The 72,089-nt window shown below is 38.0% G+C and overlaps 3 protein-coding genes across 6 annotated transcripts in view; all 3 read right to left on the bottom strand.

Annotated features, from left to right (window-relative positions):
* Nucleotides 17,799-24,811, bottom strand: LOC107613263 (BTB/POZ domain-containing protein At1g04390). 4 transcript variants are annotated; one of them, XM_021109511.1, is made up of 10 exons: nt 24,517-24,810; nt 24,094-24,232; nt 23,359-23,866; nt 23,130-23,260; nt 22,602-23,044; nt 21,351-22,478; nt 20,850-21,002; nt 19,326-19,843; nt 19,007-19,069; nt 17,799-18,223 (listed from the first exon to the last, which is right to left on the bottom strand). In XM_021109511.1, the coding sequence occupies exons 1-8, from the start codon at nt 24,600-24,602 to the stop codon at nt 19,399-19,401; spliced, it is 3,033 nt and encodes a 1,010-aa protein (XP_020965170.1). In that variant the 5' UTR covers nt 24,603-24,810; the 3' UTR covers nt 17,799-18,223; nt 19,007-19,069; nt 19,326-19,398. The 4 variants fall into 4 exon arrangements, with proteins under 4 accessions (XP_020965170.1, XP_020965171.1, XP_016170674.1 ...); XM_021109512.1 differs by having other exon boundaries at nt 19,007-19,843; nt 21,351-22,046; XM_016315188.2 differs by having other exon boundaries at nt 19,007-19,843.
* LOC107611121 (uncharacterized mitochondrial protein AtMg00860-like) lies at nt 70,263-70,580 on the bottom strand. Its single transcript, XM_016313082.1, has one exon. The coding sequence runs from the start codon at nt 70,578-70,580 to the stop codon at nt 70,263-70,265; it is 318 nt and encodes a 105-aa protein (XP_016168568.1).
* The window catches only part of LOC107611124, a 1,996-nt gene continuing 1,303 nt past the window's right edge, over nt 71,397-72,089 (bottom strand). The window contains exons 2-3 of the mRNA XM_016313084.1: nt 72,032-72,089; nt 71,397-71,957 (exon numbers count right to left, since the gene is read on the bottom strand). The exon at nt 72,032-72,089 is cut by the window's right edge and continues 266 nt beyond it. Coding sequence (XP_016168570.1) covers nt 71,397-71,957; nt 72,032-72,089 — 619 coding nt within the window. The remainder of the gene's footprint in view (nt 71,958-72,031) is intronic.

Below are 72,089 nucleotides of genomic sequence, written 5' to 3' on the forward strand. Positions count from 1 at the left end.
TTGAAGCGCTCCCAGTACTCATAAAGAGTTTCAGAGTCATCCTGAACAATCATGGAAATGTCTTTCCTCAGTTTATCAGTAACTTCAGCTGGAAAGAAATTTTCCAAGAATTCTCTTCTCAGTGTATCCCAGTTGGATACAATTACTGCTGGTTGAGTGTAGTACCACTCTCTTGCCTTCCCCTCAAGAGAAAATGGGAAAGATTTCATCAAAATTAAAGTTTCATCTGCACCATCACGCCTGACAGTAGAACAGGCTGCCTGAAAATCCCTCAGGTGCTTGATAGGCTCTTGAGCAGGTAAGCCATGAAACTTGGGCATCAAATTGAGCAGTGCAGTCTTTATTTCAAATTCTGTAGCCACCGCTGGGTGATGCGCTTGAAATGGTTGCATTGTAAAATCAGGGGCTCCAGCCTCCTGGATAGTAACTCTCCTAGTTGCTGCCATGTTATCTGCACGTAGAACAACCAAATCAGTAGAATGGGGGCTGGTTTCTTTCTCAAGTGACGTTTCAGATCCGCCCTCAGAGAGGACTAACCGACGCCGAGTTTGCCTTACTTGGAAAACCAGTCGAACCGGTGGTTAACCGGTAGAATCGGCCAATTTTTTGAAGGGTTTCTAGTTCGAAAATAAACCCTCCAAAATTGTACCGTTTTGTCTTTAGGAAAAAAAAAGAAGAAAATCCTAAATCCCTTTCATCACCCGTAACCCAGTCACAGTCAAACACACTCCTCTCCTCTCCTGTCCTCTCTGAAACTAAACCAAAATTTTGAAATTGAGAGAAGCCACCGTAGCCCACAATCGCGTAGCCACCGCATCAACGGTTTTAACCGCTGCAGCCTCACAGCCCCACAGCACCGCGTCGTTGTCATCGTCAAGCTCGCTCTCTCTGTGTTTGCCAGTGTCACCTCCCCTATCGTTGCCGTCGCTCGCCTTTCTTCTCGCCACCAGTAAGCACTGTCACTTGGATTTTGATAATACTTGGATGTCGATAATACTAAGTTTGCACTTCTCAGCCATCTCCTCGTCGTCTATTTGCTAGTTTAGGGTTTAGTAATTGATTTTGATAATACTTGTTATTTGTTAGTAATTGATTTGCTAGATTCTGATTTTGTTAATAATTAGATTTTGCTAAATTTTTTTGTTGAGGTTATTGATTTATGTCTGTTCATGATTTTGTTAATAATTGGATTCTGCTAAATTTGTATGCATATTGCTATACTTAATTGCTATACTAATTTATTTACTATGATTAATCACTTTCACTGCGACGGAGATTGAAGTTAAGAAAATTTAAGTTAGTTATACATCACACGATGACTTTCTTTAGGAATTTTCTAAATGATAATGTCTTCTATAGCGTCATTAAAGATAAAGACGAAGAACAGAATGTTGATAGAGTACTTATTTCTGTAGGTAATGATTGTGTGGATGAAACGTCCGGTGAGGAGGAATTAGATATGAATATAGTGGCACAATACCAGAGTGATGGTGAGCCAGATTGGACAAATTAAAGTTTGTTATAGTAGAACATTATGGTCACTATGTGCATTTTGGTTGTTTTTAGTTATGAACTTTTATGTTTGAAGTTGTTTGTGAACTTCTAATATTAAATTATAGATAATTTATTATGTGAAATTGTGAAATATTGAATTTTATTAAGTTAGAAATTATTAAATTTATATATTTGAAATTATATATAGGTTTTTTAATAATTTTATTTAATATTTAATTAAATCGGTTGAACCCTAGTAGAACTCCAGTCGAACTAGTGAACCAGTAAACCAGTGACCTCATCCATTTATTTTACCGGTCCTATTCTTGCAACCTTGGTTTTTGTTGAGGATTGGGTATTTTGACTGCTTGTTCAATAATGGTGGCGGAAATTGGCGAATTAAGAATGATTATAAAATATGCGTTGCAAGTATAGTTCTCAACCAACCAGAAATCCGCTTATCAATTTAGAAGGGTGTCACAGAAATTAAAATTAAAATACTGGGAGTATGAATCGCAGGTCGTCTCCCAACGAGTTGCAGAAAAGTTTGCTATTTTATTAATCAGATGTTTTCAAAAAGGTTTGAGTTGAATGGCAGAAAATTAAATTAGAGAATTTATATAAATTTAAATAAAAGCCTTGACTAGGAGTTGATTAGATGGAAGCCCTATTCTTGTTGGAGTACTCTCAAGATTAATTGACAATTGAGGGTTATTATGTTTAGTTGCCCCTTACTAAGTAAGGGAAAGTTAAACAAGTTGGAATGCTGTTTCTATCCACAAGTTCCAATCCGCTCTTGGGAGGATTGGTGTTAGTGACTAGAGAGCAATCCAACAATAAACCCAATTGCAATTTTTCTCTTGAGCATTCCAACTCAAGGGTTCCTTTCAATCAACTCCCCATCAAGTTAGGGAACTACTCGCTCATTGTAAATGTAAAATTCATAACATAAGAAAGGGAATTAAAGAAAGACATGATAAATAATGATCAAAAGATTAATCAAAAATAAAAGTAACTCTTGTATTAATAAATGCTAAAATAATCCAATAGTAAAATTAAGTAAATTAAGGAACATGGAAGAGTAAAAGACAAGTAAAGAGAACGAACTAGAATGTTGAAGTCTTGATGAGGCAATAACTCTTCTCAATATCCCAATGCAAAAACAATGAAAATAACAAATCCTAAAAACTATGAATGTGTAGAGAGAAAACCTAGAGGAGAGGAAAACTAGATCTAAAAACTAAAAACTATGCGGAATGAATGTTGTTCTTGATTTCTGCATGTTCTCTGGCTCTAGTTTGCTTTTCTGGGCCGAAAACTGGGTCAAAATAAGGCCCGAAATCGCCCCCAGCGATTCTGCAGATTATGCAGATCGCGCATGTCACGCGGACGCGTCATTCAGGCGGACGCATCATTCGGCGTTTCGCTTTGCCACGCGGGCGCGTCATCCACGCCTCCGCGTCACTTGTGCAGTTTCCAATTCGCGCGGCCGCGTCATCCATGCGGCCGCGTCATTGCGATTTCCTCTCTTCCGCGCGGTCACGTCATCCATGCGGCCGCGTCGCTTCTCGCTGGTCATCTCCTCAATTTCTTGTGTTCCTTCCATTTTTTGCAAGCTTCCTTTCCAATCTCTAACTCATTCATGCCCTATAAAGCCTAAAACACTTAACACACAGATCACGGCATCGAATGGAATAAAGGAGAAATAAAATACATAATTAAAAGTCTCTAGGAAGCAAGTTTTCAATCATGTAATAAATTTAGGAAGAAAATATAAATGCATGCTTATTTAATGAATAAGTGGGTAAAGATCATGATAAAACCACACAATTAAATGCAATATAAACCATAAAATAGTGGTTTATCATTCAAATCTGAACTAATTTCGGTTCATATCTTAGTTCATTTTGCTTCTAAAAATTCATACAAAAAGTTTTGATTTAAAATCAGGATGAACCTTAATTCAAAATGAAACAAACCAAAATTTTTAAATGATTGCAACATACCATCCATATTCAAAAACAAGTTAATTTGGGTTCAGTTCTTTGTTTATTTCGGTTCATATGAATAAATTTCTTTCAATTGTAGGAACATGTTGATGCTTTCAGGTATGAATATGATCCAACCATTCTCTTGGACAAGATAAATAAATTGAGAGACAAAGTCATCGAGGGATTTGAAGGCATAAGAATCTCAAAGCCATCTACTGCCAATGCAGCCTTTAAATATAAACATTAACATTTACAATTCCTTACAAATTAGTGTTAATTACAATTCCTTACACGAGTCAAAGATTGAACCTATAACCTATTTACTTTCTATATCCCCAGATGAGAATCTCCAAAAAGGAGTTAAGAGGATCACATTGAATAGATTGAATGTATTTATCAAACCTCAACAGTGGCAAAAACACAAATAAACCAAAATTTCGTCACAAATGAACCAAAAGGTATTCTAATAAACACAAACTATTTACCACAACACAATTGCAGAAGTTGATTTAAAAAACAAAAAAGTGACTATTCAATAAAACATAACACAAATCAGAAAATTAACCCTCATTTTCATCAAAGGGGAGAGTAAAATATAAATGAACCAAAATTTGTTTTACTAAATACCGAAACTTCTATCATAGTGTGTCATGTGCTCTCCAGGATAATTCATATCTTATGCATCATAAAGGCTAAAGCTTAGCTGAATCATTAATCCACCATCTAAAAAGTTCAACTGCAAAAGAAGTAAATCATATATTAGCAAATGTACTAACATGCACAAACACATTTTTGCCTAATCAAAAGCAAATCAATGTTACCTCACTTAGAGCTGCTTTTTATTTTTCTTTAATGCATTTGCGATCCTTTTTTTCGTATTCGATCCTAGTCTATTCTTGGGACGTCTTCTTGTCATAACACATGGGAGATTCTGAAGATTGTTAACTGGTGCACGAAACTGGCTCCGCAGAATTCGCACAGATAGAGCGGCAAGTATACCGGGTTGTCCAAGTAATACCTCAGGTGAGTGAGGATCGATCCCACAGAGATTTTTGGTTTGAACAAGCAGGGGATACCTTGCAGATCTTTGTTAGGCAGATAGAAAATATAGTTTGTCACGAAAAAAGCATAAAACAGATAAATAACTAAATGTTACTGGATAGAAAAGAAATCAATGGCGATAGAACGGTTGAGGCTTCGGACATGCTTTGTCTTTCCGGATAAACTTTTCTTGCTGTTTTCTTCAATAACTTTCTGATTCCTTTAATGGCAGCCGTAAGTGATTAACTCATGTCCTCTCATCGAGTTAACCTCCTCCACTGCAGCAATCCAACACGTTGAGATGACTCATGTCCTCTCATCAAGCCACCTCTAGGTTTCTCACTGTAGCAGAAGATGAAGCTCTAAGCAATCCACTTCCCTTCGCGATCTTACTCAAGGTGCCACAGATAAGGCATATCTTCTGGATCAGAAAGTGCTGCTTCTCTGACTCTAGCCTTAGCGCCACAGAGACCTCACGCACTCATAGTCAACGGGATTTCATGTCACATATCCAAAGTTGCTCATATGCTACATTGGAATCCGCAATGCAATCTCTGGCTTTAGTTCAATGCTATCCGGGTCAGGAATCGCACGGAACCCATGTAGAACAAGGGTGATTGTCACGGGTCACCCTCAATTCATAAGATGAAGAATGAGGTTCCATAAGAGAATAGAATTAGACATATTGAATTAGAACAGTAATATTATTGATCCATGAAACTCAGCAAAGCTCCTAACCTTAACCTTAGGATGTTAGTGACTCATACTGTACATAATGTTCGAATGGGCAAAGATCTAAAAGTCCCTTAACAATGGTGATCTTTGTTATTTTTATACTAGTCTGCTAACTAAGAATTACTGATAATCCACTTCTGAGTCCCACTTGGTGAGTGTTTGGGCTGAACTTGAGTGTCTCCCATGAGCTAGTACCCCTTAGGGGCATTGAACGCTGGCTAGGGACTCCATTCTGGGCGTTGGACGCCAGCTGCTCCCCTGTGGGTGCTAGACGCCAAGAATGGGGCTGGTGGCTGGCGTTGAACGCCAATTTTAGGCCTTCATTTCCAAACCAAAGTATGGACTATTATATATTTATGGAAAGCCCTGGATGTTAGCTTTCAATAGCCATTTTGAACGCGCCATTTTGACCTTTGTAGCTCCAAAAAAGCTCCTTGAAGTGCACAAAGGTCAGATCCTAACAGCATCTGCAGTCTTTTCTCTGTCTCTGAATAAGACTTTTGCTCAAGCTCCTCAATTTCAGCCAGAAAATACCTAAAATCACCATAAAACACACAAACTCAAAGTAAAATCCAAAAATGTAAATTTTTCACTGAAACCTATGAAAACATAATAAAACTTAGACAAAACATAATGAAAACTATATGAAAATAATGTCAAAAAACGTATAAAATATCCGGTCATCAGAACACCAAACTTAAACTGTTGCTTGTCCCCAAGAAACCATAAACAAAGAAGGATAAAAAGAAGAGAAGGATGCAATAAATTTCAGAGTTCTCAATGAAGCTCAGTTTCAATTAGATGAGCGGGACTAGTAGCTTTTTGCTTCTAAATAGTTTTGGCTTCTCACTTTCCATTAAAGCTCAGAATAGTTGGCATCTTCAAGAACTTAGAATCCAGATGATACTATTGATTCTCTTAGTTAAGTTCTTTTTCTTGAACACAACTTCTTTAGAGTCTTGGCCGTGACCCTAAGCACTTTGTTTTCCAGTATTACCACCGGATACATAAATGTCATAGACACTTAACTGGGTGAACCCTTTCAGATTGTGATTCAGCTTTGCTAGAATCCCCAGCCAGTGGTGTCTAGAGTTCTTAAGCACACTCTTTGCTTTGGACCACGACTTTAACTGCTCAGTCTCAAGCTTTTCGCCTGACACCTTCACACCACAAGCATATAGTTAGGGAAGCAGCTCATTTAAACTGCCTAGGCTAAGATATTTCTTTTAGGCCCTCTTAACCATTGATACTCAAAGCCTTGGATCCTTGCTCTTACCTTTTGGTTTAAAGAGCTATTGGCTTTTTGCTCTTGCCTTTTAGTTTAAAGAGCTATTGGCATTTTCTGCTTTTTATTTCTTTTTCTACTTTTTTTTTTTTTGCAAAATTTTTTTTTTTGCTTTTTGCTGCTTTTTCTTACTTCAAGAATCAATTTTTGAATTTTTTAGATTATCAATAATACTTCATTTTTATTCTCATTCTTTCAAGAGCTAACATTCTTAACTCCAACATCAACTATGCACTGTTTATTCATACATTCAGAAAACAAAAGCAATGCCACCACATCAAAATAATTGAACAATTCTTAATGTATAACTCAAAATTCATGCATCTTACTTTTCTTTAAATAAAATTTTCTTTTGAGCAAGGTGATAGATGCATGGAATATTTCATAGCTTTAAGACATAAAGATGACCATGCACTAGAAACAGACAATAAAACAAAATATATGAAAAACAGAAACAATTAACCTAGGCAACAGGGGAGTAAAGGGAACGAATCCACCTTAGTGATGGCGGCTACTACTCCTTCTGGAGGATCCAATGGAGTGCTTGATTTCCTCTATGTCACGCCCATGCCTCTGTTGTTCTTCCCTCATAACTCTTTGTTCTTCCCTCATGACTCTTTGATCTTCTCTTATGTCATGGAGGATGGTGGAATGCTCTTGATGTCCCATCCTTAGTTGATCCATGTTGGAGCTCAATTCTCCTAGAGAAGTGTGCAATTGGTCCCAATAGTCTTGGGGAGAAAAATGCATCCCTTGAGGCATCTCAGGGATTTCTTGTTGAGGCAGCCCTACATGCTCTTGCTGTGGTCCAATTGCTGGCTCTCTAATTTGCTTCATCCTCTTCTTGGTGATGGGCTTGTGCTCCTCAATAGAAATGTCTCCTTCTATGACAATTCCAGCTGAATTGCATAGATGACAGATAAGGTGGGGGAATGCCAACCTTGCTAAGGGGGAAGGCTTTTCAGCTTTCTTGTATAATTCTTAAGGTATTACCTCATGTACCTCCACCTTACTTCCAATCATGATGCAATGAATCATGATGTCTCTGTCAATGGTCACTTCTGACCGATTGCTAGTAGGAATGATAGATCATTGGATAAATTCCAACCATCCTCTAGCTACGGGCTTGAGGTCAAGCCTTCTCAGTTAGATAGGCTTGCCTTGAGAATCCCTCTTCCACTAAGCTCCTTCCACACAAATTTCTGAAAGGACCTGGTCCAGCCTCTGGTCAAAGTTGACTCTCCTAGTGTAAGGATGTGGGTCTCCTTGCATCAGTGACAAATGGAGTGCCAACCTTACACTCTCCGGGCTGAAATCCAAGAGACGCCCTCGGACCATGGTATGCCAATTTTTGGGACTTGGGTTCATACTTGTATCATGGTTTTTCGTGACCCATGCATTGGCATAGAACTCTTATACCATCAAGATCCCAACCTCTAGGATAGTATTGGTTAGGGCTTCCCAACCTCTCCTCCAAATTTCTCTTCGGATCTCTGGGAACTTATTCTTTTTGAGCCTAAAGGGGACTTCAGGAATCACCCTCTTCTTTGCCACTACTTCATAGAAGTGGTCTTGATGAGCTTTGGTGATGAATCTCTCTATCTCCCAAGATTTGGAGGTGGAAGCAACAGCTTTCCCTTTCCTCTTTCTAAAGGATTCTCCGACTTTGGGTGCCATAAGTGTGAATGGAAAGAAAAATGCAAGGCTTTTCCAACAACAAACTTAAAAGCTTTGCTAGTCCTCGAGCAAAATATGAAAAAAAAAGGGCAGAAAAGAGTAGAAGAAGAAGAGAATTGAGGAGATGGAGAAGGATAGTGGATTCGGTCAAGTGTGGCTCTAGTGTATGAATAGTGTGTGTATGAAGGGTAGGAAGAAGGGGTATTTATAGGAGTGGGATAGGTTGGGTTTAAATGAATGGGTGGGAATTGGATGGAAAATTTTGAATTTGAAGTGGGTGGGGGTTGGTGGAAGTTATGATGGTTTTGTGAAGTGATATGGATGTGATTGGGTTAGGGTTTATAGAGAAGAATATGTGGGGAAGAGAGAGAAGAAGGTGGGGTAGGTGGAGATTCTGTGGGACCCACTGATCCTGAGGGGCTAGGAAATTCAAGTTCCCTGCCCCCTTGTGGGCGTTGAACGTCTAGCTCTTGCTTCTGGTTGGCATTCAACGCTAGCTATATGCCTCTCATTGGGCATTGAACGCCCTTGAGGGACCTCCTTCCTGGCGTTCAACGCCAGGTCTGTGCCTATGTTGGGGCGTTGAATGCCCAGGTTCTAACCCCTGACTGGCGTTCAACGCCAGCAATGTGCTCCCTGGCTGGTGTTCAGCGCTAGCAATGTGTTCCCTAGCTAGCGTTCAGCACCAGCAATGTGCTCCCTGGCTAGCGTTCAACGCCAGCAAGGTTTCTGCTCCAGGGTGTTCTGTTTCCAGCTCTAATTATTTCTGTTTCTGTTCTAACCACTGCACATGATCATAAACTTAAACAAATATGAAAATTAAACTGAAATAAATTAGATAAACTTAATGAAAAATAAGAAAACATTAATTATTAATGGGTTGCCTCCCAACAAGCGCTTCTTTAACGTCACTAGCTTGACGGTTAGCTCCTTATGGAGATGGATAAGGGCTCAGAATTTTGCACCTTACAGTGAACTTCTTGCCCGTACTATCATGGATAAGTTTCACATGTTCCAGAGACAGGATCTTGTTCACAATGTGTGGAATGACTGGATTGTCTGTGAAGACAACTCTCATGCCAGGTGAGAGGCCTTTAATGGGGATTTTCTTATCCCTCTAGCCTTTAGGTACGTTCTTCTTAGTACCTTTGTACTCAGTGCTTGATAATGGTTGCCCAACACCAAACTTAGAATTGGTGTCTAGGGACTCTATATAACTTTGCACTGAGAGAGAGGGTTGGAACACTAACTGTTGCACAACTGTTTCTTTGTTGTTAGCGGAAGAGTTAGGGTTAGGCATCTTGAACAAGATGTGGTCCTCCCATAACTGTAGAATCAGCTCTCCCATTGCTACATCAATAATGACATTGGCAGTGGCTAGGAAGGGTCTTCTAAGGATGATGGATTCATCATCTTCCTCCCCACTATCCAAGATTATGAAATCTGCAGGGATGTAAAGGTTCTCAACCTTTACTAAGACATCTTCTACACGACCATAAGCCTTTTTCATTGACCTGTCTGCCATCTCTAGTGAGATTCTTGCAGCTTGTACCTTAAAGATTCCCAACTTCTCCATTACAGAGAGTGGCATAAGGTTTATGCTTGACCCTAGGTCACACAGAGCCTTATCAAAGGTAACGCTGCCTATGGTACAGAGAATCAGGAAGCGTCCGAAATCCGGCAGCTTCTGAGATAGTTTTTGCTAAACCAAGGCATTGAGTTCCTTGGTGAGCACTGGAGGTTCTTCTTCCAATGGCTCTGTGCCAAACAACTTGGCATTCAGCTTCATTAGAATTCCTAGGTACCGAGCAACTTGCTCTTCCGTAGTTTCCTCTTCCTTATTAGAGGAAGAGTACTCTTCAGATTCTATAATCTTCAACCAAGCATTTAAGGGAACTTTAATGGGCTCCTCATGAACCTTGGGTTCCATCAGTTCTTTAATAGGGAAGTTCTCAGTGGGCTGAGGGTTGCCAACTATCCCTATTGTGGCATTCAATGCTAGGACTTGTGTTTCTTTGGGCGTTGAACGCCCATCATGGATATCTTCACTGGCATTCAACGCTAGCTTTTGTGCTGCCTTGGGAATTGAATGCCCATTAAGGTGCTCCTTACTGGCGTTCAACGCTAGTGATGGTGGCTGTTTCGGTGTTGAACGCAACCTTACTGGCATTCAACGCCAATGATGGTGGCTTTTTGGGCGTTGAATGCCCAGTAACGTCTTCCTTACTGCCGTTCAACGCCAGTGATGGTGCCTCCTTGGGCGTTAAACGTCCAGTAAAGCCTTCCTTACTGGCGTTTAACAGTAGCTCATCCCCTTCAGGTTCGGCCTCTATCTCTACAGTAATGGCCTTGCACTTTTCTCTTGGATTCACTTCAGTGTTACTGGGAACATTGTTAGGAGGGGTCTCAAGGATTCTCTTGCTCAGCTGACCAACTTATACCTCCAGATTTCTGATGGAGGACCTAGTTTCTGTTATGAAACTGTGAGTGGTCTTAGAGAGCTCAGAGACAATGGTTGCTAAGTCAGAAAGGCTCTGCTTAGAAGTCTCCATCTGCTGCTGAAAAGATGGGAATGGTGGTCTATTGTTGAACCTATTCTGGGTTCATCCACCTTGATTATTGTTGAAGCCTTGCTGAGGCTTCTGTTGATCCTTCCATGAAAGGTTAGGATGATTTCTCCATGATGAGTTGTAGGTATTTTCATAGGGTTCTCCCATGTAATTCACCTCTTCCATCATGGGTTGATCTAGATCATAGGCATCTATTTTATAGGAGGTGTCTTGAGTGCTGCTAGCTACAGCTTGCACTCCAGTCAAGTGCTGAGAGATCATATTGAACTGTTGGGTCAATATCTTGTTCTGAGCCAGTATGGCATTCAGAGTGTCAACTTCTAGGACTCCTTTCTTCTGAGCTAACCCATGGTTCATAGGGTTTCTCTCAGAAGTATACATGAATTAGTTGTTTGCAACCATTTCAATGAGTTCCTGTGCCTCTTCAGGCGTTTTCTTCTAGTGGAGTGATCCACCAGCAGAATGATCCAAGGACATATTGGATATCTCAGATAGACCATCATAGAAAATTCTTAGGATAGACCATTCTGAGAGCATGTTAGGAGGACATCTTCTGATCAGTTGCTAGTATCTTTTCCAAGCTTTATAGAGGGATTCACCCTCTTTTTGTCTGAAGGTTTGTACTTCCACCCTAAGCTTGCTCAGTTTTTGAGGTGAAAAAAACTTGGCCAAGAAAGCATTGACAAGCTTTTCCCAAGAGTCTAGGCTTTCTTTGGGTTGAGAATCCAACCACATCCTAGCTTTGTCTCTAACAGGAAAAGGGAAAAGCATAAGTCTGTAGACCTCAGGATCTACTCCATTGGTCTTAATAGTATCACAGATTTGCAAGAATTCAGATAGAAACTGATATGGATCTTCCAGTAGAAGTCCATGGAACTTGCAATTCTGTTGGATTAGAGAGACTAACTGAGGCTTAAACTCAAAGTTATTAGCTCTAATGGCAGGTATGGAGATACTTCTGCCAGAGGTCAGAAGTTGGTGCAATGAAGTCACCAAGAACCTTCTTTGCATCTCCTCCATCGTTCTATTCGGCTGCCATGTCTGTATTCTCTGTTTTTTGTTCGAAAAGTTTTGTGAGATTTCCTCCGGAGTATTGTGCTTTAACTTGTTGTAAACGCCACCATAGGATCCTCTCAGGTTCAGGATTAGGATCAAAGAGAGTTTTTTTATCTCTGTTCCTGCTCATAAATAAGAAAAAGAAAATAAGAAAGAAGAAGAATGGGAGCTCTATGTCAAAGAATAGAGGACTCCCTGTGAGATGTGAAGAAGAAAGAAGAATGAATATGGAGAGAAGAGAAGAAGAATTCGAATAAAGGGGGTAAAGAACTTGAAAATTAGAATAAAAAAAGAGAAACTAGAATTAAAATATTTTTGTTTTTATTTTATTTATTAATGAAATTCAAAAATAAAAGCTAATTAACTAAAAAAATTTGAAAATTGAATGATGAATTTCGAAAAAAAAAAGAGAGAAAAAGAGAAGAGAAGTTTTCGAAAATAGGAGAGAGAAGAATTAGTTAGGAAGTTTTAAAGAAGATAGAAAGAGAAAACAAATAATTAATTAAGAAAGATTTGAAAATAAGATAAGATAGAAGATTAGAAAAAGATTTAATTTTGAAATTTAAAATTAGAAAAGGTAAGATAAGAATTTGAAAAGATTTGAAAAAGATTTGATTTTGAATTTTGAAATTGAAACAAGATAAGATAAAGATTTGAAAATAAATTTGAAAAGATAAGATATGATGAAGATTTGAAAAAGATTTAGTTTTTGAAATTTGAAATTTTAAATTTTAAATTTGAATTTGAGTTTTAAAATTTGAATTTTGAAATAAGATAAGATAAGATTTTTGAATTTTAAAGAAAGATAAAAAGATAAGATAGTGATTTGAAAAAGATATGATTTTTGAAAATATTTGAAGTTAAGATAAGATAAGATAATAATTTTGAAATTAAAATTTTGAAATCTTTTTGGAATTTTTGAAAATTATTTTGAATAAAGATAGAAAAGATATTTTTTTATTTTTTGAATTAATGAAGAAAGAGAAAAACAACCAAAAGATACCAAATTTAAAATTTTTAGATCAAAAGAGTACTAATTTTTGAAAATTAAGAAAACAAACATCAAAAGATAACAAACTTAAAACTTTAAAGATCAAGACAAGAAAAGAAACAAGAACAACTTGAATACCAAGAAAGAACACTAAGAACAATTTGAAAATTCAAAGGAAACAAAGAACATACAAAGGACACCAAACTTAAGAATTGACACTAGACTCAAACAAAAGACACTATTTTTGAAAATATTTTTGAAAAGAAAGCAAGAAAATTCGAAACTTTAACAAGAACAAAAACAAAAGATTCAAACAAAAGATAAAGATTAATAAAGAAAACAAAAGGTTTTGAAAAATTTTTGAAAAGAAAACAAAAGACTCAAAACAAAAGTAAAAAGTACCTAATCTAAGCAACAAGATAATCCGATTGTTTGTCAAATCCGAACAATCCCTGGCAATGGTGCGAAAAACTCGGTGCACGAAACTGGCTCCGCAGAATTCGGACAGATAGACCGGCAAGTATACCGGGTCGTCCAAGTAATACATCAGGTGAGTGAGGGTCGATCCCAAGGAGATTGTTGGTTTGAGCAAGCAGTGGATACCTTGCAGATCTTAGTTAGGCGGATAGAAAATCTAGCTTTTCACAAAAAACGCATAAAACAGATAAATAACTAAACGTTACTAGATAGATAAGAAATCAATGGTGATAGAACAGTTGAGGCTTCGGAGATGCTTTGTCTTTCTGGATTAACTTTTCTTACTATATTCTTCAATAACTTTCTGATTCCTTCAATGGCAGTCGTAAGTGATTAACTCATGTCCTTTCATCGAGTTAACCTCCTCCACTACAGCAATCAACCACGTTGAGATGACTCATGTCCTCTCATCAAGCCACCTCTAGGTTTCTCACTGTAGCAAAAAATGAAGTTCTAAGCAATCCACTTCCCTTCGCGATCCTACTCAAGGTGCCACAGATAAGGCAGATCTTCAGAAAGTGCTGCTTCTCTGACTCTAGCCTTAGCACCACAGAGACCCCACGTACTCAGTCAATGGGATTTCATGTCACATATCGAAAGTTTCTCAGATGCTCTATTGGAATCCGCAATGCAATCTCTAGCTTTAGTTCAACGCTATCCGGGTCAAGAATCACACGGAACCCATGTAGAACAAAGGTGATTGTCACGGGTCACCCTCAATTCATAAGATGAAGAACGAGGTTCCATAAGAAAATAGAATCAGACATATTGAATTAGAACAGTAATATTATTGATCCATGAAACATAGCAGAGCTCCTAACCATAACCTTAGGAGGTTAGTGACTAATACTGTACATAATGTTTGAATGGGAAAAGATCTAAAAGTCCCTTAACAATGGTGATCTTTGTTATATTTATATTAGTCTGCTAACTAAGAATTACAGAAAATAAGATAAACTAGTCTTGTAGTGCAAAAATCCACTTCTAGGGCCCACTTGGTGAGTGTTTGGGCTGAACTTGAGTGTCTCCCACGAGCTAGTACCCCTTAGGGGCATAGAACGTTGGCTAGGGACTCCATCCTGGGCGTTGGACGCCAGCTGCTCCCCTATGGGCGCTGGACGCCAGGAATGGGGGTGGTGGCTAGCGTTGAACGCCAGTTTTGGGCCTTCATTTCCAAAGCAAAGTATGGAGTATTATATATTTCTGGAAAGTCCTAGATGTTAGCTTTCCATAGCCATTGTGAACGTGCCATTTGGACCTCTTTAGCTCCAGAAAAGCTCCTTCAAGTGCACAGAGGTCAAATCTTAACAGAATCTGTAATCCTTTCTCTGTCTCTGAATCAGACTTTTGCTCAAGCTCCTCAATTTCAGCCAGAAAATACCTGAAATCACCATAAAAGACACAAACTCAAAGTAGAATAAAAAAATGTGAATTTTGCACTAAAACCTATGAAAACATAATAAAACTTAGACAAAACATAATGAAAACTATATGAAAATGATGCCAAAAAGCGTATAAAATATCCGCTCATCATTAACATAATTCAACGTAGCATCTTCATGAGATAACGAATATTTACCTTTACTTTTCGCTTAGTATTCTTGCATCTCAGCCATTTATTATCAAAAGCGTGGTGCAAAATTCCAGTGAACTCCTTAGATTTTGATGCAAATTCACAAATATTGTGCAGGCGAAACACCAAATCATCAAATCTCTTGCTTCTTGGCTCCAATAAAGGCTCATCTTGGCTGCTCTTGATATTTGTGTGCCTCCTCTTTACATTCTTACTCCAGCGTTACAATATATATTTCGGTGCCACTTTATCTACTCGCTCAAAGCTTAAGGCACTCAAAGAATGACGGCACAATATATCCCTTGACTCAAACAATAAGCACTAGCATTTTACTTTGTATGATATTGCATCATATGTAACAACAAACTTGTTGAACCTTGAGTTAGAAACCTGTTCTACAATTTCATATGTTGTAAACCTAGAGTAGACTGCGTTGATCTTGTGATGCCATTCACCTTTATTCATGAATATACACATGTTGAAATTGAGCATTTATTGATGATTTTATTGCACACGATATGACAGTATAAAAATCTGCAATATCAAATTCTCTCTCTTTTTGCTCTCTGCTTCCTAGGCAATTATCATATTGCTTCACAAATTGAGTTAAGGAGCTATTGCATGTAATAAACTTGTTAAAAAAAATGCATGCTCTCACTTCTTTGTGTGCTTCTCATCCTAGTCCAAACGTGGTGATAAACTAAAATCCATAAATGACGATCTTCAAATAACTCTGCAAATGAACCGAAATCAGACACAAAATGAACTGAAAGTTATACCCATTTTCACCAAAAAAATAACATCAATTAATTCGAATGAAAACACCATTACCTGAAAGCCACTTATTGCCTCCAACATCATACTTCATGTGAAAATCATTCCAATTTCTGTCAAATGCATTTTTTATAAATGAGTTATAAACAACATGACTGATCTCTTGTTCAATTTCTCTGTGTCTCTTGTAGCCATTTAATTTATGTGGAATCTTCATAATATGCCAAATACACCACCTGTGAATTGTTGTTGGCCTACAGGTCTCAATAGTCCTTTTGCATCGATGCACATTAATCGATAAGAATCTCTTTTGGTCATTTCCTCCAATGCAATGAAGCCAATATTCAAATCACCATTTGAATGACTGAATATTCTTATTTTTCATCAAAGCACATCCAAGAAGTGTCGACTGACTATGGTGATTCACACCCACAAAATAACCAAAAACCAAATTGTACTTGCAATGGACATCAAAAAGGGAAATCCGTTATGAACCGAAACTAATTATGCGCATGAACCGAATACTATATCACAATGAACCGAAATTAGAATGGCAAAAATTACCTGTTTGTGTTGTAAGTTGTATCAAATGAAATATCTCAAAAATACTCATCCACAACTTTGCTTCTTACATCAACCTAAAATGCATTTTCGATAGAGTGATAAACTTCAAAATTAAGCTAAAAAAGTTTTGATTCTTCTCTTTTATTTTTAATAAGTATTTCCTAAATTCATTAGCATCATCTTGTTTAGAAACATTATGTACTTTCCTTGTAATATAATTTCTCACATCATTTTCAATAAAACTTAGTCCATGATGACCACCCATTACTGCTACAAATGACTGATATGTTTTACTCGGTCTAATTCTGGCTTCCTCATTATTTTCAATGGTACGATGCACAAACATACTTAGCTCGCTGTGTTGTTTAAGCATCTCTATTCGATCTGGACAGCAAGGATGTGAATGATTCAGAACAACTTTAGAAATGATCCAAAGACCAACGTCCTTCAATATATGTACGTAAATCCTGGCTGGACAGTTTATTCCTGCTAAGGGATTTGTCTTCAGAGTTGGAGATATCTTGAATTTCCATTTCCCCTCTCTACTACATGTAATATTGATTCTTAATTTCATCTCTTTTCCGAGTAGTGTTCCTTATTTTCATAGAGAAACAAGCAAGTTTGGAATAATCTTTGTAAAGCTTTCAGCTTCTTCAAGTGTCTTGAAAGTCATCCCAATCTTTGGGACAAATTGTTCATCGACAACACACCTGGATTGCAAAATGAACCGAAATATTATTATAAAAATACCATTGTGTAATAACAAATAAAGCAAAAATTGTGCATTCTATAAATTCAGAAATTCTTGCATTCTATCTAAATTCAAATTCATAAACAACACTGATTTTAGCAAAGAAGGATAAAATTATTCATAATCACTTTATTCAATTGCATTCTATTCCATTCAATTCAAAATTGTTGAAGAATGAACCGAAATATTATCATAACAACACCATTGTATAATAACAAATGAATCGAAAATTGTGTTCATAAACAACACTGATTTTAGCAAAGAAGAATGAAATTATTCATTATCAGTTTATTCAATTGCATTAGATATCATTCCATTCCATTTAATTCAAAATTGTTGAAGAATGAAATTAGATAAAATTAAGAACGATCCAAGCCTCGTCCACTTGATTCGATTCTGAAGAATAATCCAAATCACTCTCATTAAGAACTTGAATCATTCATTGTTTTGGAACACCAGTCGATTTAAAAAAAACAAATGCAGATCGAAGCCAGAAGAAAAAGAATAAAATTAGAGGAAAACACAACGAAATGGAAGAAGAAAACAAAAATCTAAAGAGAAAGAGACAATAATCAGACAAAATCACAGAGAAGTCAAAGAAGAAGAAAATGTTTACGTTGATGAGGAACGAAAAAAGAAAGATTTACATTAAATCTGTTATAAGTGGCATGGCAGATGACTCTAAATCACTTGGTTAAATTTGATTAGTAAAATCACATGAATACAGAGCATTATTGATTTTTTATTATATTAGAACCCAGTTAAATACAAAACACATACATATTAAATGATTATTGAATAAATATCGTATCTAAAATATATCCAACGACAATTTAACAAAATCTCTGTCAATCATAGTACATTATTGTTTTCTATCAAGGTCAAAGGTCAAAGTTGTAGGACCAAGCACACTTGTGAAGTGTTAATGAATTACATCATGAAGGAAGTGTCTCAACATTTGACAAGATATTACACTAATTATATGTAGTTTGTGTGAACCACTATTGCTGTTATTTAGATTTATATACATTGAAGGAGTATATCTCCAAGAAGCACTTAATATACCACATTCTTCCTCTACACTACAAGAACCTCATCATTCACGAAACTTTCTGATGGTACACTACTCAGTCTTCAGCATGGTCTAAAATATGTTGGCAATAAAATAGCATGCAACAAAATCAACTTTTGTTCCAATCTTGATACACTGGCAAGCTTCCAAGTTTGAATTAATTACCAGATACCTGAAACAGCCAACAGAGTTAAAAACTACAGGGAAATGAGAATCTCACAAGAATCGATAAATATTCAACCTGAACTAGTGTGATAATGCGAGTTATGTCTTTTGTTTGTTTGTTTTTTTACTTTAGTGTGTTTCTTTTTTCCCTCAACACTTACAGATATCATTGGTGTAGCTCCAAGTATTCAAACACATCAACAGAATTAGTTTCATTTTAGTTAGTTTCATTTTAATAATTTTAATATAGTTCCCTTTCTAAGTAAATAACCTATGCAGCATGTTATCCAATCAAAACCAAATAAACAAAAATAATTACAATAAGCAAGAATGCTATTCAAACAATTAAGTTCAAGGAAATGATTTTACTAATCTATTTAATGCATAAACATATTCCAATTCTCGGCCTCATCAATCACGTTAATTTTGAGAAACCACTTGAAGTTTTTCCAGTCCCTTGTTGCACTTTTTGGCATGGAAAAGCAAAAGCAATCAATACACTTTGTTTTGGAACAAATAGAAAACACAAACCAATTCCTTGCACAACATGGGCAAAGTTTAATTTTTGTATCCTACTTAGAATGAATACATCACAGCCTAATTTTAATGAGGAAAGCGTGTCCACCTTTATCTATCTACAATTATGAATTTGTTAGCATATGACATACCGTGTAGCTAAAACAGGATAAAAAGTTTCTTGAAGAACATAACTTGCATTCGGTAAAGCTATTGACAATTTGACATAACAATCATAACTAGCTAGAATGCATTGATTATACAAAATACATACCAATAAAGTTGAGGAAGGTATAAGTGATCATCTATTTGAATGATTTTGATTCCGAGCCTTGACCTGTAACACCACAATGAATTGATTGAAAGACAAGATTCAACTAAGGTCCATTACTCCTCTAGTTGCCAAAACAGATTGAGATAGATGCATGAATAAAATCCCATCCCACATGATAACACATCTAGCATAGTCCTTCCCCGGATTCTGTGCTAACGCAAGATGCTTGTACACCGGGCTGCTCTTTTTTTATTGCTCTTTATCTTCTCACTCAACTAATACACTTAAAATAACCGTCTAAAAAAGTTAGTCAGCAGACCTAAACAGGAAATACAATTTTCATCTGATATAGTGTCTCCCAACACATCTCTTGAATCTCCCATATCTACAAATCACCTAGAGCAATTTCCACCTTCTTGTGCGAACCGAATAGAAGCAGAATAAATTAAGTGAACTAAAGCTTCATCAAATTCTTCAAGATCACTAGAATCTCGTAATTGACGATATGAAGGAGCCATGAAATTCGCTGCAATGTCAACCAACTTCCACAAAGAGAGATTGTATGCCATTTTGATTATCCTAGCAGACAAGTGCCTGGCAGAATCAAGGCAAGACACAATCACATTCCAACTAGCTTCCTGAATACTTTCCAACATCCAAAACTCAGCAAGCCAATTAAGTTCCACATATGGTTGCAGATTGAATAGCTTTCCTTCATCATCCATATTATCCCACAAACATCCAGCGGGAGGATTTGGCAGATTATTGGAATAAAACCACTGTACTAGTTTGATCAATGCTTCCCAGCTAATAGCAACCTTGATGACTTGTGAATGACTGCAAAAATAATTAGAGATTGAAGACAAACCGCAAGGGAAACACAGAATAAATGAAAATGATAAAGGCAACAAAAATTATAGCAACCTGAGAAGGCTCATACAGATTCTTATTAGAAACCGAAAAAAATCCTTGCATAATCGGCCATGAAGCCCTAAACATGAAAACTTGAGAGTTCAAATGCACTTAGAATATATGTACATAATGCAAAAAGTGACAACACTGGACATGATTCCCAAATAAGTCACTTCCAACCAATTCTGGTATAAAATTATTTATAACTTTACAATCAAGAACATGCATCTTCCTGTATCAAACACTATTATATTAGAAAATATTTGTGTGGAGAATAGTTGCACAGAGGCAGGGCCTTAACCAGTATATAAACACCGAACAGTTTACATCAAGTCATCAACCTTTGCCCACTTAGAATGACATGAAAGCATACAATCACATCTTCCCTTATGATAGAAACCCAAGGGGTACTAAGGGATTTTATTAAAGTCTTCAAAGAGGAGACAATATGCTGCGAAGATAGAGAAGGATCTGCAGCAGCATCAAATGCGGACCACAGCTTCCTCACTCAGTATGTAACCGCTGCACTGTGATATTTGGGAAGCAGGGAATATCGGGGGAAAAATTCACTGTTCTTTTCCAGGAAAAAATTGAGTTAGACCTGAGCATACACTATGCTCTCGTTCTTTCTTTCACCATTAACTTCTGTTTTTGACTTTTTCCCTCGATTGGTCATCTTTTTTAAACACGCATTCATATACATTTTTTGGTTGTTAGCTTAATGATTATTTCCATTTACCAATTCTATTATATGATCATGTATTTCAATGTTCATGAGTTCCAGCCTCAATAAGGCAAAGGAGCAAACCACAGAACTTAATTTAAATACCGGGATGTAATTTTTACAATTTGCATATTAGAAAAGCTTTAAAGTAAAAGAAATATAAACTCTCAAATTCCAGATTATATAGGAGAGCAATTTGATAATCACCTCTCTTGCATTCCTGATCGGAATAAACCTTGTAAATATTCACAGCCAGACTGCAATATAACTTTGTGAACATGCGAATGTGGCACTGAGTTAGAACAAAAATTGCATGTCCACCCAACGAGTTCATTTGTTTCAGCTTCTAATATGACATCCCTGAAAAGAGAAATCGATATAATTAAAATTCCTCTTCAAAACTCATTTGAAACAAATATTAGCAACATCTAAGTTAGGAATGACTGTTTAGCAAGTTCAAATTAATGACTATTTTTATTATCCTATGTCAAACTATTTAAAGGATTATTGCCCTTTCAGTAACAGAATATCCATTAGAAGTTGTAATATATAGAATGAACAACAAAATATCTATATCAACTTAAAAAAAAATGAAAATTTGAGATAAATAAAGATTGAAATAGACATAAGAAAAAGAAAACACAAGATTACACCAATCACATGCTATTCTAAATGTACATAAGAAGCTGATCAAGAAGCAAACCATACGAAAAACAACTTCCAACAGAATTGAGAGCTGAAGTAAGATTCAAGCTGGGGAAAGGTGTGCCCCACTCAGGACATTGTCTATAGAGTAGTTGCAGAAAGGGCTGCAGATTGCAGCGTTTAGCAAGAATTTTCAACTTTTTTACCATATCTTCCTCTGCCTGCAAGCATCCGAAGTAAACATATTCCAACAACAGCACCAATGCTTCATAATCAACGTGAGCAGATAAACGAACCTCTCTCATAGTCTCTCCATATTTATCTGTTCCCTCTTTACAATTCTTGCTACTAGTCAAGATTTCACGAGGCAGAAGCGATGGACATCTGACAGCAAGAATAACACCATTAACATTGACAGAAGCCCCATTTGCCACAATGAGTCGCAAATCCGCATATTCTTCCTGATTAAGGGATTTCCCAATCCATTTTGCTAATTCATTAGGGAAACCATAACATCCAAAATAGCTTAGAATATATGAAGCATACCATCTCACTCCAGGACTTAAACAGGTGCTACTACAAGTCTCATGAAGCTTGTTGAGTAATTGAGCTTTAATGTATGTCACTGCTGTGGTGAATTTCTGAGTATGATCTTGTAAAAGGCTACACTGATGAACAAATGAAGACAAGGCCCACAAACCATAAAAATGGAGCACATTGGAACCTTCCCAATCTTCTTTATCAATGCAGCAACATGACCTTTCATGAAATGATGTAAGCAAATGAGGAGCCATGCTAGGCCTTTCCATATGAATGTCATTACTTAAACATCGTTTGACAATAAGAACAACTGCTTTCATTGCTTTGCTTTCGATGATACATTTTTGATATTCAGGTAAACTTGAAAGAGAATTTAACCCAATCAAGTTAATAACAAGTTGAAGTTTATCGGATGACCCAAAGCTTGCCAGGGACGATGTGTAATCTAGAGTATGTATTAAGCTTTTCAAGCACGGAATACCTATTACTTTCATTCTATCAGATAATACAAGCCTTGCATGTGAAGAAATGTGATTACATGGAGAATAAATCATCATTAATACAGCCCTTGATACTGGTTCACTTTGGAAACTATCATCATCATTTTGACATATTCGGCACCATTTTTGAATTGTGTCAACAAAAGTCAGACTACAGGAAAAGGAGACTCGAATTAGCAAATTTAGAAAGCACAAAAAAAAATCAAGGCATAGTATCAATGCTAACAATCATATTAAAATCTCAAGAAATGATTATAGAAGGAATATAATTTACCATGCACATGTAATTAGTGTGTTGATGTGGAGCTCACTTCCATAGGTATAAGGGTTGAAATTTTCTCCACAATGTATCATAAGGCACCCAAGAATGTCCCACAGATAACTCCTCAGACCAAGATGATAATTAGATTTTAAACCCTTGTTTGCTGTGGATATCTGTTCTTCCAAAGACAAGACATGCTCAGATGGCTTATCTTGAATATTTTCTAGTACAAGATTAAGGAGGACTCTATCAATACCATGTTCCCAAAACCTGATATGATGATCACCATCCCAACGGGTAATTAGACCCAATTGACATGCTTCCAATAATAAGGAACCATGGTTGATCCCTCCCTTTTTGGAACTCAATCCTGTTTCCCTCATCCCACAAATTATGGCATTGACAAGTGCATCACCACACAAATTCCTCATACGTATGAAATTCTCTTGGCATCTCTAAGCATCAAAACTACTTTGTTAGTGACAATACTATATATACTGGAATGTTTATTAGAGAGAATATGAATTATTAGTTTATTACCAATAGACATCGAGCGAGCTTAAACCCCTCTATTCGAACAACCTGAGGGTTTGATTTTTCCATGGCCTGCACAACCATCTCTACAAATACTCCATCTTCTATAAGTTTTTTGGCTACAAAATCGCATAAAGCTGGTAAAACAAATAGTAAATTAGTTTACATAAATAATGGAAGACAATAAAGCAAGCATCATTATACATCAGGGGATGGTTCAGGGATATGTTAATACCTAAAGATGTGTACATCTTTAAAAGTACAAGTTTAATAGAACTATCTGTCACCATGTGCATGTCTGCTAAAGCTTTCATAAGTTTAACATCACTCAAAACAGGGAACCTAGATTGAGGCCACCGCCACAGGATTGTGCTCAATAGTGAACCCATCTGTTCAAAATACTCAATTTTTTTTGCACCACCAGCAAAGTCTTTTATATTTCCAACAATATGAGTGGCAATCCCTGTGTCTTTGAGGGCTTCCATAACTGTCCTCTCACTTGTAGCACTCAAATTAGAGACCACCAAATTCAAGGCATTAGCACAATCTATTGCAACCTCTACTTGGTGCGAAGAGATTAAGGATGATAGGCAACAGACAAGTTCCACTATACGAGATTGCAATAGTGAATTCGGCAAAATACTAACTAACTTCACTGCAACATTTGATGCCATGCTTAATAAGGGACCACTTTTGCCTTCAAGAATACATAATAATGCTCCCAAAACATCAGATACAGATTCCTGAAAAATCATAACACAAGAAATTACTGTTTCATTGTGATTGAATCTCAAACATCAGGCCAAGGTCAACACTGTATAAAGTATAAATCCATCTATGAAAATAAAAACAAAAATAAAAGATATCACGTATATTTAAGAAGTTCAGTAAATTGGCAGAAAATCCAAGTTTATATGTTCATACAATGTATGATTATAGCAAAAGAAAATAAAATTTGCAAGTCCCAAACCTTTACAATAGTATGACGCGTGGCACGTGCATCTCCTGAGATAGAATCAAGAAATGCATTAATTGACCGAAGAACATTCTTCTGCACTTCAATGTTAGCGCATTGCCACTTCCAAGTATTTGTCTTCTCATCAAAATATCTGCCACAATTCACATTTCACACGGCGAAAAATAAATAACTAAATAAAAATTCAGGAACAAATAACAATATTCTAAACAACAACCACTATTTTTAATCCCTTCAGGCAGAATTTAAATGAAGAGCAAACGTCCAAATTGGTCTTCAGAAGAAACGTGGGGCATGAAAATAATTCTTTACGAAGATTTCATAACACTAATTAGGTATTGAAAACACAAAATAGCGAAAAAAGATAGCATGAATAGAACCAGAGATTAACAAAGGAGCTGCGGTTTGAGTTGGAACCTGGTTCCGAGGTTATAGGCACGAAGGAGACGTTGATGGAGGGTTTGGATTTGCACACTGATGGAACGACTGTTGATTGGTTTCATTGTGGAACTGCAATCGTTGATTAAACTATACACACTGTTCTTCGAGTTTGTGTGAAGAACAAAGAAGGGAAGAATACTCAATATTTGGGCCTTTTCGAGAAGCTCAGCGTGCGTTCCGCGTGAGGCCTTACTGGAAGTTGAAACACCGCCATGCCATTCAGGATTTCAGATAAACCGTGGAAATGATTCAAATGAGTCAAATTGCAAACTTCGAAAAATTATATAGAGCCCTGCAGTCTGCATAGGTATGGGATTTTATTTTCAAATAAATAATTTATTTATTTTAATTACTAAAATAAATAATTTGTAGCATATTTACTAATTTACACCATATTTATTTATCTCGTTTATACGGTAAACAAAATAATTTTACACGTATTTAATTTAAATGAGATAGGTGTATTTTTTCAATTTTTATATATCTTGTTTTACAGTATAAACGAGATACATGAAAAATTATCTCGTTTATAATGTAAACAAGATATATGTATTTATAAATAATTAATATAATTTTTAAAAATAATAAAAAATATTAATAATTTAAATTGGACCAAACTCTTAAAATGGAATGTTTCAAATAATAGAAAAGATAGACGGTTTTAAATAATAGAAAAGATAAGCAGTACATTTTAAATAATAGAAAATATGGATGGTTGATTTAAAATAAACACGTTAACACGTGTATGAAATAACTCAAATAAGTGAAAGCACACATAAGTACACCGTTAAACTATCCACTATTAATACAATTATTTTTTTTTAACTACCTATTATTAATACAAATTTGTAGCATATTTATCAATTTATATTATATTTATTTATTTTATTTAAATGAGATAATTTTAAATGTATAAACGATATATATATATCGTTTATACATTTAAAATTATCTCATTTAAATAAAATAAATAAATATAATATAAATTGATAAATATGCTACAAATTTTTTATTTTAGTAATTAAATTAATTAAATTATTTATTTAAAAACAAAATCCCAGAAGTTCGTGTCCAAATAATACGCATCCAGAGTCCAAATTACATATTCAATGCGATATTAATTTTAAGAATTTACGTCGACAAAAAAATGGATAAACTAATAAAGTGAAATATTAATTAATATTAAATTTAGATTAAATTATAATGTTGGTCTTTATATTTTTATTAGAATTACAAATTGATCTTTATAATTTAAGATTTGTAATTGAATCCCAAATAAAATTAAATTTTGTAATTTAATCCCATCATTCAAACAACATTTAATTTAACAGAATATTTGGTGCTACCAAAAACAAGCAATGTTATGAATTGTTTTGCATTAAGAGTTCTCGTGAAAGTAGACTTGACTACTAAGCTTGCAAAGAGAGAAAAATATGCACATGTTTGTGTTCAGATTAATATTGGGTTGCCGGTAATCAAATATATTATCGTGGAAGGCATGACTCATGAAGTGGAATACGAGAATTTACAATTAATTTGTTCTACTTATACACGGTATGGGCATAATAAATCGTTGTGCATAGAAAAGTTCTCGGAAAGGAAGGATGATTCTTTTAGTAATGGAAAGAATCATGAAGCCCCGACACTAATGCCACACAATGATCATGAAATTCAAAAAAAGGTTGAATTGAAAGCTTGTGATTTGGGTGAGAATTCTCGTGATTTGGACGATAATTAGGAGTTGTTAAAGGGAATGATGCAATTACGGAATTATTGGCTCCTCAAGTGCCTGATGGTCATGCTAATGAGGCGTGCATGAATGATGGAAAGGGCTGGCAACAAGTGCGGCATAAGCTAAAATTTACAATGGACATCCGTCAGATTTGAAGGACTAAGATGGAAAGCAGCACAAGTATGGTTCGAGAAGTCCCAAGGTCCAATTTGTATGGTGATAAAGGAAAATCAATTGACATTAGGATAGGGCAGCGAAAAAAACATGAAATTGTGCTATCTCCATCGCATCGAACTCCTGCACATCATGGAATTTCTCTCCAGAAGCAGCCGCAGCCTTTCTCCCTGCAGAACTCGCCTGGCTGCGCAACAGAGGGAACCTTAGTAGATGGAAGCCTGGCGGATGCAGCGTTAGGGGTCTGATGGTCGCAATTATTGAGGATCAGATTACGCCAGTACCACAGGACAAACCATCTATTGAGGTTGGTGATTCTATTTAGAGTATTATGTTCTTATTTATTCTGTCCCTATTATTTATGGATAGTTTAAATATGATTGTTTAGAACATTAGGAATGCTTCAAATAAGTTAGTCCAGGTGCATTGTAAGGAACTTGTTAGGAAATTTAGACATGTTTTCTTTATTATGGTTGAAACTCACTCCCCTTTTCAGCATTTAAAATTATTTTGAAAAAGGTTGGGGTATCACTCTGTTTGTATAATGGAAGCGGAAGTGCATAAGAGGGTATTTGGTTTCTATCCTCCATGCAAGGTGTTTGTTGTCAGTTCATTGATGCTTTTGATTAGAGTGTCTCTGTTGAGATTCAATTTGATAATTTAATTTGGAGGTGCAGTAGTATTTATGGTAGTCCTCAATTTAATAAAAGGGTTCTCCTTTGGGATTATCTTGTTGCACAATCCATGATTTTTCAAGGACCTTGAATTGTTCTTAATGATTTTAATGAAGTCATATTTTCTCATGAATCTAAGAGTTGTCAATTTTCTCATCAAAGAGCAGACAGGTTTGCTACTTCATTAGGGGATAGCGGTTTGCTTGATTGGAAGACTATTGGGAGACGATTTTCTTGGTACAAGAAGGTAAAAAATTATGTTAACGTAACAAAAAAGCTTGACCGAGTCAGTATAAATAGTGGTTGGTTATCTATCTTTCCAAAGGTTTATGCAGATGTTATAAATAGGCTTCAGTCTGATCATTGCCCTATTTCTGGTGCATTGTAAAGGTCGTCCTCAGGCTAAAGAGAATCGACCTTTCCAATTTGTTGCTGCTTGGGCTACTCATCCCGAGTATAAGGATATTATGAATCAGTCATGGTGGTTTGATAATAGAGGGATTGATGGCAAGCTTTTGGAAGTGCACAAGAATTCTTTAGAGTTTAACTCGAAGGTGTTTGGTAACATTTTTGTTAAGAAATATGAATTAGAGCATGATGAAGAGGATTATGCCGATTCGGAATTTCTCAAAATAAGAATCACTTCGTTGGTAGCATAGTCCAAACCGACAATCTATCCTCTCAAATCAACGTTTGATTTTTCAAATAAAAATAATTAACTGAGAGTAATTCAACCTCGGGTCGTTCTCCCTAGGAATGCAAATTGGGGTATCACACTTTTGGTTGTAAAGAAAAAGGCAGGGGGTGTTTGGAATCAAAGAACGAAATATTAAAAGAACTTAAAAGATAAAAGAACTAACAAATAGTCAAAAAGGAAATCAATGCAATTAAAAGAGAAAATAGGGTCAAAACTTAGTGAAAATGCTTAAATGCATGAAAGGGGCCTTGACTTGGGAATGAGAATTAAGGAATCCTATCATGGCCATAACCACAACTATGATAATTATGATGAGTCAATCTCGCTTCGTCAACCCCTAACATCGAAGAGTTAGTCAAGCAAGCATAATTGACCTTAATCCATAAGTCCTAGCTAACTTACCAATTAACTTGGTAAAAAGCTAGCGTCAATGAAAACAAGAGTCAACTAACTATCCAAGAATTACCACTAAATGTCAGACATTATGACTCTAGTATCCTAAGAACTTATTTCCCAAGCCAAGGTGTGAAAATGTACTCAAAATTACTAAGTGGTATTTTCACAAACACTTGGTGGGCATAAAACCAAAACATGAGAAATTGCAAAGAAAAATAAAAACTATAACTAAACTATTCACAAAATCAACAATAAACATGCAATCAAGCAAATATAAATCATAAAAGACCAAATTCATAAGCAAAAGATTCAAGAAATCAAAATTGCATATATTAACAAGTAACTTGAACTAAGAGAAAAATGTAGCAAAAGTATTGTAATTAAAGAGAAAATTTAGAGTACTTACAATCAAGATGAGCAAAATCCAAGATCGAAACTTAACTATAAAATGCTACAATGGAAATTTAGTAAAACCCTAAGAGAGAATTTTCTACTCTACACTACTCCTACTCCTAAATTATCTATGTATGTAACGAGGCCTCATAAACTAATGTAAACTAATGCCTTCATATGTGATGTTATCCCCTTCATATAGTACTTCAAACCAGCCTTCAGCCTTCTAAAACTAGGTCAAGAGGCCCCCAAAATCGCGAGCCACGTGCCTCATTAATGAAGTCACGCGCTATTACGTGTGCGTACGTACAGATGTGTATGTATGCACACTTGCTAATTTCTTTACTTGTGCGTACGCACACTTGCTGGTTGCTGCACGTGTGCGTACGCACAGGTGGTTGTACGCACGCACACGTCAGTGTGTGCTTCTTGTAAGAACCGCAACTAATCAACCGGTTAATTAAGTGATAATAATGCCCAAATTACGTTCCAAAAAGTTAGAGTGAGAATTTGAGGATTTAAATGTGATTTTTAGACTCAGTAGGTCTTTTTGAGTCTGCCCGGTACTGCACGAGAAAAAGTGAAAACCGTCAAAAACCTTAGAAAAATATTAAAAGTTGAAAACCGGGAGTTAATTTTAAAGGTTTGGCCCGAAGTTGGGCCAAACGGGCAAAATACGCTAACGGGTTGGACCGGGCCCAAGTTGGGCCCAAGTCCAACATATAAAAGGTTCATTTAATGAACCCATGCAGCAACAACACACATTAAATACAACACACACGTCAGAATTGAAAGAGGGAGAGGAGAAGAGATTGAGCACTATTCACTTCAATCTTCTCAAGCTCATATCTTGAGCTACAGAGCTCCGATCGTCGTACTGTTTGTGGCTACGCATTCCTTGTGAAGAGCTCTGCAAGACCTGTATAAGAAATTGGTAAGTAAAGCTCGAAATCCCTTCAGTTCTTCTCCTCAAAATTTTGGTTTTAGGGATTTGGGATTAAGTGAGTTTTTGTGATTTTGGATGTTTAGGTTCACTCTAATCCTTGCTTAGCATTGGATTTTGGTTATCAAAACTGTTGAAAAAGGTAAGAGGCATTAAACCCTTATGAGATTATGTTTATGTTGAACCCTAGGTTGATTTGTGGTGATTTGTATGTATATAGCTTGATTATTGTGAATTTGGGAGCTATTGGAACATATTGGTGCTTGTTGAAGTGGAATTAAAAGCTTGGTTTGGAGTTGAGAGATTTCTTGTGCTCATTTTGGGTTTTGGTGCATATAGGAAATCGGCCAAGGTATGGTTTCGGTTTCCTCTATGTAGTATATAATATTAATGGACACCTAGGCTAGTGACCTATAGGATAGGGTTGGAAATTTATATGTTGTTGACGATTGTTTGGGTTGATGATGTATAATGAATTGATGTTGTTGTTGTGGTTGAATGATGAAGTTGAGATATGATGGATTTGGATGAATGAATATTGTTGATTATTAATTTGAAGCATGGTTGAGTTGATGATAAAAATTGATAGAGATATAATGTTGATTGGTGAATATGTGATATATATGATATTAAGGTTGAGAATAATATGTGAAGGAAAATGTGGAAAGAATGGTGCAAAATGTTATAAAGTGTAGGTTTTGATGAGAAATGGAGTTTTGGAATGGTTCTATTTGGTATTGGTTGGTTTGAGTTGTGAGAATAAGTAATTTGGTAAATTGTACACTTTTGGTAAAGGTTGGTTTTTGGTGAACTTTGTTCGATCATAAATTTTGCCTCAGTTTTCAAAATTGATTGGAATTTGTTTGAAATTAAAGCTTATTGAAAATCCTTCAATTTGATATAAAGTTTGTAAAATTTGGGTTTTTGTAGAGGAAGTTATGATCATTCAAAGTTGGTGTTAAAAATCTGAAATTCTGCAAAGTTGCAGAATTTGGTGAATTCTGGTATGTGCGTACACACAGCCTTGTGTGCGGCGCACACCTCTGCGAGAATTGTGACCTGTGCGCACGCACAGACTTGTGCATATGCACACGCAGAGGAAGGCAATTTGCTTGCAGCGCTAGCACAGCTTGTGCGCGCACACACCAATGAGAAATTGCAACATATGCCTACGCACAGACCTGTGCGCACGCACACGTTGGGGAAGCCAGTCTGTTGGGAGCGCTAGCACGGGTTGTGCGGGTGAACAGACATTATGAATTTTGGCACCTGTGTGTACGCACACTGTAGAGCGTGCACGCGCATAGTCCTGTGAGTACGCACATGCCCTGTTTCTCAAATTTTATTTGTTTTCAACTATTCTACCTTTCCAACAAGGTTGTAAGCTTCTCTAACACCATTTTAGGATTCTTGGGCCTAGTTTTGGACATTTAAAACATTGGGAAAGAATTTAATGGTTTTAGATGATATTATTTGGAAAACTTAGATAATGGAGGCCTAGGTTTCTGGCGTGCTGAGGATGGTTTGATGTCATGTGATGAATGGTTGATGTATAAGATGAGAATTAAGGAACTGTTAAGTTCGGAATAAAAATGTGAATTGACAGTGACTAAGATGAGTCGAGGACTCGAATGTATGATGAGGAATCACTGATGTATTGAAACTATTTTCTAAAAAACCACTGCACTATTATTTTATATTGAGATTATGAGACGCTATGCGCTCGGCAGGGACGACGGTTGGATCTCGCCTGTCGAGGTAGCAGCGGTGGTGTAAGGGCAGTGGTTTGTTCCTCTTGCGTTGAGATGTGAGGTCTGTGGCAAGAGTATCCTGCTTGCATCCCTTTGGATCAATAGAGCGTGCAGGCGCAAATACCTGGACAGTGATCCGAGTACTATATCTTGGGGGTTCCCATATGAGGATTCTGAAGGGCGACGTCTCCATGGAGATGTGTCGGGTTGGCAGTTGAACTGACAATGTGATATCACAGCCAATAGGCAGACATTCATCATATGCATTTGCTATCTATTTGTATGCTTTGACTACTTGAAATGGCTTGCCTATTTGTATAACATGCCTAATTTCTATTTGGATTAATTACCTTATATGTTTCTACTTGTGTTTTACTTGTATTGTATACTACCTGTGTTTTCTACTGGGATTGAGGATGTTCGGAAGGCGGTGGCGATGGGATCGCAAGGAGGATCTGTTGGTGAAGGCTGTGGGACAGTGGTGTTTGGTTAGAGTAAAAATCCCCTAAGATAGAGTACCCTGTTTATTTATGTTAAGATTTGTATAATTATGCTTAATTGTTTTAGTATGCCTTAAGATTGAATCTTGTGATGGATATGAAGTCTAGGATTGGCTTTAGCATCCTGGGGTCTTATATCCTACATCACTGGGCACTGTTACTATACTGAGAATCTCCAGTTCTCATACCATATTTTTGTTGTGTTTTTCAGATGCAGGTCGCAACCCACATCATCGAGTTTTCTAGTTGGTGATAGAAGCGGAGGATCCGGATATCTTTTTGAGTCTTTTTGGCTTATTTTGTATATGTCTCTCACTTTTGTATTTTGTTTTGCATAAAGGCTTGTATTTAAGAGAACAAAACTTGTATAAGCTATTTTTACTGTCAGGTTTCTGTTTGTCTGTATATATGACTAGCCGACATAAACTCCGCGAGTCGTGGCTAGATTCTTATGATATTATACTATTATATTTTTATATATCTTATCTGTATCTTGTGCTCTAAGTTAGTAGCTTCGTAGTACGTTTTGCGCTCTTAAAATCCTATTTTGAGCTATATCGTTCATCGGGCTTCTAGATTATACTATTCTTTCTATATATATCATATGTATGAGCTTAGAACTGTCGTAATCTCTGGTTAACCTCTACTTTACGATGCGAGGTAAAGCTTAGGCTAATTAGGGTATTACATTTCTCCTTTGTTTTCTTCGTGTTCTCCCTTCTTGCATGCTTTCTTCCACTTTTGCCTAGCCATTCTTGCCCTTAGGACCTGAAATCACTCACACAATATATCACGACATCGAATGACATAAAAGTGGAATTAAATTGCTCAATTTGAGCACAAAAATGCATGTTTTCACTTTTAGGTTCAATTTAGGAATAAAACACAAAAGTATGCTATTTTGGTGATTAAGTGTGAGTTTATATGATGAAATCCATCCAATTTAAGTTAAAAATTATCGTCAAATATGAACTCATCAATTCTCCCACACTTAAATAATAGCATGTCCTCATGCTAAACACAAACAAGGAGAATGATCAAAGGGTGACAACTTATTGAATGCAACTATTTATATGCATGCAAGTATACTAAATATTATATATATCTATCTATCTATAATATCCTATTGATTTGGTGAAAACAAACAAACAACTTTCCAAGCAAGAATATAACATATATAGGGCTAAGCAAAGAAATAATTCAATGCAATCAAAATCCAAAAAATTGATTCAACTCATTAAAATGAAGCAACTTGCAAGAATACATGATAAGAAAGGTGGAGACATAGAATTGAGTAATCGAACCCTCACTAGGTGTGTATACACTCTCAACGCTCAGTGCTTAAAGTCAATTCACTCGAGTCTCCTCTAATTATGCTTTCAAGGAATTGCTTTTCATCTAACAATCAACAAACATGTGATGCATGAATGCAATTATCATAAGGACTTCGTAGGGTTGTAATGGGGTTAGGGTTAAGGTAGGACAAATATGGCTAAGTGGACTAAGATTGAATCCTTGATTAGTTTAGGTATCCCACTCAACCTATATCAATCCAAATCACAAACAATGCAACCTAACCTTCCATAACCTCTTTTTACACACATTCATGTATGCTCGTTCATTCATATCACATATACATTCCTTATTCATTTCTTTTCTCTTTGGAAAAACTTTTGTCCCTTTTATAATTGGAATTTTTTTTTAAGAAACCAAAATTTGCATATGGTTTTAGAATTTGTACATGAATGCACCCATTTCAAAATTTCTCAATGCACACCCAAAATTACTCTTAATCTTTCTTCCAAAGCTCCTCCAAAATTCCCCCACTCTTAAATGCAACATATTTCTCAACCTAAACTAATCAAGGATACAAATTAAGGCAAATCATAGTTTTTCACTTAAGGTTGTGATGTGGTGATATAAAAAAACATGGGGGGTAAACAAGGCTCAAAGGAGTTAACAATGGTGAATGCAAGGGTATGGCCATATGGTTAGTGAGTTTTAATTCAAAAATGGCCTCAATCATGCCAAATATATTCAAACATCAACTATTGGAAATAAAAAATCAAGCAAAACCAAGATCACAATCATTAGAATGTGTAACCATTCAAGATAAGCTCAAAATTCACAAGGTATTTTGTTCTATCTCTCTTCTATGTTCCATAAAAATCATTCAAGCAAGTTTAAAAATAATTTTCCAAATCAATTCAATAGAATGCCGTAAAGCAAAATTCTTGGAAATCTTTGTTGTTTTTCACCAAAATTATTTCCTATATGTATGTATATTGTGATGGATGCAATTTCATAAAAAAAATTTCCTAGTTCTTTCCTTAATTTTCAATATGCAAAAACCATTGTGAACAATTAGGACCAAAATTGAACTAGGTACTATGCTATTCACATCATCCAGTTACAACTTCTATTTATAAAATATATACAATGCAAAAGTAAAAATGCCAAATGCAATAACTGGAAATAAACTAAGATATATACCAAAAGAAAATGCAATGCAACAGTAAAAACACTCTAAATATCTACAAGAAACATAAGAAAAGACAACAAAAAATGAAGTGCAAAGTGTTCGAAAAAGAAAATTTACGCCCCAAAAAAAAAATTTGCATGGAGATCGCCAAGTCCAATGCATTCTCGGCATCTCCATCCTTAGTGTCCTCCTCCTTTGCCGGCTCCTTGCCTTCACGGCTCATTGATTGGAAGCAGAAGCTGATGAATTAAAAAATTATTAGAATTGATACGTTGCAAATATAGTTCTTAATTCACCGAAAATCTGCCTATCAATTTAGAAATGTGTCACAAAGAGTTTAAATCAAAATTACTGGGAGTTTTAAGTTCCAGGTCGTCTCCCAACGAGTTGCAGAGAAGGGTGCTATCTTATTAATCAGAGGTTCGAAGAAATTGAGGTAAGTAAATTGGAATATAAACTGAGGAAAATTAAATGATATGAATAAAAGCCTTGATTGGAAATTGATTAGTTAGAATCTCTATCATTGATGGAGTGATTTTTAAGATTGATTTATAATTAACGGTTACTCTGTTTAGTTATCCTTTACTAGGTAAGGGAAAGTCAAACAAGTTGGATTACTAGATCTGTTCACGAGTTACTACCCACTTAGTTCAAAGGGATTGACGTTGGTGACAGGGTAGCAATTCAACAATTAACCCAATTACAAATTTTCTTTCAATCCTTCCAACTCACGAGTTCCTTTTCAATCAATTTCCCATCAAGTAATGAAACTACTCACGCATTGTAAATAATAAATCCATAACACATAAAAGGGAATTAAAAGAAGACATGATTATTGGAATTGAAATTGAATTAAAAAGAAATAATCCTTGCATTAATTAATCATAAAAGTATCTGAATGACAAAATTGAACATAACAAAGAACATGGAAGAATAAAACCAAGTTAAGAGAACAAACTAGAATGATGAAGTCTTGATGAGGAAATAACTCTTCTCAATGTTCCAATGCTAAGGCCAATTGAAAATTAAAATTCTAAAAACTAGAGAGAAAAAAACCTAAGAGAGTGAAAAACTAGATCTAAAACTATTGAATGAATGTGTGTGTTGTTTCTGCATATTCTCTGACTCTAGTCTGCTGTTCCGGGCCGAAAACTGGGCCGAAATAAGGTCCAAAAATCGCCCCCAGCGAATTCTGCAGATTATGCAGATCGCACATGTCACGCGATCGCGTCGTCCATGCGGACGCGTCGCTTGCGCTTTTTTTCTCTCCACGCGTTCGCGTCGTCCACGCTACCGCGTCGCTTGCGCTTTCCAATCCGCGCGGCCGCACAAGCCATGCGGCCGCGTCACTGCGATTTGCGCTTCTTCGCGCGGTCGCGTGAGCCATGCGACCGCGTCACTTCTCGCTGGTTATCTCCTCAAATTCTTGTGTTCCTTCCATTTTTTGCTAGCTTCCTCTCCAATCTCCATCTCATTCATGCCCTATAACCTCACTGATAATGTATGTACGCTCTAATATCTAGTGTATAGGGCAATCACTCTATTCTTCTCTAGTCATGTTTTCTAACTTTTGTTTTTCTCCTAACCAATCAACAATAGTTAATATACCAATGCAAACTTCATGAGGTCTTTTCAGGGTTGTAATGGGGCCAAGGTGCAGGTAAGGGTGTACATATGGCTAAGTGAGCTTTATAAATTAAATTTTTAATTAACCTAAGCTCTCACCTAATATACATATATTCTATATACTTTTAAATTCATGCCTAGCTACCCATAATTCCCTTTTTCAACACATACTCATATTTCAACTTTGTATTTTAATTCTATCATATGTGCATTGATCTTTGAATTTTGAATTTAACATTGGGGTAATTTTGTCCCCTTATTTATTTGTTTATCGTTTTTTTTTAATTGAAATAAATAAAGCTTATTAACACACATAAATTTTTCATTCTTATAGTTTCACATGAACAGGTATCCAAATTCCCTTTAAATTTTCATGACATATTCCCTTAACAACTTTTGTTCCCACAATTTTCCATACTTAACTAGCACACACAATTCTATCTTAAGCTAACCAAAGATTCAATTTGGGATATGCAATTGTTTTTCAGCTTGAGGTTAGTAATGTGGTAAAATATAGAACAAATGGGATTTTAAAGGCTCAAAGTGGTTAACAAAGGTAATTGAAAAGGGTAGGCTTGATTTGGATAAGTGAGTTTAAACAAATAATGGCCTCAATCATGTGCAAGCATGTAAATATAATAAATATTGGACATTTAAGATAAAACAAAATATAGATTACAATCATAGAGAAGTAAACACACAAGAATAAAATAATTATGGTTAAATAATGTAACCATACATAAAGGCTCAAATCTTTCACAGGTTGTGTGTTCCTTAGCTCAAACATCATGTTCCAAATACAACTCAAGCAGATTTATCATAAAAATTTTGAAAAATTAGTGAAATTTTATTCCAAAGATAGATTTTTAAAAGAAACTTATTGTCTTTTCAATCAAGTAGAACATGCATGCAACTATTCTAACCTATGCAATTTATTCTATTCTATAAAGGGGAGAAAATCTAACTAAAATATCCTAATTATTGGTGTACAGAGAAGAGAAATTACCTCCGGATGTTAGGTACTAACCGACCTCCCCACACTTAAGGCTTTGCACCGTCCTCGGTGCCATCTGTCAGGAACAGGGGTAGGCTGGTAGCAGTATTTCCATAGTCGGGACTATCATGGCTCCCGGTGCTGGTAAAAGAAGTGGAGTCCAGAGTGTCTGAGTCCTTGAATTTGCCCATGATCAGCTCCTTGAGGTATGTGAATCGGCGCTTGTTACGGCGCTCTCTCATCTTAGCTTTCAGTTCATACCGATCCAATTTTTCAAGTATCTGCTGGAGTAATTTCTCAAATGTAGATGCTTGTGGTGTTGAAGAAGTAATATCTTCAACTGGCTCAGTAGGCTGGCTTGTAGTGGCTGCTGAAAGTCTGAGGTATTTCCCGTTAGGGACATATTGATCATCCCGTGGAAGCATGGCTTTGGTGTCCCCAGCTCTGTAGGAGACTCCGGCTGCTGAGACAAGATCTGAGACCAGGGCGGGAAAAGGTAGGTTGTCCGCGATTTGTACGTGCTCCATGGCATTCCAGATGTGTCTTGAGAGATTCAGAGGTTGGTCTGTAAGGATGCACCATAGTAGAACAGCCATGTCTCCAGTGAAGGAGGACTCATGAGTGCTCGGAAAGACGTAATGGGACATGATCTGTGCCCATACGCGAGCCTCCAAGGTAAGTATGGAAGCCAAGATTCCCTTAGGCGGGTACGGTGGTATCCGTAGATCCAATGGCTGCCAGGTAATGCGATGACTCCGAGAACGGAGTCCCAGTCAAATTGGTATCTCTGGCGCTGAAGGGTGGCTTCTTGAAAAGCTTTCTCTTTTCCTTTCTTGGTGGCCATCCCGAAAGAAGGGAAGAGAAAGGAAATTAAATTCAAAGAGATAGAGCAAGGAAGAGGGTATTGTAAGTGATAGTCAATGCACAATAAAGATAAATGGCATTAACACATGATCCGGATTACATGTGAAAAGCTCATCAATGGAAATATAGCAAGTGCATGTAGGACAATGGAATGCAAGAGGTTTATTGGCATGCAGGCAAAGGCATGAGTAGCATATATCAAACATTCAATATCCAATTTAGATTACCATTTGTAACAAACTAGCCATCACATTTGTATTGACAATAAATTTAATTAATAAAATATGAAAGGGAATTTGTGAAAAGCAAGCATTGCATATTAGAGTAAAATAATGTGAAGAAGTGCATAATGCCATATGGGCTTTTTCACAAACACATAGCATGCATGTAGAATAAGCTCTTGAAAGTATGAATTTGAACATGCAAGCAATCCCTTAAAAAGTAATATATATGATTGTCAAACAAATTTATAACAAACCATAAGCATATAAAGATAAATAATGACTCACATAAGTAGATAACACCAAGTAAAAAGGAAAAGAAAAGAAAAGAAAAGAAAATAAGAACAATGAAGAAAAGATAAGAAGATAACATATGAAAATAAGAAGAATAGTAGAAAAGTGAGAAAGAAGAAAAGAAAAACCTTGTTAATGGAGGTGAGAAAGATAGAGAATGAAAGGTGAGATAGAAAGGGGAAGGGAAAAAGAAGAAAGAAGGAGGGAAAAGAAAAATTAGGATTTGGAGGAAAGAAAGATAAGATAATTTGGCAACTGAGGTTGAGCTGTGCGGCGCATGCGACGCGGCCGCGGAAGGCACGCGTTCACGTGGTTGCACTCCAGGGAAGGTGACGCGATTGCATCGGTCACGCGGTCGCGTGACCTATGTTGCGCTGCTGGCGCGGGTGCAGCCTCGCTCCAGCACAACTCTCTATTCGATTCATTTTAATTGCCAAAATTAGGTGACGAGATCGCGTGGGTCACGCGATCGCATGAGTGTGCGTTATAAAATGGGTGACGCGGCCGCGTCAGCAACGCGGTCGCGTGACAAGGATTGTGCTTCCAGCACCAATCCAGCATCACTCTCGCACAGAATGCGACTGTGCACCCTTTTACGTCGAAAACTCAGGGCACGCGGCCACGTGGGGCACGCGGTCGCGTGGGAGGCCATGATTTCCATGCGACGCGGTCGCGTGGAGTAATTTGTGCCATTGGCACGACTCCAGCGCTGCTCCTGCGTAACTTACTGTTCATTTTTCTTTTTCTTTACTCCCCCTGCCACGCGGACGCGTCGTTGGTGCGATCGCGTCGTGCGGCGAAATTTTTTTTTTAAAAAGAAGTATAAGGACATGTAGGTGTAAAAGCATGAAAGTATTAATAAAGAGAAGAGTTATTGAAGAAGAAAAAAAAATAACTAAAAGTGAAGAAAAGAACGATCATACCGCGGTGGGTTGTCTCCCCCCAAGCACTTTGCTTTAACGTCCGTAAGTTGGACGCTCCACTAGCTCAATCAGCTGCTATGTGGGGATCTTCCAAGTGGAGGATCTCAAGCTCCTTGCTTTTCTGCACCTTCTCATTATGGTACAGCTTCAGGCGGGGTTCATTAACCTTAATAAGTTCAGAGCTTGAAGGATGGCTTAGGTGATAAACTCCGTACGGTTCAGCCTTCTCTACTCTGTATGGACCTTCCCATTTTGATCTTAACTTACCGGGCATTAGCCTTAGTCGAGATTTGTAAAGGAGGACGAAATCTCCAGGTTGAAATTCTTTCTTCTTGATGTTTTGATCATGCATAGCTTTCATCCTTTCCTTGCAAATTCTGGAATTCTCATAAGCTTCTAGGCGAAGGTTCTCCAGTTCCTGCAATTGCAACTTCCTTTCAGCTCCGGCCTTCTCAATTTCCATGTTTCACTCTTTAACTGCCCAGAAGGCTCTGTGTTCGATTTCAACTGGGAGATGGCAAGCTTTTCCATAAACTAAGCGAAAGGGACTCATCCCAATGGGTGTCTTGTATGCTGTTCTATATGCCCATAGTGCATCTTGTAGCCTGGTGCTCCAGTCTTTTCTATAAGGCTTCACTATCTTTTGCAAGATATGCTTAATTTCTCTGTTCGACACCTCGGCTTGCCGATTAGTTTGGGGATGGTAAGCTGTTACAACTTTATGGATTATCCCATGCTTCTTCATCAATCCTGTTAGTCTCCTGTTACAAAAATGGGTGCCTTGATCGCTCACGATCGCTCGTGGTGATCCAAAACGGCATATAATGTGGTTTCTCACAAAGGAAACAACAGTGTTAGCATCGTCAGTGCGGGTAGGAATTGCTTCCACCCATTTAGAAACATAATCCACAGCTAACAATATATAAAAATATCCATTAGAATTTGGAAATGGACCCATGAAGTCAATGCCCCATATATCAAAAATTTCACAGAAAAGCATATAGTGTTGAGGCATCTCATCCCTCCTGAATATATTACCAAATTTCTGGCATGGGATACAAGATTTGCAAAACTCAGCAGCGTCTCTAAAAAGAGTAGGCCAGCAGAATCCATAGTCTAAGATCTTTCTAGCTGTTCGTTGAGGGCCAAAATGTCCTCCACTCTCAGATGAGTGACAGGCCTCTAAAATGGACTGGAATTCTGATTGAGGCACACAACGTGTAATTATCTGGTCAGCGCCACATCTCCATAAATATGGGTCATCCCATATATAATATTTATACTCACTTTTCAGCTTGTCTCTTTGATGTTTAGAAAAATGTGGAGGAAATGTGCGGCTAACTAAATAATTAGCAACAGGTGCATACCAAGGGACTACCTCAGATACTGCTTGTAGGTTATCAAAAGGAAAATTATCATCTATAGGAGTAGAATCATCCTTAATATGTTCAAGGCGACTCAAGTAGTCTACTACTAAATTCTGATTACCACTCCTATCCTTTATTTCTAAATTAAATTCTTGTAGCAGCAGTATCCAACGTATAAGCCTCGGTTTGGACTCTTTTTTAGCTAATAGATACTTTAGAGCTGCGTGGTCCGAATACACTACTACTTTGGTACCAAGTAAATAGGCCCGGAATTTATCCAGAGCAAAAATAATAGCAAGAAGTTCTTTCTCAGTAGTAGTATAATTGGACTGGGCAGTGTCTAAAGTCTTAGACGCATAGGCAATAACAAAAGGATCCTTACCTTCACGCTGAGCCAGCGCTGCTACTACGGCATGGTTGGAAGCATCGCACATGATTTCAAACGGCTGGCTCCAGTCGGGTCCTCTCACAATTGGGGCTTGAGTTAGAGCAGTCTTCAGCTTATCAAATGCTTGTTTGCAATCCTCACTGAACTCGAACTCAATGTCCTTCTGCAGTAATTTGGATAAGGGAAGTGCCACCTTACTAAAGTCCTTAATAAATCTCCTGTAGAAACCTGCATGGCCAAGGAACGAACGGACTTCCCTCACAGACGAGGGGTAAGATAAACTAGAAATAACATTCACTTTTGCTGGGTCCACAGAAATACCATTATTAGATACCACATGTCCTAATACAATCCCTTGTTTTACCATAAAGTGGCATTTTTTGAAATTCAGTACAAGGTTTGTATTAACACATCTATCTAATACTCTAGATAATCCCTCTAAGCAAAGGGTAAAAGAATAATCATAAACGCTAAAATCGTCCATAAAAACTTCCATACAGTCCTCAGTAAGATCAGAGAAAAGACTCATCATGCACCTTTGGAAAGTAGCTGGTGCATTACTGATAAACCCCGATTTTGTGGTTTATCTTGTGCTTAATTTGGGGGGTAGTCTGGTCACCTCCTTTTTGACAACTTCCAAGATGGTGGGATTCAATCTCCTTTGGGGTTGACGGATAGGTCTTGCTCCCTCTTCTAAAAATATTCTGTGCTCGCATACTTGAGGGTTGATTCCCACTATGTCTGCCAAACTCCACCCAATTGCCTTCTTATGCTTCCTTAGCACATCAAGTAACTGCTCTTTTTGTTGAGAAGTCAGTTCTCTTGCAATAATAACCGGAAGCTTCTGCTCATCCTCGAGATAAGCATATTTGAGATGTGGAGGGAGAGGTTTCAATTCTAACTTTTGATCATGGCAGGCTCTGGATTATCTGGGGCTTGTGAAAATGGCGAAGTGTCCTCATTGTCAGTTAAGAGGGTTCCCACACTTGGACCTTGTCCAGTGTGCCTCTCTTCAAACTCTTCTTTTTGAACTTCAGCCACACTTTCGTCTATGACATCACACTAGAAGATAGAACGATTTTCTGGGGGGTTGTCAATGACTCCATTCAGCTTGAAGATCACTATGCGGCCATCTATTTCAAAGGAGTATGTTCCTGAAAAAGCATCCAATTTGAATTTTGATGTTTTCAGGAATGGTCTTCCAAGTAGGATTGATGATGGCTTATCTGAATCATTATGGGGCATCTCCAAGATATAAAAATCAGTGGAAAATGTGAGCCCTTTAATGTTCACCAAAACATCTTCAGCAACTCCAGCCACTGTAATAATGCTTTTATCTGCTAGCACAAAACGAGCTGCCGACCTTTTTAAGGGAGGGAGCCTCAAAACATCATATATGGACAAAGGCATTATACTGACACATGCTCCTAAATCGCATATGCAATCATAAATTACTACACCATCAATAGTACAACTAACTATGCAAGGACTTGGATCACTACATTTTTCAGGTAATCCTCCCATTAAAGCAGATATAGAACTACCTAAAGGAATAGTTTCTAATTCATTAATCTTGTCTTTATGGATACATAAGTCTTTTAGAAACTTTGCATATTTAGGTACCTGCTGAATAACATCAAAAAGGGGGACAGTTACCTCGACCATTTTGAATATCTCTACCATTTTAGGATCAGGTTCCAGCTGCTTCCTGGGCTTCCTTGCAAGCTGTGGAAATGGAATGGGAACAGTGGTTTCCGTGGTGCCTGCGCCTTTTGGTGCTTCTTCTTGTAGTTGAGCTATCTCTTCTTCAGCTATGTCCTGTATATCCTCTTCCTCTTCAACATCTTCGATTTCCACCACCTCTTCAGCTGAGGCGTATTCTGGTGAGCTTGGTTCCTCCTGATTCCTCTCCTGCAGTGTAGTTCCAGACCTCAGGGTAATGGCATTAATGCCTCCCTTTGGATTGGGTAATGGTTGAGAGGGAATTCTAGTGGTGCTTGAAGGTTGGTTACTGAAATTTTGTGCTGAACCAAACTGTGTCATAAAAGCTTGCAGAGTAGAGGTGAGACCATTCAGACTGGCGTTAATACTATTCACGATGGTACTTTCCATGTCCAGTTGTCTTTTCTCAAAAGCTTGTAATAAATCTTCATTAGAAGATACAGAAGAATGAGTAAATTGAGAGGTTTGTTGTTGATTGTTCGGTGGTCCTTGGTTTTGCCTCAGGTGAGGTGCTCGGTAAGGTTGATTTTGCTGTCTGTTGTTGTTATTATTCCACCTCTGATTTCCCTGATTATCTCTACCTCCCCTGTTATTGTTGTCCCTCCAATTCTGGTTTGAATTGTCCTGCCATCCATGGTTATTATTTCCACTTTGATTGTACCCTTGGTTGGGGCGGTCATAGAAGTTGTGAGTGGATGCCACCATGTTGTCTTCTTGTTGGAGCTGCGGGCATTCATCAGCGTAATGGCTGTAATCAACACAAATTCCGCAACTTCTTTGTGGGACTAGTTGTTGGTTTTGCTACGGTTGAGTTTGCTGAGCTTGTTGATTCAACTGCATTTGTTTCAGCAGGTTGGTCATCTCACAGATGCTTTGAGTTAGAGCAGAAGTCTCTCTGCCAGAAGATACTTCTGCAACGGCTTCTGAACGACCTTGCTTCTGTCTGTGGTTTCGAGTAGATTCAGCTAAATCACTGATCAATTGCCAAGCTTCATCAGTGGTTTTGTACTTCTTCATAGATCCATTGCTGGCACTTTCCAATGTGGTCTTATCTTGGGGCCTCATACCTTGTGTGATATAGCTGAGTAGCACGATCTTGTCAATCATGTGGTGGGGGCATGCTTCCAGAAGATTATTGAAGCGCTCCCAGTATTCAAAGAGAGTCTCATTGTCGTCCTGAACAATCATAGAGATATCCTTCCTCAGTTTATCAGTAACTTCAGATGGAAAGAATTTCTCCAGAAACTCCTTTCTGAGAGTATCCCAGTTGGATACATTTGCTATAGGTTGAGTGTAGTACCACTCTCTTGCTTTTCCCTCAAGAGAGAACGGAAAAGCTTTCAGCAGAATTGAAGTTTCATCAGTGCCGTCACGCCTGACAGTAGAACAGGCTGCCTGGAAATCTCTCAAGTGCTTGATAAGCTCTTGAGCAGGTAGGCCATGAAACTTGGGCATCAAATTTAACAGTGCGGTCTTTATTTCAAAATCTGTAGCTACCGCTGGATGATGCGCTTGAAACGGTTGCATTGTAAAATCAGGAGCTCCTTCCTCCTGAATGGTAACTCTTCTAGCTGCCATGTTTTCTGCACGTAAAACAACCGAATTAGTAGAACGGGGCTGGTTTCTTCCTCAGATTCACTTTCAGATCCGCCCTCAGAGCGAGCTAACCTACGCTATTCTCACCTTATTCGTGAAATAGTCCTTTCAATTTCAGGATCGAATATTAGCAAGCGCGGATCAGGAAGTGAACGCGTCATTTGACGGAAGAAACATGCAGCTCATAGTAGCAAAATTAAATAAAATCCAAATAAATAAATTCTAATTAATAAAATTAGCACTCTATTGCAACTCCCTGGCGACGGCGCCAAAAATTGATGGGAAGCAGAAGCTGATGAATTAAAAAATTATTAGAATTGATACGATGCAAGTATAGTTCTTAATTCACCGAAAATCTGCCTATCAATTTAGAAATGTGTCATAAAGAGTTTAAATCAAAATTACTAGGAGTTTTAAGTCCCAGGTCGTCTCCCAACGAGTTGCAGAGAAGGGTGCTATCTTATTAATCAGAGGTTCGAAGAAATTGAGGTAAGTAAATTGGAATATAAACTGAGGGAAATTAAATGATATGAATAAAAGCCTTGACTGGAAATTGATTAGTTAGAATCTCTATCATTGATGGAGTGATTTTTAAGATTGATTTATAATTAACGGTTACTCTGTTTAGTTATCCTTTACTAGGTAAGGGAAAGTCAAACAAGTTAGATTACTAGATCCGTTCACGAGTTACAACCCACTTAGTTCAAAGGGATTGACGTTGGTGACAGGGTAGCAATTCAACAATTAACCCAATTACAAATTTTCTTTCAATCCTTCCAACTCACAAGTTCCTTTTCAATCAATTCCCCATCAAGTAATGAAACTACTCACGCATTGTAAATAATAAATCCATAACACATAAAAGGGAATTAAAAGAAGACATGATTATTGGAATTGAAATTGAATTAAAAGGAAATAATCCTTGCATTAATTAATCATAAAAGTATCTGAATGACAAAATTGAACATAACAAAGAACATGGAAGAATAAAACCAAGTTAAGAGAACAAACTAGAATGATGAAGTCTTGATGAGGAAATAACTCTTCTCAATGTTCCAATGCTAAGGCCAATTGAAAATTAAATTTCTAAAAACTAGAGAGAAGAAAACCTAAGAGAGTGAAAAAAATTAGATCTAAAACTACTGAATGAATGTGTGTGTTGTTTCTGCATATTCTCTGACTCTAGTCTACTGTTCCGGGCTGAAAACTGGGCCGAAATAAGGTCCAAAAATCGCCCCCAGTGAATTCTGCAGATTATGCAGATCGCACATGTCACGCGATCGCGTCGTCCATGCGGACGCGTCGCTTGCGCTTTTTTTCTCTCCACGCGTTCGCGTCGTCCACGCTACCGCGTCACTTGCGCTTTCCAATCCGCGCGGCCGCGCAAGCCATGCGGCCGCGTCACTGCGATTTGCGCTCCTTCGCGCGGTCGCGTGAGCCATGCAACTGCGTCACTTCTCGCTGGTTATCTCCTCAAATTCTTGTATTCCTTCCAATTTTTGCTAGCTTCCTCTCCAATCTCCATCTCATTCATGCCCTATAAAGCCTGAAACACTTGACACACAGATCACGGCATCGAATGGAATAAAGGAGAATCAAAATTAAATAATTAAAGTCTCTAGGAAGCAATTTTCAAACATGTATTGAATTTAGGAAGGAAATCTAAATGCATGCTAAATTGATGAATAAGTGGGTAAGGATCATGACAAAACCACACAATTAAACACAATATAAACTATAAAATAGTGGTTTATCACTCATCCTAAAAAAGAATTAATAAAGTATAATTAAGAATCATAGGGCAAGTAGCACAAAAAGGTAAAAGGGGGAGCAAATACATTGTATACTTGTACCCAAAAGAAAAAAAAAAGCATTTAATTGAGGAAGTTTGCATAGTGGTGTGGTATGATAAAAATTAGCCCTGTGTGTATTCCAATTATGCGCGCGGTTGGAACACACACAATGGCCGGTTAAAAAGGCATCCACACCGTCAAAATTTAAGCATGAGTTCCTCAATTAAATGGCTTAAGTTGCAACCAATTAGTAGGCATTAATTAAACACAAGCAAGCTTAGGTTTACAACAAAAGTGAATTGAATTTAGACATATTGGATATTGACATTGTGCAAGTGAAAGTGCAAGATTGATATAAAATTAACACAACATACAATAACCAATTCAATAATGAAAAAAATCCACTTATCCATCCTTAAGAATAATGAAATAATCACATGGTTAAGGTGCTTGTTACAAAAAGGTGTCAAACTTGATAAGAATCAAGTCAAGTCAACTCAAACAAATTCAAAGCATTAACAAGAAACAAGGACCTTGTTATATGATTATATTGATTTAAAAATCATGATGAACAAGCAATTCAATTCAATTCATTAAATTCGATATGCACTTGTTTAAAATTTCACCAAATAAGGAACAAATGTCAATTTCCATAGCCATTTTGGTGCTAGAAATTCAAGCAATAAACAAGTACATTATTTAAATTTCAATCCAAAATAACATCATAATCATTCAAAGATGCACAATTCTTGATTAGAATTCCAAATAAGGATATAGTCCAGCACATATGGTAGCTACAACATATGAATTAAATTCAAAGTTCATTCAGGCATTATATCAAACACATGGTATGTAACACCCTAATTACTCTAAGTCTTACCTCGCGTCATAAAGCAAAGGTTAATCAAAGGTTACGACAAGTGTAAAACTCATACGTATCTTTATATAGAAAGAAATAATAATTCTAGAAGCCCAATGAAGGATTAAGCTAAAAAAATAGAATTTGAAAAGCGCAAAACGTTCACAAGTAGCTACACTAATTGAGGCACAAGATATACATACAGATATCAAGATATATATAGATATATAAGGGTATAAGAGTCTAGTCGCGGCTCGCGGAGTTTAAGCCGGCTAGTTATATACAGGCATACAGAGTTTAGAAAAGTAAAACAACTTATACAGAATTTCCTCTCAAAGTAAGCCTCTAGGAAAAATAAATACAAAAGATGAGAGAACTAAGCAAAATAAACTAAAAGACTTCAAAACATAGCCAGGATCCTCCGCTCTGTCACGATCAAAGTAACTCACCGAGGTGGGTTGCGACCTGCATCTGAAAAACAACAATAGAGTATGGAATGAGAACTGGAGGTTCTCAGTATGGTAACAGTGGCCAGTGATGTAAGATATAAGACTCCTGGACGCCAAAGGCAATCCTAGAGCTTCATATCTATCATGAGATTCAGACTTAAAACATAAGTAAAACTTTAAAACATAACTTAAAACCATGATATTAAAGGGGTAATCTAACTTAGTGGAATTTCTAATCTATTTGTTTCACCGCTGTCCCACAGCCTTCACCAACCTATCCTCTATGCGATCCCATCGCCATCACCTTCTGAACCTCCTCAATCTAGTAGAATACATAGATAATAGCAATGCAAGTAAAGCACAAGTATAAGCATGTATATCAAGTAATTCAGATAGGCAATTAGACATGTTACACAATTAGGCAAACAATACAAGTTGGCAAAGTAAGCAAACAGATAAAAGATACACATGATGAATGCCTGTCCTATTTGGCTGTGATATCACATTGTCGATTCAACTGCCAACCCGACACATCTCCATGGAGATGTAGCCCTTCGGTCTCATATTGGGAACCCCCGAGATATTGTAAGAACCGCGAATTAATTAGCCAATTAATTAACGTAAAATAATGATAATTTAATTTCCCAAATTAGGTTTAAAATTTTATAATATTAATTAGAAAATTTAAATATAATTTTTGGACTCAGTAGATTTTTCTGAGCTGGAAAAAGTAATTTTCTTTGAAAAATTGCGTAAAAACGCATACCGGTAAATTAACTGGCAATACTAGCTTAAGTCTATCCAGTGCTGTGCAAGAATAATAAAAACAGTATAAAACCTTAAGAAAATATTTAGAATTAAAAACTGGGCACTAATTTTAAAATTTTAGCCCGAAGTTGGGCCAAACGGCCTAAAAATGCAAACGGGTTGGACTGGGCCCAAGTTGGGCCCAGGCCCAACATATAAATACACTCAGATGAACACATTTCAGCCACATTCATCCTCATAACTTAAACACAACAGCAGCTGAAGTGAGAAGAGAGGTGAGAGCTTTCTACCATTGTCACTATTTACTCCTCTCTTCCGGTCACCATAACTCGAGCTATGGTGTTCCGATTCACGTGCTGTCAGCGGCTACGTAAAGCTCTCGCTGAACCTGTCACTTCTAGCTAGATATTGCGGTAAACTTTTCACTCATCTTTGCCCAGTTTACTGCCCTAAGAATTTTGAGTTTGTGGGTTTTGGTTTTGAGTGAAATTTGTGTTTTGGTTGTTTAGGTACTAATCATTAGAGAGAGATTGTTGGGTTCTATTCCAAATTTCAGTGGATAAGATAAGGTTTCTCAAGAACCTTTGTAAAATTGATATATTAGGAGTATTAGGTTTTGATTTATATGAAATATATGATGTTTGTTTGAATATTGGAGCTTGTTGGAATTGTCTTGGATAATTGGGAGCATTTGGAGTTGGATTGGTGACTTGGTTATGTTTGGAAGCTTTATTTTTACTCAATCTTGGGTTTTGGTGAATATTGGGAATCTGGTTTCCTCTATGTAATATATAATATTTTTGGACACTTAGGCTAGTGACCCACAGGAGAGGATTGGATTAAATTGGTTGTCGAATTTGTGGTATGATGATGTATGATGATTTGATGATTTTAGGTTATTTTGATGGATTTTGGTGTTGATTTTGATAAATGATGTTGGAGATTGAAATTGAAGTTGATTTTCATGATTAGTAGTGATAGAATGATGATTTATGCGTTTGTTATTTGAGAAATGGTTTAGAGCGATATAATTGATATTTGGGTTTGAGAATTTGATGATATGAGTGGTGGAATGTGATACGAAAGGGTAATTCTGAGGTAAATTGGTGTTTGGTGTGGTTTTGATTTGGTTTTGGTTATGAGTTTTAAGGATTTGAGAAATTAGTGAACTTTGGTAAAAATAAATTTTTAGTGAAATTTGACGGATCATAACTTAAGCCTCAAGACTGAAAATTGAATGAAATTTGTTTTAAATTAAAGATGGCTTTGAGTGCTTTAAATTGATATAAAGTTTGTAGAAAATGAATTTATATAGAGGAAGTTATGACCGTTTAAAGTTTCGTGTCAAAATCTGAATTCTGTGATGTTGCAGAATTTTATGATTTCTAGTTTGTGTACTCATGCTTTCATTAGTGGAAAATTTTGATTTGTGCGCATGCATAGCCTTGTGCGCACGCACACCTTGTGTATTTTTGAAAACGTGCGTACGCACACTCTTGTGCGCACACACACAACCTACGAAATTTTGCAAGTTGTGCGCACGCACACGCTGGGAATGGCAGTCTATTCAGGGAAATCGCACATATTTATGCACCCATTTAAAATGAAAACTTTTACCTTCTGTGCGTACGCACACTTCTATGCGTACGCACACTTCTTGAAAATCTTTCTGTGCATGCGTATGCACACTGCCCTGTTTTTCAATAATCATATTGTTTTTAACTATTTTACGCTCCCGGTAAGCTTGTAAACTTCCATGACACTTATCTAAGATCCTTTAGCTTGTTTTTAGGTGTCAACACATGGAGGATGCTTTAGGTAAGTTTAATTAGATATGTTTCTTGTAGAAAGTTTAGAAAATGGAGAATTAGGTTTCTGGAATACTGACAACGGTTTTGGTTGTGTAAGAAGGTGGAGTAATGTGTTGATGATAACTGACTATGAATTTGTGAAAATTTTGAATTGATGGTGGTTGAGACGAGTCTGGAACTCGGAATGGAATGATGGATCCATGATATATTGAAAAATGATTTCTGAAAACCACTGAATCACTGTTTTATAATGAGATTGTTGAGATGCTATGCGCCTGGCAGGGACGGTTTGGTTGGATCCCACCTGTCGAGGTCGCGGTGGCGGCGTAAGGGCGGTGGTTCATCCCGCTTACATTGAGATGTGAGGTTTGTGGCAAAAGTATCCCGCTCGTATCCCTTCGAAATCACTATAGTGTGCAGGCACTGACATCCTAGACCGTGATCCGGGCACGATATCTCAGGGGTTCCCATTATGAGACCGAAGGGCGACATCTCCTTGGAGATGTGCGGGTTGGCAATTGAACTAACGATGTGATATCACAACCAATAGGATAGGCATTCATCATGCGCATCTTCTATCTGTTTGCTTGCTTTGCCGACTTGAATTGCTTGCCTAATTGTATAACATGATTAATTACTTCTTGAATTTCTTAATATACCTGCTATACTTGTGTTCTTACTTGTATTGTTACTACTTGTGCTTTCTATTGGGATTGAGGAGGTTCGGAAGGCGGTGGCGATGAGATCGCATGGTGGATAGGCTGGTGAAGGCTGTGGGACAGCAGTGAAATGATAGATAGAAATCCCTGATAAACCCCAATTTTGTGGTTTATTTTGTGCTTATTCTGGGGGATTTTATCTCCTTTTCCCACATTTATTCAATGAAATAGCATGGTTTTGTAATTCTCCCGTAATTTGTACTTAAGTGTAAAAACATGCTTTTTAGGCCCTAAATTGGTGATTTTAATTCACTTTGATTCCATTCGATGCCTTGATGTGTTTGTTGAGTGATTTCAGGTACATAAGGCAAGTATTGGATGGAAGAAGAGAAGAGAAGAGCATGCAAAGTGGAGAATGCATGAGGAAACAAGGATTGGGAGTAAATCAATGGACGCGCACGCGCCGCACGCGCCACAGACGCGCGCGCGTGGAAGTTAAGTTGCAAGGCAACGCGTACGCGTGGATAGGAAATTACCAAGTGACGCGTACGCGTCAAGCACGCATACGCGTCGATGTTCGCACGTGACCCACTTAAAGTGAAATCGCTGGGGGCGATTTCTGAGTTGCCCAGGCCCAAATCCAACTCGTTTCTAAGGGTATTTGATGCAGAATTGAAGATTGAGCAAGGGGGAAGTACTTAGTTAGTAATGATGAGCCTTTAGTTAGTTTTCTAGAGAGAGAAGCTCCCTCTTCTCTCTAGAATTAGGTTAGGATTAGGTTAATCTCTCTCAAATTTGTCTCTCAACTCTTGTTTTGATTTCAATTCTCTTTATGATTTAGTGTTCTATTGTCTTAATCTTCTTAGTTTCTCTTGTTAATTTCTTATTAGGCTCTCTCTTGTATTGATGAATAATTGTTGGATCTTGATTCCTTTTAATGCAATTTGATATTTCCATGTCTCTTTTATGTTGATCTTGATTGTTATTATTGATTTCTTGCTTATGTTAGTTGTGGGTTTCTTTAATTCTTGCATTTGTGATGTTTACTTTTATTGCACACTAGGTGTTTGATAGAATGTTTCCTCTAGTTATTGAGTATATCTCTTTACTCTTGGCCTAGGCTAAGGGAATTGAGTGGCCTTGAGTCATTGAGTCTTATTGAATTGGTGATTTGAGAACCCTTGGTGGTCGATTTGATAACCATTGATACTAGCCTACTACTAAGTCAATTAGTAGCCGGGTTGGGACTTATGGATTGATGTTGATCGAGCCATTTAACATACATCAAGCATAGAAGTACACTTAATGAGCTTGGTTCCTCATAATTGTCAATACATGGTTTGTAGACAAGGATTGTGATCTCAATTACCTATGTCTAGCCAAGAGTTCTTTCCCGTTTATTTTATTAGTCCTTATCATTTACTTTCTTGTTGTTTATTTTTCTTGCCAACTATAAAATCATACCCCCTTGCATTTTCATAGCCAATAATTGACCACTTCATTGCAATTCCTTGTGAGACGACCCGAGGTTTAAATATTTCGGTTAATTTTTATTGGGGTTTGTACATGTGACAACCTAATTTAATTTGATTTGAGGATTGACTATTGGTTTAGACTAAACTAACAACGGAATTATTTTGTGGAATTCTAAACCGGAGTAAATCCTTACATCAATCCCTTAAGTTAGTTTATCCCTTTTTATAAAGGTTTTTAAGTTATGGTTTTAATTTTAGTTATGCTTTAAGTTGAATCTTATGACTGATATGATGCTCTAGGATTGCCTCTGGCGTCCTAGGATCTTATATCTTACATTACTGGGCACTGTTACCATACTGAGAACCTCCGGTTCTCATTCCATACTTTGTTGTTGTTTTTTAGATCCAGGTCGCAACCCACCTCGTGAGTTGCTTTGGTGGTGACAGAGCGGAGGACCTTTATCCTGTCTTGAAGTCTCTTTTGATTATTTTGTTTAGTTTCTCTCGCTTTTGTATTTATTTATCCTTAGAGGCTTACTTTGAGAGAGAGATACTGTATAAGCTGTTTTACTTTCAAGACTCTGTGTTAGTATTTAACTAGTCGGCCTAAACTCCGCAGGCTTAGACTAGTATCTTATGATTATTATACTCTTATATAACTACATATATCTTGTTATCTTACATAGTGGATCTTGCTTTTACGCTTGTAACTTTGTGTGGACATTTGCGCTTTGTAATTCCGTATTTGAGCTTATTTTCTTCATCGGACTTCTAGAATTATTATTCTTTCTATATATATTTATGTATAAGCCTTAGGATTGTCATAACCTTTGATTAACCTTTGCTTTACGGCATGACGTAAGGCTTAGGGTAATTACGGTGTTATAGATATCATGCCCGGATCACGGTCCAGGATGTCAGTGCTTGCACACTATAGTGATTCCGAAGGGATGCAAGCGGAATACTCTTGCCACAAACCTCACATCTCAGCGTAAGCGGGATAAACCTACCGTCCTTACGCCGCCACCGTGACCACAACAGGTGGGATTAACCTACCGTCCCTGCCAGGCGTATAGCGTCTCAAAAAATCTATGTATATAATAGTAATCCAGTGGTTTTCAGAAAATCATTTCTCAGTATATCAATAATTCATCATTCCATTCTGAGTCCCAAACTCATCTCAACCACTTTTCAATTAATAATTTCCATAATTTCTTTATATCAATCGCTATTACAGTACTTCGTCATCTCTCTCAGCTAATCCGTCTTTAGTACAACAGAAACCTAAGTCTCTGTTTTCTAAGTTCACATAAAATTCACTTATTTAAGTTCTTAATTGTCCTCTATTAGTCCTTAGACCTAATCATAATTTTACCCTTAATTTACATCTAAGGGAAGTTTAGAAGGATTAGAGAACCTTTTGAAAACATGTAAAATCAATTTTCTGCAAAACAGGGGTCTCGCATACGCAAGCCCCTATCTCGCGTACGCATGTTGTTTGAAAAGGGGTGATCGCGTACGCAACCACCAACTCGCGTACGCGAGTGTCTCAACCCGAATGGGTTGCTCGCGTCGCGTGTTGAAATTCACGTACCCAAGGGTTAAAATTTGCTTGCTCGTGTACGCAGGCAATGTTTCGCGTATGCGAGTTACCCAACCTGAATGGGTTGGTCACGTCGCGTGCACCCTATCGCGTACGCAGCCCATACCAGACTTAGAAAAATTTTAAATGCTGCAGAATTCAGTTTTTGGCACCAAACATTGAATAGTCATAACTTTTCCTACAAAAATTCATTTCCTATAATCTTTATATCAATTTAAAGCTCTCAAATCCACCTTTAATTTAAAATAAATTCTATTCAATTTCAAGCTTTGAGGCTCAAGTTATTCTCTGTCAAAGTTCACCAAAAACTAGTTTTTACCAAAATCCCAGGTTCTCAACTTTCTAAAATTCATAACCAAAACCAAGTTAAAACCAAACTAATTCCAATTCACATCAAATCCTACCCTTTTGGGTCACAATTCACCACTCTTACCAAATTTGCACTGACATTATACACTCTTCAACTTCAATAATCAATTATATTACACTAAAACAATTCCTCACCCAACACAATCATTAATCATCATTATATTATTAACAGTCATCTCAATCAATCTCATTTGTTCTCAACAATAATATTCAATATTATTTATCCACATCAACATCATTATTCATCAAAATCACTCAAAGTCATCAATTCATCATACATCATTAATCATCTAATTCAACAAGCTATTTCAATCTGACCTATCCTATGGGTCACTAGCCTAAGTGTCTAAAAATATTATATTTTACATAGAGGAAACCGAAACCATACCTTGGCCAATTTTCAATATGCACTAAAACCCAAAATTGAGTACAAATCAAGCTTTCACAAGTTCTCAAGTCACCAAATCCACTTCTAAGCTATTCAAGTCACCGACATTCTCCATACAACACCAATTCAAGCTATATACACATAATTCATAACTAAATCAACCTAGGGTTCATCAAAATCACAATTTTACAAGGGTTGAGAATAAACTCACTTTATCCAAGATTGATTGGGTTAAACCCAATAGGAACCAAAGGCTAGAGTGTACCTAAACACCCAAAATCACAAAATTTTACTTAATGCAAAATCCAAAAACTCTAAATTCTTAGGGCAGGAAACTGGGCAAGGAATTTCGAGAAACTTATCACAAGGTTTAGCTAGAAGTGACGGACTCAGTGAGAGCTTCGCATAGCCGGTGACGGCATGCGAATCGGAGCACCGTAGCTCGAGATATGGTGGATTCAAGAAGAGGGTGAATAGTAACTCTTCTCCCCTCTTCACTCTCAACTTGCAGCTGTGTTTGGTGTGTTTGAGTGTAAAATGAGGCTGAATGAGTTCATTAATGAACTTATATATGTTGGGCTTGGGCCCAACTTGTGTCCAGTCCAACCCGTTAGTATTTTTGGCCCGTTTGGCCCAATTTCGGGCCAAACCTTTAAAATTAATGCCCGGTTTTCAGTTCTAAATATTTTCCTAAGGTTTTCTACTGTTTTTAATTATTCTCACACAGTACCAGACCGATTTAAGCTGGTAGTGCCGGTTCATTTACCGGTTCGCATTTTTATGCGGTTTTTTGCAGAAAATTATATTTTCCAATTTAGAAAAATCTACTGAGTCTGAAAGTCATATTTAAAATTTCTAATTCACATTCTAAATTTTTGGATCCTATTTTGGGTAATTTAATTATTTAATTAAACGGTTAATTACTTGTGATTCTTACATTCTCCCCACCAAATAAGAAATTTTGTCCTCAAAATTTGATGATTACATGAGAATAGCTCAGGATAATCCTTCCGCATCTCGGAATCCAATTCTCAAGTATGCTTTTCCACTCCTGCTCTCTTCCAAGCAACTTTAACCAGTTGAACTTCCTTTCCACGCAGTTTCTTCACACTAGTTTCGTCAATACGCACCGATGTTACTTGAAATGTCAAGTTCTCCCTCAACTCGACCGACTCGGGCTCTAACACATGAGCCGCATCCAACGTGTACTTACGGAGTTGTGACACGTGGTATACGTCATGCAAGTTAGACAAGTGAGGTGGGAAAGCTACTTGATATGCCATTGGCCCGAATCGCCACAGAATCTCAAACGGTCCAATAAATCTCGGATTTAGCTTCTTGGTTTTAATCGCTCTTCCAATCGTAGTTGTTGGTGTAACCCTTAGAAATACATGCTCTCCCACTTCAAATTCCAATAGTTTCCTTCTCTGATCCGCATAACTCTTCTGTCGGCTCTGTGTAGTCAAAATCCTCTCCCGAATCTTCTTAATTTTCTCAGTAGTCTCTGCTACCAAATTAGGACCTAAAACACTTGCTTCATCGGCTTGATACCAACACAGTGGAGATTGGCACTTCTGTCCATACAAGGCCTCATACGGAGCCATCCTAATGCTCGTATGAAAGCTGTTGTTGTACGCAAACTCCACCAATGGCATGTAATGGTCCCAACTACCTAGTTGATCCAAGACACACACCTTTAGCATATATTCGAACGTCTGAATAGTCATTTCTGACTGTCCACCCGTTTACGGATGATATGCTGTGCTGAGACAAAGCCTCATACCGAAAGCTCTTTGAAAAGCTCCCCAAAACCTTGATGTGATCGGGGATCACGGTCCGACACTATACTCGATGGCATACTGTGCAATCTTACGATCTCCTTGATATACAATCTCGCCAACTCCTCCGTTGAATAGTTTACTCGGTGACGGGTGGAAAATTGCCGATTCAGAATTTATAATGAAAATAGTATTGCAAGTATAGTTCTTAACCGACAAAAATTCCACTTATCAATTTAAAAAGAGTTGTCACACTTTAAGAATAAAATACTGGGAGTAGAATTCCCAGGTCGTCTCCCAACGAGTTGACAAAAGAGTGCAATTTATTGGTCAGGAATTTTCTGAGAAATTTTAGAGTTGGGGAATAGAGAAATAAATGACTATTAATTAAAGCAATAAAAATTAATAAGAGATTTTTATATAATTAAAATAAAAGCCTTGACTAGGAGAAGATTAATCGGAATTTCTATCCTTGTTAAATTTTCCCAAGTATAATAGTAAGAGGTTGTTGTTCTACTTATTTATCCCTTACCTAATAAAGGAAACTCAAGTAACTAACCAACTCTGATTCACAAGTCCTCATCCCTTCTCAGGAAAGGATTAGAGTTAGAGACTAGAGAGTTAGCCAACAACTTCCAATTACAAATTAACACTTGAGTATTCCAACTCAAGGGTCTCCTATTAATCAACTCCAAAGTCAAGTTGGAAGTCTACTCCATTGACATGGATGCCATTTTCGCAGACATGTGAAGGGAGTAGAAAGGAGACATGGTAATTAAAATCAAACAAATAATGAAATTAAATGTAAAAATAACTCTTGCATTAATAATTCCCAAAATCAAAGATATCCATATGTAACTCTGAACAAATTGAATGGAAAGCAAAAGAGTAAGGAAATAAGAAAGTAAACTATAGTGATAGAAACTTCAATCGGAGGTAGTAACTCTCTCAAGATCCAAAGTAAAAGCATAAAACTAAAAATCTATGAATGTGAAGAACCCTAGAGAAAGTAGTGTTTTCTATCTAGAATTCAAAAACTAAAACTGAAACTGTGTAAATGTGAATGTGTGTTGAGTCTCTGCTTGTCCCCTGGCTCTAGTCTGCATTTCTGGGCCAAAAACCGGGTCAAAAACTAGCCCAAAATCGCCCCAGTGTCTTCTACAGTTGCAGCACGTGGCGCATGTCACGCGTACGCGTGAGTCACGCATACGCGTCGATGGTCTTCTTCGCGTGTCACGCATATGCGTCGCTGTGCGACTTCGCTGGTCACGCGTACGCGTCAGTCACGCGTACGCGTCAGTCACGCGTGAGCCATGCGTGTGTGTCGATCCTCGCTGGTCATCTCCTTTGTTTCTTGTGTTCCTTCTATTTTTGCGAGCTTTCTCTCCATCCTTCAAGCCATTCCTGCCCTATATAGCCTGAAAACACTTAACACACAGATCACGACATTGAATGGTATAAAAGGGAATAAAGAATATACAATTTAAAGGCTTGGGAAGGAAGTTTTCAATAATGGAACAAAATTAGGAAGGATTTCTAAAACCATGCAATTTATACGAATAAGTGTGCGAAGAACTGATAAAAACCACTCAATTTAGCACAAGATAAACCATAAAATAGTGGTTTATCAATCTTCCCATACTTAAACATTAGCATGTCCTCTTGCTAAGCTCAAGGAGACCCAAAAGAATGAATGGGAGAAAGTAAGACTCATGCAATGCAACCTATGTATGTGAATGCAACTATATGCTAAGATGTTTCTATCTACTTGGTTAAAAGTAAACAAGTTCTCCAAGACCAAACATAAATCAGACTCCACTAATTCAAATCACACAATAAAAGACAAGTAAACTTGTAAGAAGATAGCTCTTGAAAGCCAGGAACATAGAATCAAGCATTGAACCCTCACTGAAAGTGTATATGCACTCTAATCTCTCAGGTGTCTAGGGTTAATCCACTCTAATCTCCTCTAGTCATGTTTTCTAAAACTTTGTTCTTTAGAACCAGTCAACAAATATCAAGTGTAAAAGTGCAAACATCGTGAGGTCTTCTCAAGGTTGTAGTGGGGCTAAGGTAAGGGTGAGGATATATGTATGGCCAAGTGAGCTATAATATGAATCTTTGACTAACCTAAGTTCTCATCTAACACACACACACTCTATATAATTCTAAAATCATGCCTAGCTACCCAAAGTCCCACTTTTGCATCACATACTCATGTATCAATTTTTAATTTCACCACATATGCGTTGATCTTTTTATTGGACTTAACATTGGGGTAATTTTGTCCCCTATTCATTTATTTCTTTTCTCTTTTTTTTTTCCTCTTTTTTTTTTTTTGAACATGAATGAAAACATAATATATCAATGCATATGGTTTTTCTGATTTCACATGAGTAAGCCCCCAAATTCCCAATATTTGTTAGTAGAAACACAACACATTCTCATCAACCCAAGTTCCCACAATTCCCCACACTTAGTTGTCACACAATCTCTATCTTAAGCTAACCAAAAATTCATATGGGATAATTAATTATTTTTCCGCTTAAGGCTAGTGATGTGGTGAAATATAGAACAAATGGGGGTTAAAAAGGCTCAAAGTGGCAAACAAAGGTAAATGGAATGGTAGGCTATTTGGGATAAGTGAGCTAATAACAAATGATGGCCTCAATCATATGTATGCATGCAAATACACTAAACAATGGACATATAGAATGGAACAAACTATAGATTGCAATCATAGAGAAGAAAACACACAAGAATAAAAAGTATGGTTAAATAATGTAACCATATAATTAAGCTCAAAATCTCACAGGTTATGTGTTCTTAGCTATAAACTATGTTCCAAATTACAATCTTCAAACAAGTTTAACACAAAATTTTTTTAATTTAAATTAGTGAAATACTATAGAATGGGGTCTTGAAAAGAAACTCATTACTTCACCCAAGCAAAACATACATGCAAGCAATTATTATCATGCAATCTATCCTACCTAACAAAAGAAAAATAAAATGTTGGTGTTAAGAGAGAGAGATTACCTCCGAAAGTCAAGGACTGATCTCCTACACTTAAGGCTTGGCACAGTCCTCCGTGCCATCAGTAAGGAGCAAGGTAGGGCTAGAAGCATCGCCTCCACTGGTTGGCTCGTCATGGCTCCCTGCGCTACTAGGTGAAGGGGAGTCCGGGGTGTCCTTCTGTTCCGGAGGTGGGTGAGTACTAACAATGAGCTCCATCAGATAGTTGTATCGGCGCTTGTTGCGGCGTTCTATTTGCTCCATCTGCTGGTCTTGCCGGTCGAACCTCTGGAGGATCTGAAGGAACATCTGATGGGTGGATGGTGCTTGTGGTGTGGATGATGGTGGAGTAGAAGAAGGAGGAGTGTCCAAAGATGGGCCTGGAGGCCAGCTCGTAGAAGGGACTGGGGGTCTGATGTACTTCTCATTCGGGACATACTGGTTGGCCCTAAGGATCATGGCCTTCGTGTCCCCAGCCCAATAGAAAACACCTGCTGCAGAGACTAAATCTGAAACCAATACGGGGAAAGGTAGGTTATCCATGATCTGCACGTGTCCCATTGCCTGCCGGATGAATCGGGGCAGGTTGAGAGGTTATTCCGTAAGGATGCACCAGATGAGAACAGCCATGTCCGCTGTGAATGTGGACTCGTGAGTGCTCGGAAAGATATAGTAGGACATAATCTGTGCCCACACGCAAGCCTCTAAGGTAAGTGATTGGGCTGAGATGCTCTTAGGTTTGGACCGGTGTTGCCCGTAGATCCAGGTGCTACCAGGTTGGGCTATAACTCCAAGGGCGCTATCCCAGTCAAACTGATACATCTGGCGCTGAAGCTGGGCCTCTTGATAAGCATCCAATTCCTCTGGGTTAGGTGGAAGATCCAATGCTCTCTGTATGGCACCCTCGGAGACAGGGACTTGTTGCTGACAAACATAGACAGTCTGCAGGGTAGGCGAGTAGAAGTTGGAGTATAATTTGACTACCCATGATAGGGTGGCGTCCCGCAGTTGCCTCCTTAAGAATCCCCACTGTCTCCTTTCGATACGGGGCTCTACAAAATCAACAAAATGGGTTGGACAATGAGTAGATGCTCATTATTGTAGTTCCTCTCGGCTAGGATGGGGAATATCTGCTCGCAGTAACGGTTAGTGAATCGTGTGGAATCCCGTGCGGGAAAGGCTTTCTCCGCTTCATTAACTTTGATGATCCTCTTCACCCGCTTTGTTGACGGCCTGACGCTTGTAGATGGTGGCGCCTTAGCCAGTGCTCTCTTGGTTCCTCTCCTTGCCGATGGCTTTTCAGAAGCCTTCTCCTTTCCTCTTTTAGTGGCCATCCTAAAGAAGGAAGAAAGAGAATTAATTTCAAGTATAGATAACTAAAAATTGGAAGGAAGAAAGTCCAAATAATAATGAATGCCAAAGGAAAAGGGGTGTCCTATACATGGTAGCTACAACATGCATGGAAGACATTAAGTAAAATCATGAAGGCAATTCATAACAATTAGATACAAGAGGGTTAAAAGCATGCAAGCAATAGGCATGAGAAGCATAACTCAAGCATCAATTATTAAATGTACCAAATGAAAGAGCACTTGTATGATGATAATTGTGAATGATAATCTCAATACATGTGGATTGCAAGTGATGTGAAAAAGAAGCATTAAAGTGTGAGAGTAAAATAGAATAGAATTCAAAATGTCATGAGATCATTTTCACAAACACGTGGTTTGAAAGTTAAAATAGGAATGAAAATAATGAATCCAAGTGTAGATGAGACCCATAATAAAATATAAATTGTTAAGTCACTCCTCATAATATCCACAAGCTCAAATATAATAAAATAATATACAAATAAAACTCCAATACTAACATAAAAATGTATGATGAAAGAATGAAAAAGAAGCTATAAATAACTAAGCTAATATAAAATTTAAGATAAATGAAAATAATTGAATGAAATAAATAAAGAATGAAAGTGTAGAAGAGAGGGAGTAGAGAAACCTTAGGAAGAAGATGAATAGGGGAAGAAGAAAGAAGTAGGAAGTAAGAAGTAAGAAGAGGGAAAGAAGGGAGAAGAAAGGAGGAAGAATTATGATTGAATGAGAATTAGGATTTGGGAAGGGGGACTAATTGAATCTGGCGGCGCGCTGATTAAGTGATGCAGCGCAGGCGAGGCGCACGCGTACGGCACGCGTACACGTAAGTCGTGCAAAAGTGGGGGTGACGCGTAAGCGTCGGGCACGCGTACGCGTGACCCTGGTTGTGCTAGTCGCGTGAATCCAGCCTCGCACACGCACAACTTTCTGTTCAATCTGCACTGGGGCCAAAATTGCATGTGACGCGTAGGCGTCAGGCGCGCGCACGCGTGGATGGCCATAAAGTGAAAATGACGCGTACGCGTGAGTGAATTTATGCCTCTAGCACAGTGCCAGCGCAAGACCAGCACAACTCTCTGTACAAACACGAATTTACGCCAATTTCCAGGGCCACGTGTGCACGTCTGGGATGCTTACGCGTGGATTGCCAAAATCACAAGTGACACGCACGCGTGAGGTACGCGTACGCGTGGGCTTGCTGGTGCACAACGCACGTTTCCTTCACAGCTCCTGCGTAACTCTCTGTTCAATTCCAATATGTCTCGCATTCACGCATGACGCGTACGCGTCATAGACGCTTGCACGTTGAATGCATTTTTTTTATGCAGAATGCAGGTAATTATGCATAATTTATAAATGAACACTGAAAAAAATAAAGTAAAACTAAGAATAAAAATAGAAGATCATACCATGGTGGTTGTCTCCCACCTAGCACTTTTCTCTCCTTAAGTTGGACGGTCCACGAGTTCAGTCTTCTTCTGTTGGTGGATCCTCCAAGAGGAAGATCTCCAGCTCCTTATTGTTCTTCATCTTCTCACCATGATACAGCTTCAAGCGGTGGCCATTGACTTTGATGAATTTGGGGCTTGAAGGATGACTCAGGTGGAAGACTCCATATGGCTCAGCCTTTTCCACACGGTAGGGGCCTTCCCACCTTGATCTCAGCTTACGTGGCATGAGCCTCAGCTTTGAGTTATAAAGGAAAACCAACTCCCCAAGTCTAAACTCCCTTCTCTTGATATTCTTGTCATGCACAACCTTCACCCTTTCTTTGTATAGCCTGGAGTTCTCATATGCTTCGAGTCGAAGGTTCTCTAATTCCTGTAGTTGCAGCTTCCTTTCAGCCCTGGCTCTCTCCAATCCCATGTTGCATTCCCTTACCGCCCAGAAATCTTTGTGCTCCACCTCCATTGGGAGGTGACAAGCCTTCCCATAAACTAGGTGGAATGGATTCATTCCGATAGGCGTCTTGTAAGCGGTCTGATAAGCCCAGAGCGCATCTGCAAGCCTGGTGCTCCAGTCTCCTCTATGAGGCTTGACAATCTTCTCCAATATGCGTTTTATCTCTCTGTTAGACACCTCGGCTTGCCCATTGGTCTGGGGATGGTAAGCTGTTACCACCTTGTGAACAATGCCATGCTTCTTTCACAAACCTGTCAATCTCCTGTTACAAAAATAAGTGCCTTGATCACTCACGATTGCTCGTGGTGATCCAAAGCGACAGATAATATTATTTCAAACAAAAAAATAACAACGTTAGCATCATCAGTACGGGTAAGAATTGCTTCCACCCATTTAGAGACATAATCAACAGCTAACAATATGTATAAGAAATCACCAGAGTTTGGAAATGGACCCATGAAGTCAATGCCCCAAACATAAAAAATTTCACAAAACAACATAAGTTGTTGGGGACATCTCATCCCTCTTGGATATATTTCCAAACCCCTGGCATGGGTGGCAAGATTCACAGAAAGCAGTTGCATCCTTAAAAAGTGTGGGCTACTAGAATCCACAGTCTAAAATTTTTCTACCTGTTCTTTGAGGACCAAAATGTCCACCACTCTCAGAAGAGTGGCAGGCCTCTAAAATTGACTGGAATTCTGATTGTGGCACACACCTTCAAATTATCTGGTCAGCACCACATTTCCATAAATATGGGTCATCCCATATATAATATTTGGACTCGCTTTTAAGCTTGTCCATTTGATGCTTAGTAAAATTAGGAGGGAAGGTACAACTAATCAGATAATTAGCAATACGTGCGTACCAAGGAACCACCTCAGATATTGCGTGCAATGTATCAAATGGAAAAGCATCATTGATAGGAGTGGAGTCACTCTTAATGTGCTCTAGGTGACTCAAGTGGTCCGCCACTAAATTTTGGGATCTACTCCTATCTTTGATTTCTAAATCAAATTCTTGCAGCAACAATATCCAACGGATTAACCTTGGTTTGGACTCTTTTTTAGCTAACAAATATTTTAGAGCTACATGGTCTGAGTATACTACCACCTTAATACCAAGTAAATAGGCTCGGAATTTATCCAGAGCAAAAACAATAGCCAAAAGCTCTTTCTCAGTGGTAGTATAATTAGACTGAGCAACGTCTAAGGTCTTAGAAGCATAAGCAATTATATAAGGGTCCTTACCTTCGCGCTGAGAGCGCTGCTCCTACTGCATATTTAGAGGCGTCACACATTATCTCAAATGGCTAACTCCGGTCGGGCCCTCTCACAATTGGAGCTTGAGTCAAGAAAATCTTCAACTTATCAAATGCTTCCATGTAGTCCTCACTCAGCTCGAAGTCAACATCCTTCTGCAGCAGTCGAGATAAAGGCAATGCTACCTTATTGAAGTCCTTGATAAATCACCAGCAGAAACTTTCATGACCAAGAAACAAACGGACTTCTCTCACAGAGGAGGGGTAAGGTAAACCAGAAATAACATCTACCTTTGCTGGATCAACTGAAATACCAGTATTAGAAACAACATGTCCTAGAACAATACCTTGTTTTACCATAAAATGACATTTTTCAAAATTCAATACAAAGTTTGAACTAACACACATGTTTAATACTCTAGCTAAACTATCCAGACAAAGGTCAAATGAATCACCATACACACTAAAATTATCCATAAAAACTTTCATACAGCTCTCAAGAAGATCTGAGAAAATACTCATCATGCACCTTTGAAACGTAGCTGGTGCATTACTTAAGCCAAAAGGCATTCTCTTATATGCATACATTCCAAAGAGACATGTAAAAGTAGTTTTGTCCTAATCTTCAAGAGCTATATGAATTTGAAAATAGCCAGTGTAACCATCTAAAAAATAGTAGTGTGATTTACCTGACAGGCGATCAAGCATTTGATCGATGAAAGGCAGTGGGTAGTGATCCTTGCGAATAGCCTGGTTGAGGCGCCTATAATCAATGTACACTCTCCAGGAGTTCTGCACTCTAGTTGCCATGAGTTTCCCATGCTCATTCTTCATTGTTGTGATGCCAGACTTCTTTGGTACCACCTGTACTGGGCTAACCCATTCACTATCCGAGATTGGATAGATGATGTCAGCTTCAAGCAGTCTGGTCACTTCCTTCTTGACAACTTCTAAGATGGTGGAGTTCAACCGCCTTTGAAGTTGACGGATAGGCCTTGATCCCTCTTCTAAAAATATGCGGTGCTCATAGACTTGAGGGCTGATGCCTACTATATCTGCCAAGCTCCACCCAATAGCTTTCTTGTGTCTTCTAAGCACACTAAGCAACTGCTCCTCTTGTTGGGAAGTGAGTTCCTGTGCAATAATAACTGGGAGCTTCTGATTATCCTCAAGATAAGCATACTTGAGGTGGGGTGAAAGGGGCTTCAACTCCTTTTTGAGCTCATGGCTGGGCACTTGATCATCTGGAGCCATTGATGGTGGCAAAGTATCTTCAGTAAGCTCAGAGGGTTTCTCCACACTTGCACCTTGCTCCATGTGCATCTCTTCTACTTTTTCTTGGTGAACTTCAGCCACTGTCTCATCAATGATGTCACACTGGAAGATAGAGTGATCTTCCAGAGGGTGCTTCATAGCTTCATCCAGGTTGAAACTCATTGCTCTGCCATCTATCTCAAAAAGAGTAAGTTTTTGAGAAGGCATCCAATTTGAACCTCGAAGTCTTCAGAAATGGCCTTCCAAGCAGGATGGATGATGGTCTTCCTGAGTCATTAGGGGGCATCTCAAAAATGTAGACGTCAATAGGGAATGTCAACCCCTTAATGCTCACCAGCACGTCTTCAGCAATTCCAACCACTTAGATTATGCTTTTATCTGCTAAAACAAAATTTGCTGCCGACCTTTTTAAGGGAGGGAGCCTCAAGACATCAGATACAGATAATGGCATAATACTAACACATGAACCTAAATCATACATGCAGTCAAAACATTGTACACCCTCAATAGTAATAGTAACCATGCATAGACTGGGATCACCACATTTCTCCGGTATAGCACCCATTAAAGTAGAAATAGAGCTACCTAGTGGAATAGTTTCTAAATCATGTATTTTTATCTTTATTCATACATAGATCTTTTAGAAACTTAGCATACTTAGGTACCTGGCGAATAGCATAAAAAAGGGGAATAGTTACCTTAACCTTTTTGAAGATCTCCACCATCTTGGGGTCTAGCTCCATTTGCTTTCTGGGTTTCCTAGCAAGGTGTGGAAAGGGAATGGGAATGGCGTCTCTCACAGAATCATCTTCCTTAAGTGCTCCATTCCTTGGTTGAACCGCTTCTTCTTCAACCGCATCTTGTGCTTCCTCTTCTTCTTAAACATCTTCTACCTTAACAATGTTTTCAACTTGGTTGTCTTCATGTGAGCTTGGCTCCTCAGAACTCCTCTCTTGCAGTGTGGTTCCGGACCTCAAAGTAATGGTATTGATTCCACCTTTGGGGTTAGGTAAGGGTTGAGAGGAAAGTGCATTAGAGCTTGAAGGTTGATTGTTGGGAGTGGAAGGTGGTTCCATCCGGGAGATGAGATATTGTAAAGTGGAGATAAGACCAGTGATGCTAGAGGTAAGTGTATTCTGAAGGTCTTTTTGTCCTTGTACAATGGAGCAAAGCATCTCATCATTAGAGGAGGAGGAGGGTAAGTAATCTGAGGGGCTCGTGGTTGGTTGTTCTAAGGCGCTTGGGCTTGCCTTCGGTGAGGTGCTCGGTAAGTCTGGCCTTGGTTCTGCTGTTGGTGTGGTGGGTTCTATTGATACCGGTTCTGCTGATAGTTGTTGTTGTTGTTGTTCCATTTCTGATTTCCACTGTTTTCTCTGCCTCCTTGGTTGTAGTTGTCCCTCCATCCTTGGTTGGAATTGTCTCTCCACCCTTGGTTGGAATTATCTCTCCATCCCTAGTTGGAGTTGTCTTGCCAACCCTGATTATAGTTCCCACCTTGGTTATAATTACCGCCTTATTGATAGTACCCTTGATTCGGACGGTTATAATAGTTATTGGTAGCCGCCAAGGTGTTGTCTTCTTGTTAGAGTTGTTGACATTCATTAGTGTAATGGGAATAGCAGGCACATATTCCACACACTCTCTGAGGAACCAACTGTTGACACTGTTGCTGTGGAGGAGGCTGAGGTTGCTGTTGATTCAGTTGGAGCTGCTTCAGTATATTGGTCATCTCTTCCAGAGTCTTTGTGAGAGCAGCAGTCTCACAACTAGAGCATCAATCTCACATATTCTCACTACTAGAGCTGCTGGCATTCCGGGTGCACTTAGCTAGATTGGTGATCAGTTGCCACGCTTCTGTCACCGTCTTGAACTTAGTCAGAGAGCCATTACTCGCAACATCTAATATAGTCTTGTCTTGAGGCTTCATGACTTGGCAAAAATAGCTAATCAACACCAACTGGTCAGTCTTGTGATGGGGACATGAGTCTAGGAGATTCCTGAAGCATTTCTAATACTCCTAAAGAGTCTCTGATTCACCATGGATAATGCAGGAGATTTCTTTCCTTAGTCTATCTGTAACTTCAGCTGGAAAGAACTTGTCCAGGAATTCCCTTCTGAGCAGATCCCAATTAGTAACAACTTCTTCAGGTTGACTGTAGAACCACTCCCTTGCCTTTCCCTCAAGAGAAAACGGGAAGGCATATAACCAAATAGTAGCCTCATCTGCACCATGACGCCTAGTAGTTGAGCAGGCCGTCTGAAAATCCCTAAGGTGCTTGATAGGCTCTTGAGCAGGTAAGCCATGAAACTTAGGCAGTAGATTGATTAGCGCAGTCTTCAGTTCAAAATCTGCAGCTAAATTTAGATGATGCGCTTGATACGGTTGCAGTGTAAAGTCCGGAGCTCCTGCTTCCTAGAGAGTAATCCTTCTGGGCTCTGCCATATTACCTACGCGTAAATCAACAGAATCAGTAGAAGAGGAGCTTGTTTCTTCTTCAAATGGCGCTTCAGATTCGCCTTTAGATAAGACTGGTGAATTGGTAGAAACCACTTCACCACCTTCAGAGGCTAACCGACGCTGAGCTCGCCTAATACGTGTAATAGTTTTCTCGATCTCAGGATCAAATGTGGCTAAGCTCGGATCAGGTAGTGAAAACGTCATTCAATGAAAGAAACATACAGCTCATGGTAATAAAATAAAATATATTAAGAAAATTAAACTATAAATAGAATAAAAATGCAAATATGTAAATATAAAAATATTTACACTAACCAATAATTTAGCACACTGTTGCAACTTCCTAGCAATGGCGGCAAAAATTGATGGGCAGAAAATTGCCGATTAAGAATTTATAATGAAAATAGCGTTGCAACTACAGTTCTTAACTGACGAAAATTCCACTTATCAATTTAAAAACAGTTGTCACACTTTAAGAATAAAATACTGGGAGTAGATTTCCCAGGTCGTCTCCCAACGAGTTGACAAAAGAGTGCAATTTATTGGTCATAAATTTTCTGAGAATATTTAGAGTTGTGGAATAGAGAAATAAATGACTATTAATTAAAGCAATAAAAATTAAGAAGAGATTTTTATATAATTAAAATAAAAGCCTTGACTAGGAGAAGATTAATCGAAATTTCTATCCTTGTTGGATTTTTTCAAGTATAATAGTAAGAGGTTGTTCTTCTACTTAGTTATCCCTTACCTAATAAAGGAAAGTCAAGTAACTAACCAACTCTGATTCACAAGTCCTAATCCCTTCCCAAGAAAGGATTAGAGTTAGAGACTAGAGAGTCAGCCAACAACTTCTAATTACAAATTAACACTTGTGTATTCCAACTCAAGAGTCTCCTATTAATCAACTCTAAAGTCAAGTTGGAAGTCTACTCCATTGACATGGATGCCATTTTTGCAGACATGTGAAGGGAGTAGAAAGGAGACATGGTAATTAAAATCAAACAAATAATGAAATTAAATGTAAAAATAACTCTTGCATTAATAATTCCCAAAATCAAAAATATCCATATGTAACTCTGAACAAATTGAATGGAAAGCAAAAGAGTAAGGAAATAAGAAAGCAAACTGTAGTGATAGAAACTTCAATCGGAGGTAGTAACTCTCTCAAGATCCAAACCAAAAGCATAAAACTAAAAATCTATAAATGTGAAGAACCCTAGAGGAAGTAGTGTTTTCTCTCTAGAATTCAAAAACTAAAACTGAAACTATATAAATGTGAATGTGTGTTGAGTCTCTACTTGTCCCCAAGCTCTAGTCTGCGTTTCTGGGCCGAAAACTGGGTTAAAAACCAGCCCAAAATTGCCCTCAGCATCTTCTACAGTTGCAGCACGTGGCGTATGTCACGTGTATGCGTGAGTCACGCATACACGTCGATGCTCTTCTTCGCGTGTCACGCGTACGCATCAATTACGCATACGCGTCGCTGTGCGACTTCGCCGGTCACGCGTACGTGTCGCTGTGAAAAGCTCCAAGTCACGTGCACGCATGAGCCATGCGTGTGCGTCGATCCTCGCTGGTCATCTCCTTTGTTTCTTGTGTTCCTTCCATTTTTGCGAGCTTCCTTTCCATCCTTCAAGCCATTCCTGCCCTATATAGCCTGAAAACACTTAACACACAGATCACGGCATCGAATGGTATAAAAGGGAATAAAAAATATACAATTTAAAGGCTTGGGAAGCAAGTTTTCAATAATAGAACAAAATTAGGAAGGATTTGTAAAACCATGCAATTTATATGAATAAGTGTGCGAAGAACTGATAAAGGCCACTCAATTTAGCACAAGATAAACCATAAAATAGTGATTTATCACTCGGATAGGCAGAAAATGAGTGGATTTGGTTAAGCGATCCACGATCACCCAAACCGCATCAAATCCCGACTTAGTCCTCGGTAATGCAGTCACAAAGTCCATCGCAATTTCTTCCCACTTCTATTGAGGAATCTCAAGTGGCTGTAAAATTCCCGACGGTCTCTGGTGTTTTATCTTCACCTTCTGACACGTCAAGCACTTAGACACGACTGCCGCTACATCATTCTTCATCCCAGGCCACCAGAACATCTTCTTTAGATCATAGTATATCTTCGTACTTCCTGGATGAATAGAAAACCCACTGTTGTGAGCTTCTGACAATAATTCTTGTCTCTAACTCCTGACATCTGGCACACAAATTCTCCCCTTATACCTCCACAATCCTCCATCATCCCTAGTGAATTCTCCACGCCTCTTCTTACCAACCGGTTGAAATAATCGCTGAAGTTCTTGCTCATCTTGCTGAGCCTTCTGAATCTCTGACTTAAAAGTACTCGAAATCTGCAACTGGTTCAAACAAACTCTTCCGAAAACTTCACCAATATCTAGCTTGAGATCTACAAAATTATCCACCAACTCTTCCTCTTTAATCATCATCCAAGCTATCGTGAAAGACTTCCGACTCAATGCATCCGCCACCACATTCGTCTTTCCGGGGTGATAACTTAATTCAAAATCATAATCCTTCAGAAGCTCCATCCACCTCCTTTGATGCATATTGAGCTCTTTCTGATCAAAGATGTACTTGAGACTCTTGTGATCAGAAAATACGCTAAACCTTACTCCGTACAAGTGGTGCCTCCAGATCTTCAATGCAAACACAACCGCCGCCTATTCCAAGTCATGAGTTAGGAAATTTACCTCATGCGATCTTAGCTAACGCGAAGCGTAAGCCACCATGTTTCGGTGTTGCATCAACACGCAACCCAAACCCTTCAACGAAGTATCACAGTATACTTCAAACAGTTCATGCGGTTCCGGCAAAATCAAAACAGGCACTGAAGTTAACCTTTGTTTCAAAGTCTGAAAACTTTGTTCACACTCTGACATCCACACAAACGGTACCTCTTTCCTTGTCAACTTAGTCATCGGTAATGCAATCCGGGAAAATCCCTCAATGAATCTTCGGTAATATCCGGCCAAGCCGAAGAAACTTCTAACCTCCGTCACCGTAGTCGGTCTCTCCCATTTCATCATTGCCTCTACTTTCGAAGGATCTACGGCTATCGCTCCTTTGCTCACCACGAGACATAAGAACTTTACTTCATCCTTCCAGAACTCGCATTTGGATAACTTAGCATACAATTTTCACTCCTTTAGAATTTGCAACACAATCCTCAAGTGTTCTTCATGTTCTTCTTCTGTCTTTGAGTAAACTAGAATGTCGTCTATGAAAACCACCACGAATTTGTCCAAAAAGGGACGAAATACTCTGGTCATGTAATCCATGAACACAGCAGGTGCATTCGTCAACACAAAGGACATTACCGTAAACTCGTAGTGCCCATAGTGCATCCTCAACACAGTTTTCGGAATGTCATCTTCCTTCGCCCTTATCTGATGGTAACCGGACCTCAGATCAATCTTGGAGAACACCCCAGATCCTTGTAGTTGATCCATTAAGTCATCTATCCTAGGTAGTGGGTACTTGTTCTTCACAGTCACTTTGTTTAACTGCCGGTAATCCATGTAAAGTCGCATTCCTCCGTCCTTCTTCTTCACCAATAAAACTAGCGCTCCCTACAGAGATACACTCGGTCGAATGAACCTCTTGTTCAGAAGCTCTTCAAATTGAGTTTTTAATTCTGCCAGCTCTACCGAAGCCATTCGATACGGTGCAATCGACACTGGTCTAGCTCCCGGCACCAAGTCAATCGCAAATTCAATTTCCCTTTGAGGTGAAAATTCAGGAATATCTTCTGGGAATACTTCAGGAAAGTCCCTAACTACCAAAATCTGATCTTAGTTCTGTGCATCACCTAAAGCATTCGCAACCAACAATATATATCCCTAACACTCTTCTCCACTACAGTTCACCATCACAGAGTTTAGGTAATAACCCTCAGCTATCACTGCTCCACTTTCTCCTTCTGGCATAAACCGAATCGATTGCTCAAACCAATCCAGCAAAACCCGATTCCTTGACATCCAATCAAACCCCAAAATCATCTCTAACCCAACCATTGGCAAGTAAATCAAATCATGTACAAAGTTTCTACCCTCAATCTTGAAAGCTATTTGCCTACAACCTGACCTAGTCACAACTGTCTGATGCGGAGTATGAACATACAAATCAAACACTAATTCTGACACTTTCAATCCTAGTTCCTCAACTTTGTTAAATGCAATAAAAGAATGCAAAGCTCCAGTATCATATAATGCAACCAATGTTTTATCACTAATTAAGCATATACCTCTCATCAAAGGATCCGCCTTCACCGCATCTTGGGCGTTCACAGCAAACACCTGACCTTGTTGGTTCTGGCCGGCATTCTGAGTCTTCCTCCAACGAGTGCAATCTCTCGCAATTTGACCAGGGAATCCGCAGTTGAAGCAACCACCTATACCAATCTTGCAAGATTCATTCGGATGAAAATGCCCACAACGATCACAAGTTAAATCCGGAAAAGCCTTACTCTAATTACCTCTTCCTCTCTCCTGGTGGTACTGATCAAAAGTGGGCCCCTAACATTGCCTTGACCT

The sequence above is a fragment of the Arachis ipaensis genome, chromosome B08 (genome assembly GCF_000816755.2).
Source record: "Arachis ipaensis cultivar K30076 chromosome B08, Araip1.1, whole genome shotgun sequence".
Lineage (NCBI taxonomy): Eukaryota > Viridiplantae > Streptophyta > Magnoliopsida > Fabales > Fabaceae > Arachis > Arachis ipaensis.

Coding starts and splice junctions, on each gene's coding strand:
- LOC107611121 (XM_016313082.1), bottom strand. CDS start 70,580: ATGAAATGGGAGAGACCGACTACGGTGACGGAGGTTAGAAGTTTCTTC.
- LOC107613263 (XM_021109511.1), bottom strand. CDS start 24,602: ATGAAACCAATCAACAGTCGTTCCATCAGTGTGCAAATCCAAACCCTC. Junction 21,003..21,350: donor TCTGTTGGAAGTTGTTTTTC/GTATGGTTTGCT, acceptor TTCTCTTTTCAG/GGATGTCATATTAGAAGCTG. Junction 19,844..20,849: donor CGATCAGGAATGCAAGAGAG/GTGATTATCAAA, acceptor TTATTTTTGCAG/TCATTCACAAGTCATCAAGG.